This window comes from Chelonoidis abingdonii, chromosome 4 (assembly GCF_003597395.2).
Source record: "Chelonoidis abingdonii isolate Lonesome George chromosome 4, CheloAbing_2.0, whole genome shotgun sequence".
In the NCBI taxonomy this organism is placed as follows: domain Eukaryota; kingdom Metazoa; phylum Chordata; order Testudines; family Testudinidae; genus Chelonoidis; species Chelonoidis abingdonii.
This window is the reverse complement of record NC_133772.1, coordinates 12,888,978-12,961,066: the sequence shown is the minus strand read 5'-3', so window position 1 is coordinate 12,961,066 and position 72,089 is coordinate 12,888,978. Positions and strand designations below refer to the sequence as shown.

The following is a 72,089-nucleotide window of genomic DNA, read 5'->3' as shown; positions in this document are numbered from 1 at the left end:
ACACATAGCTGTCTAGTCTGTCACCATCCCTCCATTCTCAGATCTTCAAATCAGGCCCCTGGCAGTTTGCTGTTATCTCATATTGGGGTTGTTAAAAGGCGGTGACTATTAGTATTATGGTGTATCTAGAGTTGAAAGAGCAAAGTGACCCCATAGGATGAAGTGTCTATTAAAAGACATCACTCATCCCAACCATGGAAATTATAGTTTATAACCTACTGTATTTGTCCAAGGACCTAGAAAAATGATTGTGCTGAACCTGCAGGAAAACTGTAGCTAATGAGACTAGGATTTTCAAAAGCACTGGCCTAATTTTTGAAAATACCACCCTAAAATGACCTATATGATTCACCGTAGTCTGGATTTAGACATTGTTACATACACATTTGTCTTGTCTTATTTATGCTGTAAATTTAACAGAGCATGGAACATGCCTTAATCCACGTTTACAAAGCGCCATGTGACTTTATGATGCTGTATAAACACATTAGAGAGAGGGTTTGTGCCCTGCTAAGGCAGAGTTCATATTCATTTCATAGTCTGATACAGCCAACACTGGAAACTAGCTATCCATGCACACTAGTATGTTTTTAAAGAGCACAAAACTCACATTATGTAGTAGGTTTATCCTTAACGGGCAATGCACTTGGAAAGCATGCTGGTTTGTATGGAGGGGAAAGACTACTATAAGAATTGAACTAGATAAGAAAGGGCAGTGTTGCAAAAAGAAACAATGAATCATGCTTTAAAGACACATATCTTCAGAACACTAGCCTAATATACCTTACAACACAAGGAACAGAGCTCTCTTCTGGAAGTTGCTCTATGCAATAAGGCATTTAAACTGAAATCTGCAGAGTCAGTTAGTTCCGTTTACCAGGATGCATGAGATGGAAAAATCTGTCACCTTTAGGAAACCAATATATAAACTTTGAGCCAACAGCATTCACAGTGGCTTCCATTAAAATGATCATGATGCACATATTGGCCTTTAAATCATTCCCAAATGACTGCAGCACTGGAACAAATTGTGAAAGAAAGAATAATTCAATTAACTGAGGTACATGGTAAAGGGGTGTAATGCAACGTGGGTTTACCAAAGTTCAATCACGACAGACTAACCTGATTTCCTTGTTTTATCGGAAAAAAATCAGGTATTTTCCTCAAAGAAGGACAGTAGATCTAATATAATGGGACTTCAGTAAAGCATTTGATCGAGTACCATATGGAAAATTATTAGTTTAATTCTCGTATTTATCCCTATCTTCCCTAATTTAAGTGGATAAGTTACTGGCTAAAGGGGAAAAGGCAGCTGACTGTGCTGAAAGGTGAATTATCAGAATGGAAAGAAGTTACTAGTGGAGCTTCTCAGTGATCAGTCTTGGGATCAGTCTTATTCAACATCTTCATTAATGACCTCAGCACAAAAAAGTAGACATGCACTAATGAAATTTGCTGACGATACAGAGTTGGGAGATACTGTTAATACAGAGGAGGATTGGAATATTATATGGGAAGATCCAGGTGAATTTAAGGATCGAAGGGACAGAAATGGGACGAGATTCAATAGTACCAAGTGCAAGGTGATGCCCTTACGGTCTAATAACAAAAATTTCTCCTGGGAGCGCATAAGCTGGAAGCAATGGAGGAGGAGAGAGACCTGCTATGTGGGCTGATCACAGGGTGACTATGAGCCACCAATGTGATGTGTGTGAAAAAGGCAAATGTGATCCCAAGATGTATCAAATGAGGCATTTTCAAGTATTAATACTATTGTACAAGGCACTGGTAAGACCTCATTTGTACTATCATGCTAGAAACAGCTGTGTAGAAATTGCAGCTTGAGCTGGACCATGGGCTCTGAAGCTTCGGGAGGAGAACGGGCATCAGAACCCACACTCCAGCCTGACCCGCAATGTCTAAACAGCTATTTTTAGCATAGCAGTGCAAACCCAAGCCGGTCAAGCCTGCTACAACTGAGGGTCGAAATGACAGTCTGGACCTATACACTGAATGCTTCCGCTGACGTGCACAGGCAGAAATAGTGGAAAAACAACATCGCCTGCCTCATAACCTAAGTCGTGCAGAACACAATGCCATCCACAGCCTCAGAAACCACCCTGACATTATCATCAAGGAGGCTGATAAAGGAGGTGCTGTTGTCATCATGAACAGGTCTGACTACCAAAAGGAGGCTGCCAGACAACTCTCCAATACCAAATTCTACAGGCCACTTCCCTCAGATCCCACTGAGGAATACACTAAGAAACTGCACCATCTACTCAGGACACTCCCTACACTAACACCGGAACAAATCAGCATACCCTTAGAGCCCCGACCAGGGTTATTCTATCTACTACCCAAGATCCACAAACCCGGAAATCCTGGACGCCCCATCATCTCGGGCATTGGCACTCTCACTGAAGGACTGTCTGGATATGTGGACTCTCTACTCAGACCCTATGCCACCAGCACTCCCAGCTATCTCCGTGACACCACTGATTTCCTGAGGAAACTACAATGCATTGGTCACCTCCCAGAAAACACCATCCTAGCCACCATGGATGTAGAGGCTCTCTACACAAACATCCCACACACAGATGGAATACAAGCTGTTAGGAACAGTATCCCTGATGATGCCACAGCACAACTGGCTGCTGAGCTCTGTGCCTTTATACTCACACACAACTATTTCAAGTTTGATGACAATATATACCTCCAGATCAGTGGCACTGCTATGGGCACCCGCATGGCCCCACAATACGCCAATATTTTTATGGCTGACCTGGAACAACGCTTCCTCAGCTCTCGTCCACTCACGCCCCTTCTCTACCTACGCTACATTGATGACATCTTCATCATCTGGACCCATGGGAAGGAGACTCTAGAAAAATTCCACCACGATTTCAACAACTTCCACCCCACCATCAACCTCAGCCTGGACCAATCTACACGGGAGGTCCACTTTCTAGACACCACGGTGCAAATAAGCGATGGTCACATTAACACCACCCTATATCGAAAACCTACCGACCGCTATGCCTACCTTCATGCCTCCAGCTTCCATCCCGGGCACATCACACGATCCATTGTCTACAGCCAAGCACTGAGGTACAACCGCATCTGCTCTAACCCCTCAGACAGAGACCAACACCTACAAAATCTCCACCAAGCATTCTCAAAACTACAATACCCGCACGAGGAAATTAGGAAACAGATCAACAGAGCCAGACGTGTACCCAGAAGCCTCCTACTGCAAGACAAACCCAAGAAAGAAACCAACAGGACTCCACTGGCCATCACATACAGCCCCCAGCTAAAACCCCTCCAACGCATCATCAGGGATCTACAACCCATCCTGGACAATGATCCCACACTTTCACAGGTCTTGGGTGGCAGGCCAATCCTTGCCCACAGACAACCTGCCAACCTGAAACGTATTCTCACCAGCAACTGCACACCGTACCATAGTAACTCTAGCTCAGGAACCAATCCATGCAACAAACCTCGATGCCAACTCTGCCCACATATCTACACCAGCGACACCATCACAGGACCTAACCAGATCAGCCATACCATCACTGGTTCATTCACCTGCACGTCCACCAATGTAATATACGCCATCATATGCCAGCAATGCCCCTCTGCTATGTACATCGGCCAAACTGGACAGTCACTACGGAAAAGGATAAATGGACACAAATCAGATATCAGGAATGGCAATATACAAAAACCTGTAGGAGAGCACTTCAACCTCCCTGGCCACACTATAGCAGACCTTAAGGTGGCCATCCTGCAGCAAAAAAACTTCAGGACCAGACTTCAAAGAGAAACTGCTGAGCTTCAGTTCATCTGCAAATTTGACACCATCAGCTCTGGACTAAACAAAGACTGTGAATGGCTTGCCAATTACAGAACCAGTTTCTCCTCCCTTGGTTTTCACACCTCTACTGCTAGAACAGGGCCTCATCCTCCCTGATTGAACTAACCTCGTTATCTCTAGCTTGCTTGCTAGCATATATATACCTGCCCCTGGAAATTTCCACTACATGCATCCGACGAAGTGGGTAATCACCCACGAAAGCTCATGCTCCAAAACATCTGTTAGTCTGGATCTGTAAAAGCAGCAGATAATCCTGTGGCACCTTATAGACTAACACGGCTACCCCTCTGATACTTGACAACTCAGTGTGTAGATGAACTGAAAACCAGTACCTTTTAATAGCGCATGAAAAAAATACAGTACTTGACTTTCCATCTCCATGGTAACTTCCTCCCTCAAATTGCTTTGATTTGTTTTTGATTCCTCTGGCTTCTTGCTGGCCTTGGAACCAAGCAGCCAAGACTGAAGCACTGGTAGCCAAAGGACAGAAGATGGGCTGTGCAACTCTTCTTTGTCTTAGCAGCAAGTGATTGGGGGTAAGGGGGGCTTGTCTTCCCCTTCCCCTCAAGGAAATGTCTGTACCATCATTACCAAAGAAGAATACATGTTTCTGTGAAGCAATCCAAAGATAAATCACCTCAATAGGATGGCAACAGGTGACATGCAAGTTGAGTAAAAGGGCTGTAAACAATGGCTGAAGCTGTTACTGGTAGGAGCCAGGCCTTGATAACTTCTTCCAGCAGGAGACCTTCTGCTTCTGGAAGATTTATGTTGGCATCTGAAACTACAGACACACTTACCCACTCCAATCTCCTGCATTTTTAAAGAGTGAGCCTCCCAAGGGACTAACAAGAGCCTGGAGGAAGATGTGGAAGATAACAGATTCTTGGAAGATGGAGATTAGATACCATGGTGAGAAATGCTATGTACAAAATTAAGATGGGGTGGGAGCTCCACATACAGCTAACATGGAGTTTAAGGAGAAAAATCTCTCTAGTGAAATTTCAGACAATTTCTCCATAATCTGTTCCAGAGACACATATGTGTGTGTGTGAGTGAATCCATGCATGCATGAGGGTGGGAGGGAGACGCACACACACATCCTGATACACACAGGACTTTTTCCATGAAGGGCCCTCAACTCTAGAAGACTCAAGACTTCTTTGTGTTTTCATTATTATTTATATAGCACTGTAATGGGGTGCACTCACCTCTCACGAGTGCCCTCAGTTAAGTGTATGCGTGCCTGCAATTTTTCTCAATTTCCTTTGCTCATAGTGCCCCCTGTCGGCTGCTGTGCTCATCAGGCGGGTCTTCGGTGACTCAGCCCTCCGGCCAAGTCACACTCTGTCCATTTGTGAAACAAACAAACCCCTTCCAGGGCACACAGTCCAAAATGTCCTCAATGTCCTGAAGCCCTCCCTAGGCTCAGTCTTCCAAAACAGTCGAACAGAGCCCATCACGGTACCCTCGCTTGGTCCAGCTAGGTTGCAAGGCTCCTTCTCTGGAACTGAGCAGCACTCCGAGGGCTTCTTTCCTGGGGACTCCTTGCCTCTACTTGAGTCTTCAACAACCCCAGTCTTCCTGTTGAGCCACCCTCTTGGGCTCAGTTTGCTGACCACAGTTCCCCGCTGAGTCAGTCCCAGTAACTACCTCCTTAGTCCCTTGCAGGAGTCCTGCATCCAGTCCTGCTAGCAGCTGCTCTGTCCAGCCTTACAGCTCCTGTAAGCGGACTGAACTCACTCTGGCCCGGCAGCTCCTTTTATGTGAACCTGTTGGGCCCTGACTGGTTGCTCCTTGCAGCCCCTCTCATTGGCTATATCCCACACAGCTGCTCTAAGCAGCTTGGAGGATCTCTCTATTGCTCTTTTCTGGGGGAGGGGAGGCGGGGCTGTGAGGCCTCCAAGCAGGGGGCCTCCAGACATAGTCCACCCCATCACAAGCACCCAAAATTGTACCCCTAGAGCAGGGGTCAGCAATCTTTCGGAAGTGATGTGCTGAGTCTTCATTTATTCACTCTGATTTAAGGTTGATTGCGTGCCAGTAATACATGTTAATGTTTTTAGAAGGTCTCTTTCTATAAGTCTATAATATATAACTAAACGATTGTTGTATGTAAAGTAAATAAGGTTTTTAAAATGTTTAAGAAGATTCATTTAAAATTAAATTAAAATGCAGAGGCCCCGGACCAATGTGAATGCCACTGAAAAATCAGTTCGTGTGCTGCCTTTGGCACACGTGCCATAGGTTGTCTACCCCTGCCCTACAGCCATAAGAAAGGGCTCTGTCCCAGATGGTTACATATAAGCCCTTTTGTTGTTCCCATTTCAATTTGTGCTTTTTCACATGGGGCAGTTTATATATTGTATCTTCCAGGTGTGGTTGGGCATTACTGTCTCATGGTTTCAGATCTAAAGCATTTAGGCACATTGCCCTATTTATGATCTTACATTCAGACATTACTTTCCACCCAGCTGGATCCCAAAATCTTCAGAAACTTTACTAACTGTACAAACCAGGAACTAGTCAGCCGCACCCACTTCTGGGATAGAATGCAGCAACAGCACTACACAGCAGTTTAGGACATGATACTGCATCCAAAAGAAACTACACAGGAAAATGTTTGGGTGCTACATAAACAACAAAAAATAAGTAAGGAGGTCTTGGAGTGTTTCAGAGTTGAGGGCCCTCCACAGAGAAAAGTCCTGAGCGTGTTAAGATATGCATCTCCCTCACACATGACTACGGGTAGGTCGGGTGGCTCTGAGTCTGCATACAAATGGCCAATATACCACTGCTGCTTTTTGTTTGTGCAAACTTAGCATCCTTTCCATCTACATAACTGCTCTAGGGAACATGCAAGTCTCAGGATCATTGTGAGGACCGATGAAGAGGAGAGCTATAAATGTGAACAACGCACACCTGACACCTTTCAAAGAGCGAGGCTGGAGGTGAAAATAGCAAAGGGGGGCTAAAATGGTTGATATCACAGAACTGAGAGGCCATTAGAATACCTGTAGGGGATATAGCCAGGGCAACAGCAAGGAGCATTTACCTTACTGCAGTCAAAAGCAAGGCCTTTCAGCTTCAGGCTTCAGCATGAGCACAGAGGTATCTAGGAGAAGGTGGGTATAAATCATTGATCAGAAGGAAGCACATCCAGTGGCTAGAGAAGGAGACTGGCAACTAAAAATACTCTGCCCTCTTACTTGCTTTCTCCTTGGCCAAGTCACTGCACCTTCCGGACTCAGCTTCCCCACCTGTAAAATGGGATCAAAAGACTTACTTTCAAAAGTGACCTGAGACTCTTGGGTGAAAAAGTGCCATCTAAATATTGTTATTTATTACAAGAGAGTAAATTCCAGCGCTCAAGGCCCTCCACTGAGAATATCCTATGCCTGCCATCAGTGCTTTAAGATCTTTATCAGTTTTCAGCCAACTACAGATGGCAGGCCTCTTCCATTTCTATCAAGTCTCTCTTTTCATCCAGTGCGGCATTGGCGCCTTCAATATATTCTCAAGAGCCTTGATTTGTAACAATAGCGGGATATTTTAGGTAACTGTCATGCACAGGCCACACTGCTCATTGCGTCAATGCTGCTATTGTACTGCTACACTTCTCCTCTTGTAAAGCATGTGGGCAGATACTTAGTGGATGCAACATCCCTAACTCAGGAAGGCAAGAACAATGCTATTCTATAGACCAATGCATCAGGAGTCTCCAATTTGAGGGAACAGCAATAAGGAAGTGAAACAAATCTTGCCTCCATTACAAAGGCTTGGTAAACCGGAATATTAGACCACTAATGCAGCAGCGTGATACCTGGAACAGATATTTTGCAAAATGTACATGAGAACAAATCTGTTGATGCAAGAGAACCTTGAGTTTCTTAAAGATTAAAGTTCCTAAATTAAAAATCTACTGGAGCAATCTAATTGGGTCATGGCTACAATACATGGGTGCATGCAATACTGTACCAAAAGATACAATGAGAAATTTAGATTCCTTCTTTTAGGGAGGCCATCTAATCTCCTGCAATAGCAGCAATGGACAAGACAATCTGTTGCTGCAAGGTCTCTCTCACCACCTATTTCTCTTTCCCCCGCCCCTATTAACATGCAGACCTGCCATACCAGCTTGGCCTGCAGCCATATCACCATGTACAGTGACCCAGTCAGCTCTCAGCAGGGGCTGAGAGCTGCATCAGTATATGAATGGGGGAACTGTAACAAAACACTTCTATGCAGCGGAAGATAATTCTGGTGGTTTAACATTTTACCTTCTGTAAATGTATGGATCCAATTGCCCTAATGGTGATACTAGAAATCAAAAGTGCCTTCTTTTGGATGAGCCGTAAAACTGAGTTCTGACCCCTTCTGCTCATGAAAAGATCCCACGGGGGTTTTGTTTATTTGCTTGCTTTGCAAGAACAGGGGTTTTGAGTTGGTCTACATTTGTTAGGAGACCAGTGTTAAGTTCTCCTTGCAATTTAAGTGGAGTAAAGCCACCTTTACCTTCTGTCTTCCGTTGTTATGTAATGTTAAAGCGTGGAGATTTTTTCAAAGGCAAAGGCATCTCCAGGTGCCCAGCTCTCGCTGAAAGTCAATGGGCGTTGGATGCAATACTCCAGCTTGCATCTTTGAAAGTCTCCTCTTGAAAAGTAGCTTTCTACGTATGCTTGGGGTAGGACTAGAATCCTCTTCTGTCCTATCATGCAAGTTGCTGGTGTTTAATCAGGAATGATTTTTCAGCGTAACGTGATTCTATCTATCTATCTAACTCAAATCCTTTTTCATGAAAAACAAAACTAATAATGAAGACAGAAAGTCCTCAATCACGCTAGATAAAACTGGAGTCATGTGTAAGATTAAACAGGTTATGATACACATGCACAAAAACAGAAAGTTAGCAAACTGGAAGCAGCAGTTGTATTTGACTACTAACATAATAAAAAGATGCAAAGAAATATAGGAAATAATTTCACTAGGTTTTTCCATCTGCTTCCTCTTGATGCAGAACCTGGTTTATTATATTAATTCCTTCCAAAAAGCCTGTTATAACTAAAGAAGTTAATCCAAATTAAATATTTAACTAAAAAGAAATTAGCTAAAAACTATTAATAATAAACCATATTGGCCCCAGCCTAATAAGGCTGTTTGTTTGGGCTAAGGCAACTACAAGGGAAAAAGCCAGTTTATTAACTTTTATCCCAACAACATTTTTACAGAAATGGTTTAAAAACAAACTACATCATGCACACAGGGACAGAAACAATGCATACCAGGTAGAAAACAATCCATTGCTGTACAGTTATTATTAAATTCAATGAAGTGATTGTTCCTGAATATGCAAAGCTCTCACACACGTTGCTGTAAAGTGCTTGTTCTCAATCATCTCCATATCATAAGCTGACGTTAAAATAGAAACAAGTTTTGAGACATCCCCCGCACCTTATTATCATCTTGCCGTAAGGAAAGAACACTCCCTATAAAATAACAACCGCAAAAAAAGGCAAGAGAAATTAAGGGAAAAGACAGGTTTTGCAAAATCATGCCAACATTTTTCATCAGGACAAATTCATCATAAGCTAATTCTGATTATTTTTTATACCTTGCTTTTTCCCCACTGAGGCACAGCTAGCTTACAGGGAAACATGCTCAAACTGGGACAAAGCCACACAGCACTTACACATGTGCTTAAGTGCATTGCTGGATGTGGACAGATTTAGGCATGTGCTTAAGTGCTTTATTGGATGGGGACAGCTGTTTGTTAAAATTACTCGCAGCATTTTGTGATTATCCAAGACTGCAAGAATTTGGGGGCAGATTTTTTTTTTTATTATTATTATTATCCCATGTTTGTATAACACCCAGCACCAAGCGATCCTGCTGCTGAGGCCTTTAGAGGCTTTCACAATACAGATAATAGACACTGAAATAATTATTATTTCATCCATCTTTAGTGCCTTTGATCCGATTTCATGCAGTACTTCAAGTGCTCCCTGCTTCAAGGAGCTTACACTCTAAGCTTAGAGATGGCATAAGAAGTGAGAGCAAACACGGTATAAGGGGAGAAGGCAGGAAATAGACTTGGAGGGCAAAAGATAAAGGTAATAAAGATCCCAGGGTTATTAAGTTTACCTCATGCATGTCATTTATTTGTATCTTTTGCTCTAATTGCTATTTACCTCTGCCCTTGTTATCTGCTGTCCTGACGAAAGCAGTAGATCTTTCAGATGGATGCAGGTGTGGAGTGGGAAGGATGTTGGATGTTCTGGGATTATGAGATTGTTCTGCCCACAGGAAGTGGACTGGTAGTAGGGATCAGAATGGAAATGCTTGGGCTGGCATCACAAGAGCAGGCCCATGTTTCCAAGACAAGGCAGGCAGGATCAGAGAAGGAAACATGAACAGCATTTCACCAGGCCCCCACAAGCTGTTCTTAGCATCTTGGTAAACATCCAGTATCCTGTGACCCTGAGTGGATTTGGAGGAGGGAGCTGAAGCAGAATCTTTTTTTTAACCTCTCACTGAAGTTATTAAGAGACCCTTAGGCAGCCAGAATTACCAGTCAGCCCAGACGGAAGCAAACAGCAGCCTCTGCTAATGCAGAGAAGCTGAGCTAGAGAGCCAGACCTCCTGACACAGCTCCACTCTGCAGCTAAGCTTCACAGGGAGGTGGCGCTTCCTCCTCTGAACCGGGGGCATGATTTGCATCATCATTTCATGGCTGCTGTTGCCTCAGTAACTGTGACAGTGCGCGCACACAGACAACAGTGTAGAGCACAGAACAGAACGTTTCCCTCTCGCTATCTGATGCGGGTTGTTTTTTTTAAAAAACAGGATGGCTCAGGCTGTTCCTGTTCTGTTAAGCAGCTCCACTCATTCATCCATTTTAACTGGGCACACGATTTGCGTAAGTTTAATGACCTCCAATTAGAAACAAAACACATTCCCTCCTGTCACTGCACCCCAGCCTGCCATTAATTTTTATTTCCTTCCAATTGCTTGGGTTATATTAATCATCCCAGCGCTTACGTATTTGCATATGGACACAACTGTCTCGGACACAACCAGGCATTTGAACTGTTATTCCTACATTCCCCCCTCCTCCACCACCACCAACCTGCCACACACAGAATGCAAGTAACAGGGGCACCGTTTCTGCAGAATTGTTTGCTGTCTGAAAAATGCTCTCGGCTCCCAGATTTATATCACAATAACCCTTTACACTCCCTTTGCACCTCTCATCCAAGGATCTCAGAGTACTTTACAAACATTAAGCCTCCAGGCACCCCAGTGAACCAAGGATAAGAAATTGGCACTAACAACATGTGGCATATAGATGCTGAGGGTGCAAGAGTTTCTCTTACTAAATGCGGCACTGGAATTTTTTTTTTTTTTTTTACTTGCCTTATTTTCGACCCCATTTTAGCCGTGCTGGTGATGGGATGTCTCCGTCAGTACTGCAGTGTCAAGTTCTGCTACATCAGCTAATCTCACATCTTTAGCATAAACCCCTTTCTTTATCTGGTCTTCAGCCTGGAAGATTTTCTAGGGTAACAGCTAGTCTGTCTACTGGTGTCACAAGGGGTTTGCTCCTGCCTTTTTAACATGTCGACATGTGAAGGTGAGGGGCAGATCATGATGAAATCTGCAGCACGCATCTTCCCACCTAAGCACAGAGCTTCCTTCCTCCCACCACTCCCTTAGCATGTTTGTTTCAGGAATGAAAAAGTCCTGCAGATGCTCCCAGCCCTGCTATTGGCTCTGCCAGATACACCTCCGCATTCTTATTTGCTGAGCAAAAAAAAGGAAAAAAAGGAGGGGGGAGAGAGAAAGATATTATCTCTAAATGGTCTTAGATTCAAAACAAACCCAGGTTCCAAGGAGCAGACAGTCTCACAGGCATCAACAGAGAATCTGGAACTAAAAATAAAGATATCCAAAAGATCTCTTGCATGGTGTCAAGTATCGGGGGTAGCCATGTTAGTCTGTATCCACAAAAAACAAGGAGTCCGGCGGCACCTTAAAGACTAACAGATTTATCTGGGCATAAGCTTTCGTGGATGCATCTGAAGAAGTGAAGTTTTTTACCCATGACAGCTTATGCCCAAATAAATCTGTTAGTCTTTAAGGTGCCACTGGACTCCTTGTTGTTTTCAAAAGATCTCTCTCTCTCTCACACACACACACAAATAATCTGATCATAGGTCTGTGCTCCCCAAAGGATGTTGTGTTTGTGGATTATGAAACTACTACTCTTCATTGCACCAAATTGTTGGGAGGGCATGCCACAAACTCTCTGCATGGGCAGGCATTTTTTAAAAAGTATTTTGAGCTTAAACTCAAAGGACAGTAGTGGAAAGACATGACCTGCCTCTCAGTGAATGTAGTCTAAATCAGTGTTTCTCAGCCTTTCCAGACTGCCATACCCCTTCCAAGAGTCTGATTTTTCTTGCGTACCCCAAGTTTCACCTCACTTAAAAACTACTTGCTTACAAAAATCAGACATAAAAATACAAAAGCATCACAGCACACCACTACTGAAAATCGCTTACTTTCTCATTTTTACCTTATGATTATAAAATAAATCAACTGGAATATAAAGTATTATATTTACATTTCAGTGTATAGTATGATATATAAAGCAGTATAAACACATCATTGTATGAAATTTTAGTTTGTATTGACTTCGCTCATTGTAAAACTAGGCAAATATCTAGATGAGTTGATGTACCCCAGCATTGAAAACTACTGGAATATGACAACAACACTTAGCTCTTTTCATTCGTAGAGCTCAAAGTGCTTTAAAAGGAAACTAATTGTCATTATCCCCATTTACAGAAGGGGAAGACAAAGCCCAGGGAAATGAACTGACTTGCCCAAGGTTATCCAATAGGTCAGGGAATAGAACCCAGGGCTCCTGGATTCCCAGCCACGGGACTACACTCTCTCCAATACAAAACACACACAATACAGTGGAACCTCAGAGTTACGAACTGACCAATCAACCACACACTTCATTTGGAACCGGAAGTATGCAACCAGGCAGCAGCCGTGACAAAACAAAAGTAAATACAGTACAGTACTGTGTTAAACGTAAACAACTTAAAAAAAAAAGTTTTAAAAAAAGATTTGACAAGGTAAGGACACAGTTTCTCTGCTCGTTTCATTTAAATTAAAATGGTTAAAAGAAGCATTTTACTTCTGCATAGTGAAGTTTCAAAACTGTATTAAGCCAATGTTCCACTGTAAACTTTTAAAAGAACAACCACAATGTTTTATGTGGATTTCCGTCTGACCAAGCCACATGGTGTATGATGGGAGTCACATGATTGTGCACATTACAGGGACATGTAGTCTGGCCAGGCAGAGAACCTGGCCTAACGGGGAGCATGAGGGTATCAGCTAGGATGACCAGACAGCAAATGTGAAAAACTGGAATGGGGGTAGGGGGGTAATAGGAGCGCTATATAAGAAAAAGACCCAAAAATCGAGACCGTCCCCATCTGGTCACCCTAGTATCAGCTTCCAAACTACAACTTCTACCAGGAGTGAGCCATTAGGGGAAAATGAAGTTTAATATTGATCTAGCTCAAAAGATCAGTTCAATAAACCAAAATGAAAAATTTCAATTTCTGAAATGTTGAAACTGTCCAATATTTCTGAATTTTTCTTTTAATTTCTGTTCTGCAAAATATCTTGATTGGGAATGAAAACAAATGTTTAAGTGTCATAATTCTGTCGCATGGGAAATTCTGAATTTTGCTCTGCTCTAGTACCAGTCATACCAGAAGTAGGGTTATGCACACAAGAGCATATGGCTGCTACATACAGAGGAGCAAGCCCTTTGGGGTAAATCACAGAATTTGATATGGATGTAACCCATAAGGTTCTGAGGAAATTACTCAAGGCCCTCTAGAATTGAAGAAATAATTAAATCCATTCTGAAACCATTATAAAGAAAACAATAGCACGGATAGCAGGCTATTCACGATTCTTAAAGTTGTTTTAAAATTCTGTTTCTAAGATTACCACTGTCTTTAGTTCTATAAGTTTCATCTATTGATGCAGATGGATATCAGTGGATCTCAAAGCACTTCTCAATCACTAATGGGATTTCTCCTCACAGTCCCTTATGGTAGGGAAGCATTATCACCCTGTTTACAGATGGGGAACGGATGCACAGGCTAGATATAGTGATTTATCCAACATCACACGGGCAGTTTGTGGCTGAGCTGGGAAGTGAACTCAGAGTGCTAGGTCCACTAGACCAAAAGGAAGGATCGCCCGCCGGTTAGGGCGCTATCCTAGGACTTGGGAAACCTGGATACAATACCCTGCTCTGCCACAGCTTTCTGTGTGACCTGGGGTGAGTCACTTGGCATTCCTCTGTCTCAGTTACTCATCTGCAAAAACCAGAGATGATAATACTTCCCAACCTCACAGAGTGTTGGGAGGATAAATACAGTGGGAAGAGCTTTGAGATCTACTGATGAAAAGCGTTATTCAAGAGCCAGGTATTACTGTTATTCCTACTGCATCATTTTCATATGCGTGTATCACTTAACACAAAACATGAACCCACACTATTTATTGATCTCCACACAGCCAGCATCACAGGCTGGCGTAGCCAAGCATGCATTAGCATGGCCACCTACATTCATGACAAGCATAGGTGCCAGCATAGCTGAGTGCAGGAAGACATGCTGACGTGGCTGAATGCAGCTCTGCTCACAGATACAGCATAAGCATTACATATGGAAGCAGAGAGATCAGTGGAAATTTCCCACAGGAGTCAGCACTGGCCTAAGAGGAATGAAGCAGCAGCTTCTACCTTTGTGAAGCAACCAATGGGCACTCATGGCATTTCAGCTGTGCACCTTTGCAGAGGATAAACGGGAGGAAGGAGAAGGTTAACAGCCAGTACTGAGCTAAAAAGGGAGACCATTGCACCTGCCCCCACCCTCCACTCTAGACACTGAGCTCTTTGCATGCAACATCAATAGCAAGGCAATCCTGCACATGAGGCATTTTTTTCAGCCTGGCACATACTAATCTGAATTAGTATTAGTAACCTGCTGCTGGGCTGGACTGTGCCCTGGATTTCTGCACTGTTACAAACACCACAACAAACTCCAGAATCTGAAATAATTAAAACAAAAAATACAACCCAATCTAATTTACTGTTCGCCATTTTTGCTTTCTGTATTTGCATTTTTATGCTGTTTGAACTGTGAAATCAGATTACTAAGGGCTTGGCAGCACTCGAAACTCCAAAGCGCTGCCGCGGGAGCGCTCCCGTGACAGCACTTTGAAGTGCGAGTGTGGTCGCGGCACCAGCACTGGGAGACAGCTCTCCCAGCGCTGCAGGTACTCCACCTCCCCGTGGGGATTAGCTTGAAGCACTGAGAGCCGCGCTCCCAGCGCTGGGGCACTGTTTACACTGGCGCTTTGCAGCGCTGTAACTTGCTGCACTCAGGGGTGTGTTTTTTCACATCCCTGAGCGAGGAAGTTGCAGCGCTGTAAAGCGCCAGTGTAGTCAAGGCCTTAGTTTCACTTGGTTGGTGCTTAAATGCAAAGATGATATATCAAGTTTGTTTATACTCAAGACGAGAGCAGGGATGTTAAAAAGAGCCCAGTGAAGTTAGGCATCCAGCTCCTACTGAATTCAGTAAAATCTGAGCCCTTAATTCCTACCGGAGAATTCTCTGAAAATCCCAGCCCTAGTTCCTCCATGCCATGGCTCAGTGGTATTGCCTCCAACACAGGCAACTTTTCTAAACCTGTTAATTTATTTTTCTTTAAAAACAAATATTTCTATTCATGATGCAACAAAACCATAAACCCTTAATGTCTGTTCCCTTTAGCACAAGTAGAAAGAACATAAATTATGTTGCACAACAAAAAACAAAAAAGTATCTGAATCATTTTCCTGTAATTGGCTATTAAGGACTTGTACCACTAATTAATCTATTAATTAGACATCTTATCTTTGACATGTTAGCAAGTTGCCAAAGCAGGAACTAGCCTCTGGGGCAGGCAGCTGATAAGAAAAGCAGGAAGATACAAACAAACGACTAAAAAAAGAAATATTGAAAAGCAGGAAAAAAGTGCTTCAAGTTAAAGACCCAGAAATGGGTAATAAATATAATAAGTGAGGTTCATGAAACATCTCAAATTAATTTACAAGAAAAAAAATAGAACCTAAAAATGAATGTATTAGGTGCCTATGCATCAGCAAGTTCTTGTAGTGCAGATGTAGGCAACCTATGGCACGTGTGCCAAAAGCAGCACGCAAGCTGATTTTCAGTGGCACTCACACTGCCCGGGTCCTGGCCACCGGTCCAGGGGGCTCTGCATTTTAATTTAATTTTAAAATTAAGCTTCTTAAACATTTTAAAAACCTTATTTACTTTACATACAATAGTTTAGTTATATATTATAGGCTTATAGAAAGAGACATAAAAATGTTCAAATATATTACTGGCACGCAAAACCTTAAACTAGAGTGAATAAATGAAGACTCGGCACACCACTTCTGAAAGGTTGCCAACCCCTGCTGTAGAGTATCTTGCACTAGAAAATAGAAGGCGCACAGAGTCTAGAGACATTCTATAACCATTTCCATGATACGAGCACAAGGCTACGTGTCTGTAACAACAACTAAGCACCTTATCCAATCCACTCTAAGTGAATGGGAGATTTTTCCTCAGTGGGAGTAGGACTGTGCCTCGAGTGAATTTCATAAATGCCAACGTTTGACACGTTTTAGGCTATGCAGGAATGCTTAAGAGCATGGATGGATGGAGTTAAAATAGGAACTTTCCCTGGGTGACTTTTATAGCAGTTCCTGCTAATGAAAGGAGCTGGATTGATGACCCTGTCGACTGAATTTCACTTTATCCATAACAACACACTGGCTAGGAGTGAGTTTGCTCTTTGCTATCTAATCCACAGCGAAAATAGCCTACTACTGCTGCCAGCTAATGAACCTCAGAGTTAAAAACTGACCAGTGAACCACACACCTCATTTGGAACCAGAAGTACACAATCAGGGAGTCTTAGAGGATGCCTCCCCCCCCCAAATAATACAGTTCAGTACTGTGTTAAACGTAAACTACTAACACAATAAAGAGAAAGCAGCATTTTAATTCTGCATAGTAAAGTTTCAAAGCTGTATTAAATCACTGTTCAGTTGTAAACTTTTGAAAGAACCCATAATGTTTTTTTCAGTTATGAACATTTCTGAGTTACGAACAACCTCCATTTCCGAGGTGTTCGTAACTGAGACTCTAGTGTACTCATAAATGGAAAGACTCTCACTGCCTTCAGTGACAATTGGCTCAGGGTCTATAAGAACAAAAATTACAATATATTTAAGAATAGCTACAGAAGTTTGAGGAGTTTTAAAGCGGTTGTGATGGAAATATGGAAGGGTCCATTGCCTTGAAATTTACCAATCTCAACAGTATAGTCTCAGATAGTAGAGACTGCCTAGGAAAAGTCATGTCCTCTGGGAAAAATCTAAGGAGTTATAGATAAATTAAATTCTGGGAAGTCACTGGGCTTAAACGACTTTGCCATGGAGAATCTAAAAACTTGATATTTGTTGACTCCAGTTTATTTATGACTCTGTACTTTGCCTGAAGCAAACACCTGTCTCAGGTAACTTTTGCCATCCAAGGATATAAGGTTGAGATTAGTTTACTGACCCATAATTCAGTATTTAATTCCAATCTGTAGGACTTTATCCCTGATGTTTTAAGTTATTCCTGGTTGAGCTCCTTGATGGCAGCTATTTGGTTACCTAGCAAAAACCTATCACTATAGGCTACACATCCTTTGGAAATCCTGCTCTAGTTCTATTTAATTCCAAATTCTGTTACTATTTGTTTTATGTAACTGCCATTTTATTTGTAAATCTCTCATCAAGTTGCCTACTTATCCTTTAGAGCCCCATCTACACTAAGGACATTTTTTTTCAAATATGCTAGTGCCAGTTCATTACCATTGATGTTAGTAACACTGGGAGCCCTAATCTATTTAGTCTCTAGTCCTCCAAAGAGTCATTCAGGAAAAAAACAGGGGAGGCAAGACATGTCTGATATTTCTATGTGCTGTTTAGAAAAGACAGGAAGAAAGGCAAAGGTGGTGGGTAGCATTGTACATCAATGATGAGGTTAACTGTAATGAAATAAGAAGTGATGGAATGGATAAGACAGAGTCTGTCTGGGCAAAAATCACGCTGGGTAAAAAGGCTACTAGAGCTTCCCCTGAGATAGTGCTTGGGGTGTGCTACAGGCCGCCAGGATCCGATTTGGATATGGATAGAGACCTCTTTAATGTCTTTAATGAAGTAAACACTAAGGGGAAATGTGTGATCATGGGAGACTTCAACTTCCCAGATATAGACTGGAGGACAAGTGCTTGCAAGAATAATAGGGGTCAGATTTTTCTGGATGTGATAGCGGATGGATTTCTTCAAAAAAACCATGGGCAGGAGTTGTAGGCCAAGCTGGATGAGCAAGCAACTCAGAGAGGGATTAGGAAAAAGCAGAAAGCTTACAGGGAGTGGAAGAAAGGCGGGATTAGCAAGGGAAGCTACCTTAGTGAGGTCAGAACATGTAGGGATAAAGTGAGGAAGGCTAAAAAGCCACGTAGAACTGGACCTTGCAAAGGGAATCAAAACCAATAGTAAAAGGTTCTACAGCCACATAAATAAGAAGAAAACAAAGAAAGAGAGAAGTGGGGCCGCTATACACTGAGGATGGAACGGAGGTTAAGGATAACCTAGGCATGGCCCAATATCTAAATAAGTACTTTGCCTCAGTCTTTAATAAGACTAGTGAGGAGTTTAGGGATGATGGAGGGATGATAAACGGGAATGTGGATATGGAGGTGGATATTACCGCATCTGAGGTAGAGGCCAAACTTGAACAGCTTAATGGGACAAAATCGGAGGGCCCGGACAATCTCCATCCGAGGATATTAAAGGAACTGGCGCGTGAAATTGCGAGCCCGTTAGCGAGAATTTTTAAGCAATCGGTAAACTCGGGGGTTGTACCGTACGACTGGAGAATTGCTAACGTAGTTCCTATTTTTAAGAAAGGGAATAAAAGTGATCCGGGTAATTATAGGCCTGTTAGCTTGACGTCTGTAGTGTGTAAGGTCTTGGAAAAAATTTTAAGGGAGAAAGTAGTTAAGGACATTGAGGTCAATGGTAATTGGGACGAATTGCAACATGGATTTACTAAAGGTAGATCGTGCCAAACCAACCTGATCTCCTTCTTTGAGAAGGTGACGGATTACTTAGACAAAGGAAATGCGGTAGATCTAATTTACCTCGATTTCAGTAAGGCGTTTGACACGGTTCCGCATGGGGAACTGTTAGTTAAATTGGAAAAGATGGGGATGAATATGAAAGTTGTAAGGTGGATAAGGAACTGGTTAAAGGGGAGACTCCAGCGGGTCGTACTGAAGGGTGAACTGTCAGGCTGGAAGGAGGTTACTAGTGGAGTCCCTCAAGGATCGGTTTTGGGACCGATCTTATTTAACCTTTTTATTACTGACCTTGGCACAAAGAGCGGGAATGTGCTAATAAAGTTTGCGGATGACACGAAAGCTGGGGGGTATTGCTAACACGGAGAAGGACCGGGATACTATTCAGGAAGATCTGGACCACCTTGTACACTGGAGTAATAGTAATAGGATGAAATATAATAGTGAAAAGTGCAAGGTCATGCACTTAGGGATTAATAATAAGAATTTTAGATATACGTTGGGGACGCATCAGTTGGAAGCGACGGAGGAGGAGAAGGACCTTGGGGTATTGGTTGATAGCAGGATGACTATGAGCCGCCAATGTGATATGGCTGTTAAAAAAGCAAATGCGGTTTTAGGATGCATCAGGCGAGGTATTTCCAGCAAGGATAAGGAGGTGTTAGTGCCGTTATATAAGGCGCTGGTGAGACCCCACCTGGAATATTGTGTGCAGTTCTGGTGTCCCATGTTTAAGAAGGATGAATTCAAACTGGAACAGGTTCAGAGACGGGCTACTAGGATGATCCGAGGAATGGAAAACTGCCTTATGAAAGGAGACTCAAAGAGCTTGGCTTGTTTAGCCTGGCCAAAAGAAGGCTCCGGGGGATATGCTTGCTCTATATAAATATATCAGGGGGATTAACGTTAGGGAGGGAGAGGAATTATTTAAGCTTAGTACTAATGTAGGCACAAGGACAAATGGGTACAAACTGGATATTAGGAAGTTTAGACTTGAAATTAGACGAAGGTTTCTAACCATTAGGGGAGTGAAGTTCTGCCATATTTGGGGTCGGGAAGGAATTTTCCTCCAGGGCGGATTGGCAGAGGCCCTGGAGGTTTTTCGCCTTCCTCTGCAGCATGGGGCATGGGTCGCTTGCTGGTGGATTCTCTGCAGCTTGAGGTCTTCAAACCACAAGTTTGAGGACTTCAATAACTCAGTCATGGGTTAGGGGTCGTTATAAAATTGGATGGGTAGGGTTCTGTGGCCTGCCTTGTGCAGGAGGTCAGACTAGATGATCATATTGGTCCCTTCTGACCTACAAGTCTATGAGTCTATGAGTCTAAGGTAAAAAAACCAAAGCAAAAAAATCTGCCTGGGGGGGAAAAAAAAGGGGGGGGGGCACCTTTGCAGGCCATCTTTCTCTACAGTAAAGAAACAAAAAGGGACATTTCTTTCTGTCTTTGTGGGTCAGCTTTAAATAATTTCTCCAGAGGATCCAAAATGGGGAGGGAAGGAGATTGCAGAGACTAAGTGACTGAGTTTAAGGGAAAAGGTCAAACCCACTATAAGCAGAAGGAAAGAAATTGCACTGCTAGAGTATCAGCCCCAAGGGACTTTTGGAAAGCTGAGAGAACAATTTAAGTTTCAGATGAGATAACGAGTGATGGAGATGGAGATGGAACCACCTCGTCCGGTGAAGATAACGAGATTGCTCCCGGAACAATCAACTCCAGCACACCTTCCCCTTCCAAACATTCCAAAGGGGCCGAGTGCGGCTATCTGAGCAATGGCAAATAGGACTCCTGTACCGATTCTGGGTGTCCGGAGTAGGGCTCCAATGGTCCCAAATATTGCCAGTAAGACGGATCAACTGGCAAACGAGGACCCCAAGGTACAGGGTACCACCTTCTCTTGGCTAATCGTATCTGGTCAGAGGCCAGAATCCTGATTTTCTGGGGCTCCTGTCTCATGTCCCTTCTGTCTGATGCTGCAGAGACTACTGCGGGGCCCATGTTCCCAAGCTTGTGTTCAGAGGGACGCTGCCTGCATGGTAAGACTGTTGTAGGGGGGTGGGGTCTATGGCCAGGATCTGATTGGGGCTTCATTGCCTTCTCTTGAGATATTTTCTGAGTCTCAGTTCCCAATCATCACAAGTTCTCAGGGGGCGGGTTAAGAGCAGCAGATTTGCACTCAGCAGAAATATGTGCCTCACCAAGGGAGCAGAGGGCAGCACTGATGTTCGTCACTCACCAAAAACGAGCAGGGGCAGGAAACACAATTTTTGAACCTGGGCACAATCTTAATCTTCTCAGGGGGAAAAGATCTCTGGGTGGGGAAGAAAATGGGGACACCCCTTTCTAACTATTCTGCATAGACTATACTATCAAGACTACTAAAACTACATATATACAATATCTTAGAGCAATGATTCAACAGAAAAGGAGCTGAGGATACTGAAGATTCCGATTCAGACCCATGCAGCAGTAAGAAGGAAATGAAGAGGTATTGGCCTGCAGCACTTAATTCCCTTGGTTTGCAGCACAAGTAGAGCTATGACATGTGTAGGCCAAAGGACACTGCTTGCAAAAAAATTCCAGACACAGGTACATGGTGCATATGCATATCCCAAATGCAGAATACACAGCTGCAATACATATACATACCATCACTTGAAGAAGAATGAGCCTTTACGTATGTTTTCATCCCCAGGTTTAAATTGGGCCATATTAACATATTTGTAGAACCCAGTTTCTCAGCTCTCATTTTTGAAAGCTTCTCTCAAGGGACAGATAATCTCATTTACCTCTGCTACCACAAATCAAAGCACCAGCAAATGAAACAGATTTACAGTCCAAGATTAAAGAGCTAGAATTAAAACTCTTGCAACAAGCAGATAATAAAAACAATTTAAAATATATTTCGGGGGGGGGGGGCGGGAGAGGAACCCACACAAATGTTTTTGTCTTTACCTGGAAAATTAAGGGGAATGTATAATTATAGGTAGATTGATTACACACATACACACGACGCACTATACCCCGTGCTTGTCCAAACAGTTAAGAAAGGAGGAGAATGGGGGTAAAAAAACTATTTTTGAATGCTGCCAATCATCAGTTATGGTAAACATCATTCTATCCATTTAGATATTAAACAGTTTGTTGGATGACTCTGTATAAACATAAAATTACAGACCTAAGAATACAGCTGAGTGGGATAAAGGGAGATTCAATGAGGAAATTGTTCAAGCTTAAATTTATTTGCAGGCTTCCAAGCAGGGAAAAGTCCCCCAAGCCAGAGAACAACCCACCCGCCAATCAATGCTTTGCTAGTTTAACTTTTCTTTTCGGCACCATTATAGTTTCCATTCCCCTTAGATTTGTCTAATATAGGATGTCGCCCTTCCTTTATGTGAGTGTGTATTTCACCTTGAGCAAAAGGCGCAAGGATCCCTGAGCGCGTAGGTCATATACAAACATTCTATAATTGAAGGTTATATATACTGAGGGTATTCCTGGCCCTAATGAAATCAGTAGGAAAAGTCCCACTGACTTCACTAGGGCCAGGCTTTCACCCTAAAGAGTCAGGAAGACTGGTTTTGTCCAAGAAGAAAAAAACTCAATAGCAGAATGACACAATCAAAGGAAAACTTAGACTGACTATCTGGAAACCATGAGAGGCAGGTACTGCTACTTCAGCGGTTAGATGACTTGCCCAGTGTCATATAGGGTCAGTCTCTGAGAATAGAGGGGTGAAATCCAGGCCTTGTTCAAGTCAATGGCCATTGACTTCAGTTAGACCAGGATTTGACTCCCAGAATACAATTGATCTCTTCAGTTCTGGTCTCCAGATTGTACTCCCTCCCAAGTCATACACCAATTTTGGAAAAAGAGAAGCTTTACAAACAAACAAGAAGAGAACAGTTGCATTAGTGGACCCCTCATTTGAATGTTCCCCAATTCCTGTAGTGTGTGTCACTAAGGCCCCTTTGCTTATTGCATATTTTAATGTTTCTAACATCAGAGAGACATCTGTTGGCTTGGTTGCCAGGGTCACTGAAATTTAACATCATATCCCCAATCAATGACCACTAAAACGAAACTCAAACGGCTTCTGTATAAATATTGTATCCTGAAGAAAAGTATTAAATCTGTATTAGCCAAGTAAAACCAGCAGGTGGCAGCTCTGTTACACATATTCTATCCTGAGCTACTCATGCTTCAAGGGTACATGGATATCTGAATCTCCATCCATTTTATTTTAGGTACAGTAGCTGATTATCTAAGGAAATTAATTCAACTAAACTTTTAAGCACAAAAGAAACAATGCACATGATACAGTGAATAGGTCTAATAACTTAGGTTGAGATTTCCAATGCATTCTAGGGAATTTAGACATATATCTGCCATTACAATTAACAAAATGATGTGTATCTAAAACTTCCATTGTATTTCCATTAAAAAAAATTCAAAGGAACAAGAAAATTTTTCATCTGCACTGAAATTTTTCAAATAATTTTTTGTGGGGGGAGGACAGTCATAAAAAACAAAAATCAAAAAACTTCTGATTTTGATAAATGACAAACAAATCAGTTTTCGGTTGTTGAAAACCAATTTTTTTGGCAGTTTTCTAAAATGATAAACAGATACTTTCTAATGAAAATTCCCATTTAGTCAAAACACATTTTTTTTTGGCCAAGAAAATGTTTTGACAGAAATTTCAAGCCAGCTGTACTCTAGATGGCTTTGAAAATCTAAACTTTAGTATTTATACACCCTCCTTCTTTCTCGGGCTTTACAAATTATAAGTCCATCCTCTCTGATGGCTCAGTGTGAAATTACTAGATAGCCCAATGCCTAAAGGAGATGTGTCCACATCATACTTGTCATCAGCAGGACTGGCACTAAATGGCAACTTCGTGGGCATCATCTGAGATGTTAGGGATTGAATGGACCATTGAGATTTTAGCATCACTCGGCAGAGAGCAAATTGGAGCTGCTGCTGATATTCTATTACAATGGTTCTCAAACTGTGGGTCAGGACCCCAAAGTGGGTCATGGCCCCATTTTAATGGGGTCACCGGAGCTGGCTGAGACTTGCTGGGGCAGATGTCGAAGCCTGAGCCCCACCACCTGGGGCCAAAGCCAAAGGCTTCAGCCCTGGACAGCGGGGCTCAGGTTATAGGCTCCCCCCGACTCCCCGGATCATGTAGTAATTTTTGTTGTCAGAAGTTTGAGAACCCCTGTTCTATTGCATCTGTTGGAAGGCCATTGAAAAGCAGTTTGCTATTAAACTAGAACGTATAAATCCTATGTTTATTGAGCGCCCTTCAGGAAGAAATGTCCAAAAATACTTTGCATTTAATCAAAGGTGATTCAAGAGCAAATCCACAGATACCCTCCACCCTGAAACTTAGGGTAGTTGGACAACTGACCTGATCTTTTCTTTCTAATAGGTAAGCCAATCTGGTTCCTCAAAAACTTTGAATCTGCTGAACTCTAATCCACATTTGCACATTGTAACTCTCTCTCTCCAAGTTGTACACATTGATCACTTCACCCATCACTGAAATGCAGCCACTTCAAGCTGGAACGTGGCAGCTGATTAATAGCTTATAGCTTCAGTGCATTTCATAAAGGTATTAAACCTCTCTGGAGCACGTGATGGTGAGAGGTACACCTAGCTGTTTGCAACTGGACTGAAGACCTCTGACCTCATACCTCAGTCACAACACACCCCTCATGTCGGGGTATTTCGCCCTACATGGAATTACTGCACCCCACTTTAACACCTTAATTCCCTAGCAGACTAACTGGCATGTAGCTGAGGCAATAAACGAACTTCAGTTCTCTCCAGTCTCTACATTACCGCATCTGGAACCATCCTCCCTCAAATTCACATCAAGTGTCCCAGTGGCACCAAATGCCTAAGTGCTTTTAACTGGGCACTCACAGAAGGGACTGGGGTTGAAACATCTTATGAGGGATCAGCTGAGACAGGCCACCAGAACATCTGCTGCAGGATGAGATCTCACCCCACATCAATATCTGAGGGGAAAACAACGGGTACCAGTCATGTGGACTCTGCCATGTAGCCTTCAGCTGCCAAGCAAAGGGTCGGTGCTTTCCAGCACCAAGACATTAGCTCCATTGTGAGAGACAGATCAGTGAAGTACCTGGGGATTTCCAGGTGCAAAATGAGAGACCTGATCCCACTCTCACAGCTGAGACCGACTCAAAACCTAGTAGTTACTATCACATATCCCTAAGAAGGTGCCCTTCATCTTAGAATCTGACAGAGCATAAACAAAGGTCCCATCCTCACATCTCATCCCACTTGGATTGCTGAAGGGTGAAGTTAAGACCTATGGCAAAGAGTTCACAAGAACAGTAGAAAGCGGAGGAGCAGAGATGCCAGAGAGAGCTGAGGAACTCTGTTTTTAAGTTAGGTGTGTCAGCTCTTCTTGCCAAAAGGCAGTAAAAACATCAGCTCATTTCAGCCATTCACTCTGTGGGTGGGCAGAACTGAATGGAGCCTTAAGGTAAGGCCAAAACAAGGACTTGCAGGCAGCATGGAAACATTTACCATCAGCTTATTATTTTCTTAAGGGAAACCTCATATCCCCGCACACACAGCCGGGGAGGGTTGTTTGTGGCTGCATTAATTAGTTCCAGGCTGGAGAGAATGCAAGACACCGTTTCTTCAGTCTCTCACACATACACCCTATCAGGAAACCCTTTCGCATATAACCTCCACTACCCTTAACTGACAACAGAATGGTATTATTTTGGCCACACAGAGCCCAATCTAAAGCACATTGAAGCCAATGGAAAGACACCATGGGCTCCAACAGAGTTGAGATCAGGTCTATGTAACAGGAAGGATAGTTTAAGTTTAACCCACTAAGGAGTATGTGTTACAAGTCCCCCTTTATGCCCGATCCACAGAGGAGAGGACATGAATCTGTTAGTGCCAGTTACAGCATGTTGGCTCTTTAGCTCAAGCTGTAGCAGCTCATGCTGTTCACACTGGAGAACCCTGGTTCACTCCCTGGTGTGTCAGCAAAGACTGTGGCCAGCTCATAAAGATAAAACTCAGTGCCAGGAACCTAGACTTCTAAACCAGGTCTGCCAACAATGCTCTCTGCAACTACAAGCAAATAATTTGAACACTGCCTCAGTTAAAGTGGAAGTAGTAAGGCTTACTTAACTAAATTCACCTTTCTCCATCCCAGTTAATATTTATGTGATATTTATGTCCCACTGTAATGGTTGGTCCACAGAAGAGGATAATGTTGAGATGACAAAGACCCAGGACACTGTGACAGGCTGAATGCAAGACTGCAGTACAGTAATCTTCAAGATCAAAACCATGACTCAGATCCCCAAAATCATGAGATTGGCCCCACAACCCAAGAGATTTTAAAATCACCATCAAGCCTTACTGTTTGGTCTGCTTTTTAACTCCACTCTATTCTGGCAGTGTATGGGTAGGATAATTTCACCATTTAATGCACACAAAAAATGCACGCCTCTCCCCGACCTCTCAGAAGGAGATGGCACTTGCCTTCTCCTCACCCACCAGACAAGGGATTCAGTAGGAGTTATTTAATTTCCCATTATGCTCATGACTCCCTCCCTCACCTTCCCTGGAGAGGGCAGGACCATCTCCCCAACTCCCCTTATCCACTCTAGGCTGGGGGAGCTCCCATCTATCACCTCCCTCTTTCCCCCACATCCTGCTGCACCCCCCCAGCCTGCCCCCACACCCTCTGCACCTCCCCTAAGCTCTCAAATCGCCCTACACTCTCCCATCTGCCCCCATATCCCCCTGCCCCTTCAGACTCCCTCCTACCTCCCACACTCCAATGCCTACTCCTCCTCATTCTCCCCAGCCACCTTTCACAGGGTCTCTGCTGCTCCTCACAGTCCCTGAGTCCTGTGCAGCCCCAAGAACCATACAGTGGCTAGCAGCCATGTTCCCTGGGAACGTGGCTTTCAAGCACATTGAGACTAGGGAAGGTGTCAGACATCTTTCTTAAGGGCACCCTGCCTGCCTCTGCAAGAGACAGAGGTAGAAATGGCAGCCATCTTGCTGGCTTCAGCCCTGCTGCGAGTAATGGCCTATGGCGGCCATTTTGAATAAGGGAAAATTCCTGAGCTGGTGCCTTATATCATGTTTACATGAGACAAATAAAAAAAACACCCCAAAATTGCAATACTGCAATTAACACCACAGATAAAAGCACATTACCACTACCAGCTAAGGGATATTATTCCTTTGGATCAAGTAATTGAGACTTATGCTTTGGAGTGGACGGTCCCATCCACGTCCACTACCAGCTAACAACCATGGGTGAAGTGCATTTAAGTTTCCCCATCTGTAAATTGAGACTAATTTTACTGATCCCCTTTCAACAGTGCTCTGAGACCTGCTGATGAAAAGCACTATACAACGGCTAGGTACCGCTATTATTAAATCGTTAAGCAATGTATAACAGCCAAGTATTACTGGACGTGCTGCTACTACCTAAGTTTTGCAAATATTGGATAACACCATTGTTCCAGCTAACCCCGTGTCCTGCCTCCAAATGCAGCCAACGCCCTCCTGCCTAAGGGGAAGGCAAGAAGTCCCATAAATTGTTTGACACTGTAGGCCTATATGTGTGTGTAAAAACAAACAACACCGCAGCATGCCATTCAGCTCAGGTTGCCTTGGCATGCGCATTAACAAATGTCATTCCATGTTCCTGTCCCTTTGATTAAGGGAAAGAACCTAGCTCTGGTATTTTGAACAGCAGAAGGTGATGATTTTAGTATTAAAGGAACTATGGGGCTGTGTCCATGACACACACCGCCAATAGCACAAAACCAAACAAACTTGCCCCTCCCCACTTACTCCATGCCCCCTCCCTCAGTTAATCGCTCGCTCTCCCCCACCCTCACTCACTTTCACTGGGCTGGGGCAGGGGGTTGGGGTGTGGTAGGGTGTGATGGCTCCGGCTGGGTGGGGCTGGGGATGAGGGGTTTGGGGTACAGGAGGGGGTGAGGTCTCCAGCTGGGAGTGCAGGCTACAGGGTGGGGCCAGAAATTAGGATTCAGGGTGTGGGAAGGGGTTCCAACCTGGGGCAGGGGGCTGGGGCACAGGAAGGGATGAGGGCTCCAGTCAGGCGGCACTTACCTCAGGCGGCTCCCAGGAGCGGCTGGCATGTCCATGGGGGCCCCCAGCTGCAGGCACTGCCCCCACAGCTCCCACTGGCCCTGGTTCTTGGCCAATGGGAGCTGCAGAGCCAGCACTCGGGGGCAGCACATGGAGCCTCCCTGGCTGCTCCTGTGCCTAGGAGCTGGAGGGGGACATGCCGGCTGCTTCCAGAGCTGCGCGGAGACAGGACAGGCAGGGAGCCTGCCTTAGCCCCCCTGCGCTGCCATCTGGACTTCTAGCGGCCCAGTCAGCAGTTCTGACCCTAGCTGCCAGGGTCCCTTTTCGACTGGCCATTCCAGTCGAAAACTGGATGCCTGGCAAGCCTAACTTTCAGTCAGCAAGGGATTGCTGGAGGCTGCGGGTGGTTAAACTGTTATTGGCAACAATGTTCTCAAAAATAAGAGCTTGTCTTGGGATCTGCAAGGAAGGAACCTACGTCATTTGATAAGGAAGGAATAACAGAGCCTTTGTTCGGCTTGAATGGGACGTGCCTACGTTTACACACACACAAAACATTTCCAAAAGCTCCAAGCACAGTCCTTTCCAGCCTGGACCTCTCTGCAGGTTTGCACCCCCACCTCCCGTGATCTGCATTTCCTTTGGTCTTGGCTGCTCTGAGGAAAGCTTTTATTTTGCCAGTGCAATTTACTTTATGGTTTTGTTGTCTCGGCTTTGCTGCAGAAGATGTCCTGATATCTGAGAAACGCACCCTGTATAGATTAGATCTCAGACACATTGGGGCATGTGGCACAGGCTCATTCAAAAAAATCAGCTGCTCTGTAACATCACATTTATAGTGTCTATAAGTGAGAGTTCCCTGTGTCCTGTGGAAGACGGAGCCCAAAACTGGGAAAGCCATTCACTTTTCCAGCATATATTTTATCTGCAGGATTTGTTAATGCAGGAGATCAGAGGACCAAGAACTGCAGAGGAGCTAAAAGGGAGCATTCATTGTTAGAATGAGGGGAGCAGCTAGAGGCCCCAACCAAGATCAGAGGCTCATTCTGCTAAGCAGTGTACTTACATGTAGCAAGAGACAGGTCCTGTCCTGGAGACATAGGGAAGTGGAACTGAGACCCAGAGAAAACAAGTGACTTGCCCAAGTCATACAGGAAGCCAGTGATAGAGCTTGGAATAGAACCCAGAGCTCCTGAGTCCTGTGTTTCAACCACAGCATCCTTCCTTCTTCCTAGGCCTTGCTTTACAGTGTGAATGTAACTCACCCATGGTGGGATGTGGGGAGGGGGTTAAAATGAAGAAACAAGATCACTATAAATAGCTTAAATAACTCCTATTGAGTCCCTTGTGTGTGCAAAACTCCCACTCTAACACAAAGGGTCTGAAGATTAGGGTTTAACTGATCTTCTAACACCTATGTTAGCTGCAGAAAAGATGAGCCCGAGAGAGATTACGTGAGTTACTTGCCCAAGGTCACTGTGCAAGTCAATGGCAGAACTAGAGATAGCTACTCGGAAGTCTGGGTTGCCCTTTCTGTGCTCTGACCACAGGACACCACTGCCCTCACGCAAATGCAAAGTTTTGGCAATGAAGATTTTGGAGTCACTGTAATACTAAATATAATAACCTACCCCTTATAGCATGCTTTTTGTCAGTAGATCTCAAGGAAGTCAGTATCATTATCCCCACTGTACCAAAGGGGAAACTGAGGAACAGATAAGGGAAGTGACTTGCATCAGGTCACCCGGCAGACTTGCACAGAGCGGGAAACAGAACCCAGATATTTTAGATTCTGTCCAGCATTGTGTGAGCTCTATCCACTAAGCTGCATTGCCTCTCCAGACCATTCATGTTCTCCGCTGAGGGGCTGCAGTAGCATCTTTAGAGTTGAGGATCCGCTGGCATTCCCACAACAAAGCCCCATAATATTTACCTAGAGACTTTCCTTGTCTCATCAACATGTAAAAAGGAACAAGATTTTTATTTTCACCTTCCATATTTAAAACACAGTCTGTGCTCTGAGCCCCCCTGACTGAACAATGCAGCAGGCTGAGAGGGTACAGAGGATCATTTTTCCCAGGCTCCTGCAGACAGCTAGGCACCAGTAAGCAACTTAAGGACTGAGAGATGTCTTAACTCTGAAATGCTTTGCTTTTGTTGGTTTGAGTCGAAGCCATAATCTATTTAGATAACGTTGCTAATGCCTCAGTTCAACATTCAACCATTTATTCTGGCCCCAAAGACCAAGGCACAGAGCGGGGGAAACATTTTCCAAGGGAAACCTCAGTTTTTACTAGTTGATCAAAAAAGAAACTGGTCTATGGTGGATGGGGAAAGGAGGGGAAAAGAAAGTTACTTAACATCTCTATTAACAGAAATTTGGTTCCCTCAGGCAGCATTAGCACCGTCCAGCAATCAGCACCTAAATCAGATTTGTTAGATAAGTCCAATTCACCCCTGGTTGTTGCCACTACAGAATATTAAAGGTTGCCCATTTTAAAACTAGACAAGGCACTAGGAAATGTCCAGTAGAGAGCAACACCTCAATGGCAGGAAGGTGGATGGGTGGCCCTATAGGTTTTTTGAATCTTAAGCTTTCATGAGTCCATGTAGATGGCTTAGATAGAAATATGCTGTGCATTTCTGTAGCACCTTCCAGTCAAAGCATATTCCAGACTCTCTGGACACCCCTTTGCTCTGGCATCCACATCAGAGATGAGCAAACAGGAAGGGAAAGGGTCTGCGGCTTAACCAAAGCCTACCATATAGAGCAAATTATAGGCACAACCACAAATGAAACCCCAGAGTCCAGACTGCCAGTCCTTTGCTCTAACCGCCCATCCTCCATGAACCCCAAGAGCTAGGCGTTATGAAGGAAAAGCTCTGCGGGCCTGGCAGAGAAAGTTGCCATAATGTCTTATCCATGCACAGATACACAGTACTATTTGCTGCATGCCCTTTGGGGAGATTCCAGAAGTGAAGTTCACACTCTAGGACTGTTTATGCTGTGTGGTGATATTGGGCAAGAGCACCTGTGATTAGTTCCTGCCCTGTTGGTTCAGCAACAGTCATGGATGGTAGCCCCACTGACATAACACTCTGGGCTGGAGTACAGCCTGTTCTTACCTTTCTTTTGAAATTCAGCCTTTTATGAGCAGACACTGTCACTTCTGTCCTTCCGCTGTACTGTGCCCCACTTACAGCAGAGAGAGAGAGAGAATTTCAGCTGTGGGGCAAGTCACTGGGTTGGGACTCACCAGCAGTTCTTCTTTTCTCAGGATTACTGTTTTGCTCCAGCCATACATGGACACAGGAACCATCTTCACTGCTGATCAAAACTGGGTAAAGTGGAACCAGTCCTAGCAATGCTTCTGGTGCAGACACAACATATGAAGTTTTAGAAGCTGTTGGGCTGGGCTTATTGCTATGCAAAGAGCAGAGGAGAGAAAGGAACACTTTGCAGCATACACCCTGGGTGAGCTGCTAGAGCAGTGTGGCAGCTCTACCAGGAGAGCCTACCCACGGTACATTTTGTTATCAGGATCCTTTGGGTGAAGCGATTCAGAAATAAACAGAGTTGAAGAATGTTTTAAACCAAAAGGCTCATTCAGGCTAGACGCCCTGAACTGAGTCTCTCAGGCAGCAACTTCACCTCATTACCACAACCCATTCCACCTGTTTCTGGTCAGCCACGCAGCCTAGCAGTGATTAACTCCTTGTCTGCCAGTGCTGGGGCTGGCCTCTGTACCCTAAGATATCTTGGAAAGCACTACTGCAGATCATCAAATAGGCTTTCCATCAGCCCACAAGCTGGTGTCTCTCCATAGGAAAACTTTAAAAGGACTAATGTCTCCTTATCGATTTAGGTCCCCAGTCCTTCAGAACTGAAGCATGGGAATTACTTACTGCAGCTGAAGACAATGGGACATGCATAATTTTATACAGGTCAGCAGATATTTAAGGGTTACAGGATTGTCTGGAAGCTATGTTCTATATCCCCCCAAGCAGGATAAGCAGCAAAGATTGCTGACTCACCCATGCGTTGCCTTAGGACTGGTGTTACACGAGATTTTCACTAGCTTTATCTTTCTCTCTCAGACATCATGATTTCTCAGCACAAATAAATCCATATTCATTGTAACTGAAAAATGCACACAGAAGACCTCTGCTCTCTGGAATAAAATGTACATTTGGATAATGAAACATGATGATCTACATATTTCTCATGCAGATCAGGACAGCTTGGTCTTGGGGACAGGACTGGGAATCAGGAGCCCTGGATTCTATTTCTGGCTCTATAACTGACCTGCTGGGTGACACTGGGGCAAGTCATTGCATTTCTCTGTGCCTCAGTTTCCCCTCCAACCCTTTATCTGTCTTGCTTGTTTAGAACGTAAACTCTTTGAGACCAGGACTGTTTCCAATTATTATATAGGGCCCAGCGTGATGGGGTCCTGATCTCAGCTGGAGCCTTTGGGCAGTGCCATATTACAAATAATAATAATGGAAAAGACTACCTTTATGCAGCTTGAAATTAATCCTTAGCAAAACACACACAAGTGCAATTACATCTGATTCCAATCTAAAGCCCCAGTCCTGCAAGTCAAAGGGGTGCCCCTGTGGATCAGCTTGCAGCATCCAGACCTAAGACATTTAGCAAGGAATAATATGTGCATTGTAGACAGCAGATAATCAACCATTAAGCAGGTGTGAGAGTTTAACTGGAGGGGAGGAGAGGATTTTTTGAACATATGATAGATGTTTTTCACTGGCTCCAAATCCATTTGCTGAAAGAAAGAGAGAGAGTGCACAAGCGACCAAAGAATAAGAAACATCTTTTACTTATGCTATTTCTACTGGAAAGCAACTTCTTAGAGGAAGCACATTCTTTTCTTTGTCCAGGCAGTTAACTGAGCCAGACACAGTTGCCAATGGAACAAACAGTCCATTGTTTCAAGAATACAACAGAAAAGCTGGGTTCAATTCTCGTCTCTTTTTACTGACTATTTACAGATCTGTTTGTAAAAAAGAAAACAAACAAAACTTAAAATCAATAGTTTTTGTATTTTTACATGACTTTAGTGCTAGTGAAAAGGGCCTGATAAACAGAACTTGAAATTGAAATCCTTTTTGTTAAGCATAGTATTAGTCAGGCACAAAGCAGCCTGTCCCCACATCCCAGGCACCTGTGAGTCTGTCTTGACAAGGAATGGTAATAACCTGTAGTAGCGAGAGATTATATCAGTTTTCCAGGCCTATTAATCCTCAGCCCCAATGCTGAACCTGCCAAGAATGGAGTCTGTTAATGACAGTGGTGATAGTGTGTCCCATACTCATTGTACATGGGCCACCAATACATGGATCATACAGCAATGTCTTTGGTCAACCACCAGCCTGGTCTTCATTGGAATCCATGACATAGAGATGAAAGCCACTGAGCCAGCCAGTCCCCTTTCTTCAATTTAATTTCTTTTCCCTTTACACATATCTGCTCCCCAATCCCGAAAGGCTGTCCCCAGGGCAGGGCTGTAGCTGCTATAATAATACTGGTCCCACTGATAGAGGCCTCCACCAAGCCAAAGTGTGGCCTGTCTAGTCAGGAGATCAGGAACCACAAAGGCTACAGGCAGCAAATATTCAAGGGGACTGCTCCATCCTACAAAGTGAATTTGGACACAAGCAGATCTGTTGGACTTCACCCTTTAATGAATGATATGTGACTCCTGATCCACACAGAATGGGCTTGGCTTAAACAACTTTTTCCAAGAGAACAATCTCAAACTCAAAAAACTTCAGTGTTGCTGATTGGCCTTTTCTTTGTTCTTAAGAGTCAATATCTTTCCCCTGTATTTTACACACACACACTCTCTCTCTCTCTCTCTATTACTAGGGAAGGCCGGGAAGGCCAAACATCTGTTAGTAGGACTGAGGTTTCTTTCTGGTATGACAATGTTTTGGATTCTTTTAGGAATGCTTTGGTATCTACATATTTCCAAGGCCTCATGGTGGGTAACAATGCCAGCTCCTTCCACATGGCTTGATAGTACTGTTGCAGGCACTCAAAGTGGGGTGAGTTGTCTAAAACAGTGTCATATGCTCTTGTGTACACACACACACACACACAGAGATTGATAACTCCCTTCACCTTTAACTAGTGCCTCCAGTCTTTGGGATCCAGACACCAGAGGATTCACTACAAAACAACTACACATATGATGGGGGTGGGGGGGGAGAGAGAGAGAGTAATTCAACTCCAAGTCTATTCGCATCTCAATACCAGACTCCACCTGGAAAGCTTTACATACAAGTTCCACAAGAGCATTAAACATTGAGAGGATATAAAGCACAAAAAGGGGCATTAACTTACTAATGTTGCTGAGAGAGGAAAAGGCTACACTTAAATACAAAGATGAGGCTAAACCAAACTATCACAGCGAAAGACATTACAACTTTGGAGGTGATGATAGTCAGAACCCAGATCCCTATATTGTAATGGGCCCAAGCCCCTGCTGACATTTGAGTTGTATGTAATCTGGATCCAGGTTTTTCTGGCTTAAGCCCATATCTCATTAGAAGCAATTCAGTTGCTATAAGACACTTCTTATTTTTTACGTATAACAATGAGACCACAGAACCAGAGTAGTGGTAAATGGGTGGGACTTGCAGTTTTGGGGTATTCACTTTCGTAGTTCAGAGGATGGTAAGGGGAGGCCATTTCCCCACTTTTTAGAAGTATCTCTCACGCAGAAAACCCCTGATTCTCCACTGGGAGGCCTGGAAGCTAGGTTAATGGCATGTGTCTTAAACAAGTGGCAGTAAAATGCTCCATCGACGCATGAAGGATTAAACCACCTCCCTGCTCCCTTCCCTTCCAAGTAAAATCAGTATCAAGCCAATTTCTTACAAAGTGGACATAGCTCTGAATTTCCAAATATCTTCCCCATCCCTTGGTTGGATGATTTGACTGCTGATCACATCCCATTCTCTTCTGCCAAACCAAGAGCAAGGAACCCCAGCCCATAACCCTAGCCCTGTATTAACCCCTAGAGGCTCCTTGCTAGGATAGGTCAACACTCTACAGAACCGTGCTACCTTAGCTCTGGGGTTTAGTATGCTTTAGAGTGGAACTTTGGAGTTCTTCAGCTAAAAAAGGGTTAAATTTTCCCAACCATCCAAGGGATAATCTCTCCCTTACCCCCTGCTCCTGTCTCTTCTCCCCCACCCCCCCTCAAATCATGATCATAAGGCAGTCACCCTGGCACATTTCACAGTTCAGTGTCAGCAACAATGTGCTGCCTGGCTGAATGTCCATTTTTTGAGGATGCCTGTCCAGTCCCATTCTTCTGAGCCCCTCTGTTGAGATTTGGCTTCTCCTGCCGCTCGGACTGCTCTTGGGAGGCCACGGTGATCCCTGTATTTCCCTGGCTACCGTTTTCAGTGTAATAGAGGTCTTCATCCTAAATGGGTACATAGATAGCAAAGGCAGAGTTAGCAAAAGGAAAGGATGGACAGCAACCAGCTTAGATGCCAAGCAGGAGCTGCAAGGCTGTGAACAAGTGCATGGCACATAATAGCAGCAGGCAGAGATACCAGCTTCTGTCAACAGGAAGTAGGATACAGGCCTGAACTGTGGCATTGCAGTACTATACTAAGGGTTAGGTCCAGTCAGGGAGTTATTTCTTCTCAATGACCTAAAAAGCAGAACACCCTGGTTTTTGTGCTGTTCAGAAAAAACAGGACTAGGCTCTGTCTTCCTTGGGAGTTTGCACACCCAGCCCTGGTTTCTCCAGCTCTATTTTCCACATGGGTCAGGTAGGAAACGTTTGGCATATATCCTTTCCTATCTTCATCATGCAACTCAGATAAGCAGCTTTCAGTAATGACACAGTAGGGACTTAAGCCACACATTCAACAACTTAAATTTGGATACCTGTGGTGGTCTACACACACACACGTTATTATTACCCAACTAGTCAAGTGCATTAAGAAGCAGAAGGTACGAGCTAGTGTTGTAGACCAGACTAGATGGACCACTACTCTTGTTCTGCTGTGACAGGTCTGAAAGCCTTAAGTGCAGCAGATCTGACAATAAGGCCAACAAAAGCCAGGGGCATGGGGCTGTAGGTGAAGTACACTTGCCAATAGAGTGTATCAGGAAAGAGATACAGGCTGACAGAGTCTGAGGCCCTCTAGTTGCCCACAAAGCCATGTACAGCATAGGCAGCAGGAGGACAAACTTCCCACCCACACAGTCCCCTCCCAATATGCCTCAGTCCTGCCCTGGAATGGACATCTCTTACACATAAGTGAAGTTCGAGATCTATGGCCCAAGGGCAGTTCAGGCCCCAGCACGCCAAGCGCGTGCTTGGGGCAGCATGCCGCGTGGGGCGTTCTGCCAATCGCCGGGAGGGCAGCAGGCGGCTCAGGTGGACCTGCTGCAGGCATGCCTGCGGAGGGTCTGCTGGTCCTACGGCTCCAGTGGACCTCCCACAGGTGTGCCTGCGGAGGGTCTGCTGGTCCCACGGCTCCGGTGGACCTCCCGCAGGTGTGCCTGCGGAGGGTCTGCTGGTCCCACGGCTCCGGTGGACCTCCCGCAGGCGTGCCTGTGGAGGGTCTGCTGGTCCCGCAGCTCCCAGTGACCAGCAGAGCGCCCCCCGCGGCATGCCGCCCTGCTTGGGGTGGCGAAATGTCTAGAGCCGCCCTTGCTATGGCCCAATTTACTTTTTGGCTTCTTTGCTGAAACTGTCAACTGTGGTGATGGTGGTGTTTGTGAGGGAGACACCTGTCCACTGGAAACTGGATTAAGATCATCAGGCTTATTTAACATAGGGAACACCAAATCACCATTAGATACCAGTGACTTTCAGTCACTGCCAAGCTGGGCCAGGAGGTTGGATCCAGTGCCCTAGAGGTGACAAGCTCTGTATCGCGTTACGAAGCCCCTGGCTATATCATCCATTACACAGGCACTGTCATTTGCATTAATACATTTGGCAGGATCCATCCCAGAATACTGAATTCTATTAGTCTCCCATTGTATAAATCCACATGTGCAACTAGATGAACATGATCTGACTGCACTTCATAGAAAGATTAAAGTCTCCATAAATCAGTGATAAAGAAGGAACCCCCAGAACTCAGCAAAATCTGTAAGAGGAAAAATATAGATAGGAAAATATTTTCTTTCTTTCTTGATATTCTTTATTATCCCCATTTGTTAAATGGGGGAAACAACCTTTATTACAGCATAGATACAAGTCAGATGTAGAGTTTGATTTTTAAATGTAATGATTGACAAAAGGTATTTCATTTTCAATGGCAAATTCACAAGCTTTCAGTCTCTGGAGGAGTCTTCCCAGATGAGTTCTTACTGCCAGGCAAAAAGAACTGTTAGACCTGGAAGTGATAGGGAGCAAAGGGTAGTTATCCCCAAATGAACAGTCACAGAATATTTAATATTAGAGAGGAAAAGAGATTTCCTTTCACTCTTCATGATCTGAGCTCTAGCACAACTGTTTATGCCTCTCTTATCTCCATCTCCCCATTCACCACTCTCAGGCTGGATCAGTCACAGGCCCACCAAGTTTTCAGTTTCCCTGTTGGCCTGCCTGTAGTGGCACTCAAAGCAACAAGCCATCTTGTCGCACCTATTGATACATTCATAAGCTATAGGCAACTTGTACAGAGCATAAGCTGAGCCTCTGTCTCCCCCCAAACAGAGATTGTTAGTGGCACTTAGAGGTCTTTGGCAGTGGGTCACTCCCTTAGAGAGCTTGTGACTCTGTTGCATTCCCTCCTCCGCATTCCTCCTGTATTTTGGTTTCTCTCTACTTGTTGTTTTGCCAGCTATAAGCACTAACCAGCCTCTCTCCCCTGGGGCTCCAACTCCGTCGTTTCATAAGGAAGTATCCAGCCAAACTCAGAAACGCCAGCAAGAGACCAGATGTGACCAAGGCAATCAGCGTGTTCCGGGATATGTTCTGGTGGCGTCCAATACTCTCCAGTTTATGGGATTTTATTCCAATCTGGAAATATACCAAACAGATCCAAGAGTCTCATAAACAGGAAACCCCTGCATGCACAACATCTGCTGAGAGCACTCCATATTTTAAAGACAACTTTGTCTTCCACCCAAGATCTTTTTATATCTATCTATCTATCTACCTACACACACACTCACAGGGAAGGACCCATCTTCCAAGGAAACCAGTGGAAAGACACTCATTAACTTCAGTGGGAGTTGAATCAGAGCTTTAGAGCCAGGCTGACAGCCCCAAAGCCCAAGATTCTCCCTCCCCAGATCAGCTACAGCAGAGGCCAAAGCGGTGCAAGCTTTTCCCACACTGTCCCACCACTGTGCCTTACCCCTGACCTGCAGGCACCAACTGCAGGGGTAAGAAATCCATTGGGCATTCAGTCCTTGGCCCCTCTGGTGAGAAGCAATGCAGAAGCACACAGTTTTGTATAATTATTATTCTTTCCATCTCCTGGGCCCTGGGCTGTGCACTCTGCTCAGCCTACACACCCAGGATTGAAGGAGATTTGATCATTAGCCTGCTAAACCCAGGGTTGTGAGCTCAATCGTTAAGGGGGCCATTTAGGGATCTGGTGCAAAAATGTGCCTGGGGATTGGTCCTGTTTTGAGCAGGGAGCTGGACTAGATGACCCCTGATGTCCTTTCCAACCCTGACTTTCTATGACCTTACAGCTCACTTGCATTCTAAGCATCCTCCTCAGTACCCCATGTTTAGCTCCCCTAAAAGGAGTTTTCGCCCACCATGAGAACGTTATGTCCTTGAGACATAGAGCACAGATGCAATAACTTAGTTCATGTTTAGCTGCTGGGTGCCAGTTTTTCCAGGCACCTGGAGTTCAGCTTTACAAGGTATTGCAACTTCAATGGTGTATAGGGAAGATTAATGTCAGTATGGAACTTTGAAGAGTTATTATTGGGACCCAGGTCCTTTAAAAAAAATACTACAGTATATTACAGTAATCATCCAAAGGACTGCAGCATACAGTAGTGATACTGGAGGACTCTGTGGTAATGGTTGTAGAATGCTATAGTGAGCATGTGCATAGACACACACACACACACACACACACCCTGAATTTTCAGAACTGACAAGTGATTTTGGGTGCCCAACTTGAGACACAGTACAAGGCCTTGCTCTTCAGAGGGTGGGTGCACAACTGTTTCTTAAAATTAGGCTCCTGTAAAGAGTCTCAGGTTAGACACCCAAAAATCACTAATTACTTTTGAATATTTAGCTCCCTTCCCCCCCTCCTTTTTTTTTAAAGGGATACACTGGCAATGGGTACTTCATACGTATTTTGAAGTAAATAAAGTAAGAAGAGATTCTGCTACTGGGCTCAGAAAACACTTGATAGTGACTTGAGAAAGTTCATGGTCTTCCCAGAGGGAAAAGTGCTGAAGTGATTGTGGTTCCAGGATCCCCAAACAGATGAGGCTTCTGGGTAGGTCTGCAAAGCCTCAGGAATTCCCTGTCCGAAGATTTCTACAGGATGAGTGTAGGGCTGCCATTTGTTCTGGTTTTCAGAGGATCATCCCTTTTTTGAGGTAGCTGTCCCAGGAAATCTGTAAGGGTGCTCAGTATGTACTGTCAGCTGTCCAATTTTATGGGGTCAGGATCATCCCAGAAATGTCGTGTTTTATGTACCTCGGAGGTGGCAACCCTAGATGACTGGCTCATTCAACATTTTTAGCCCCTTTTGTACCAAACTGTGTGTTGCAATAGAATATGGCAGCATTCTTTGAAGTGCCGCCTTGTTAGTATCGGAGAACCTACAAGGCACCATCGGAGGTATATTATTCCTCACGTACCAGGGACATGAATCAGTGCTTAGATCAAAATATGTTTAGAGCACATAAACAATTTGATTAGTACAGACAGAGAAAGATCCCCTCTTTCTCCCCAAAACAGATACAGCTTAGTAAGCCTTCTCTACACATTGGCTGACCTCTGACCACCTCTAGGGAACAAAGGGGTTTGATCGCTATAGCCCATTGGTGTCTGTGTCCTGTGACTGCCAGCCAGGATGTCCATTAAAGTGGTGTGGTGCTGTGAATACCTATGCACTGGTATCTGGACTGAAACCATTTTATTTACAGATGGTCACCAAATGCCCCTGAGATAGTGACAGTTTTCAGTTACCACCAACCTGGGCTGGATTTGAACTATCAGTAAAAGACTACTTTATCCCAGCCCACAAAGCCATCCAGTCTCCCATGCTTAACTAGTTTAAAGCATTTACCTTAATTAGATCAGACTTCCGATCTCGGAGGACCTTTTCTATTGCATCTGCATCTGCAGTTTTCAAAACAGAAAGGTCGTGACACAAATGCCAACAAGTTCAATACCGGCAGTTTACATCAGTATTGAAGAGACAAAGGAGAAGCTGTGAACTCCCCGTTCATTCTGCAGGAAATGCCGTATCCCAATATAAACCAAATAAATCTCTAGTTACTTAAACTCACTTAATAGAGAAAGGAAAACAACAGTTACAGAGCTGATATGTTCTCTGAGAATTCTGCTTTCTAGTCTGTGCTTTAGTGTTAGTTTTTCTCGCACGTGTTCAGATACCCCAGCTTTGCCTCCACAAACAAGTCATATATCCCCACTGTCCACCAACAGTTAACCTTCCTCTTTCCCACATAAGTCCCCACTTTCCTTCCTATCCCCCATACACAGACACAGTGGTCACAACAAAATCCAGAGACATTGGTTCCACTAACCTTTAACGCCAGCCTGAATGAGCAGAATGCAGGAGGGATCCACCTCAGATATAGCGAGTTCAATGTGGCATGGGGGAGAAGAGAAGCCATTGTTGGATGGGGTTGTGTCACAAATCACCACACTTAAATTTGCTCCCTTTGTCTTTAGAAAATTATTCTGCAAAATTCCCAGAAAGAAAGAGTTATTAAAAGAAACCAGACAAACCCACAAATGATCTCCCTCAATGATATCTAAAATATATCACTAGCTTGTGTTATTGTTATCAATCTATCATTTATATTGCAATAGTGCATAAGGCCTTTTTACCATAGCTGGACCCCATTGTGATAGGCATTGTACAAACATATAGCCAACACCAGTCTAACATCAGCTCAAACTGGGAAATAGTCTGATCCAACAGACTGAGCAATGGACTGGGAGCCAGGGACCACAAACACCAGTTCTTCCTTTTCCACTAACTTATGTGACCTTGGGTGAGAAATTTCACTTCTCTGTGCCTGTTTTCCCATCTGCCAAATGGGAATTTTGATACTTACCCACCTCACAGAACAATTTTATGCTTGTAAAATAAATGTTAAATATTAAGAAAATTTTAAAATTTTATTTTTACCAAGCCTAAATTTGGGGTCTAAGGTGCTCAGGTGTGTCCCTTTAAATCTCAGAATGGGAAAGAAGCCAAGGGAGCCTTTATTGTTTTGAAATTGCAGTCACTGTTTGTCCCATTGTCAACAACTAGGAGAAGAGGGAAATAACAAAGAAACATTGGCCTTCCTGTTTAGGAAATGCATTTAGTATTTCTGATGGGTTGTTGATCAAAGACTCAGCGAAGAATAAAATCTTCTCACTTGGAGCATTAAAATGACCCCTCTACTTAAAAACAATCGTGACTCTTGGGTGGAGGAAGGGAAGAGTGGATTGCAGCTTTTTCCTCCTCTTGGCCAACTTGTACACCAGGATGGACCTTCTCCTAAAACCTGTGTACACACATACTCTAGATGGGGATCAGGGCTGGACTTTGCTAAAACAGGGTCACCATTTCTTAAAGTACTCTGTCATGGAGAGGGCTGGACAGCTCAGAGTGGCTGCTTAGCGCTTTCTAAAATCAGGCTCCTCTAATGTGTGTCACATTGGGGACCCAAAAAATGGAGGCACCAAAATCACTAGCCCAGTGATTCCGAAACATTTTCCGTGCATGGCCCCATTCTTAGCTGTATTGCTTCCCACGACCCCAAACAGCATGGAGGATGCCATTTAAAAATGGTGTCTTCCATGCAGCGTGATCTTGCATGCACCAGAGACGGATTATGATTTTGTGAGGCCCTCGGCCAGAGCAAGTGGCCCCTCCTTCCACCTGCAGTCCCTCCAACCCCTCTATCCCTGTGACTCCTGCCAGGGAAATGGGGTTAGGGCATGGGGGGCTTGCTCTTCCCCCTTCCCGCAGCAGTCCTTCCAGGAAGCAGAGTTGGGCGTGGGGGTTTGCCCCGCTCTGCCTGCCCGACAACCCCGCTCCCTGGCAGAAGCACAGGCAGGCAGAGTGGGGCAAGCCCCTGAACCCCAACCCTGCTCCCCAGCAGGAGTGCTGGCCAGCCGGAGTGGATCCAGACGTGAGGGTGCCCATTTTTCTGGGGCCCTCCCAATTGGCCAGGGCTCCTAGGTACAGGTCCCATTGGCTAATCCGCCACTGGCATGCACATACGTGTGCAAGGTGATGCTGCATGGAAAGCACAATTTGGTAGAGCAAAATAGCCTCCTCCATGCAGTGTGACCCTGCACGTAGGTACATGTGATGTCATACTATGTGGAGGACACCATTTTGTAAAATGTACACTTTGAATTGCCGCAATCACATTTACTGATGGAGCAACCCCACTTGGGGTTGCAACCCATGGTTTGGAAACTATTGCACTAGTCACTTTTAAAAAACATTGGCCTAGCTAAGCACCAAACAATACAAAACCTCCCAGTCACACCAATAAAACCATTTATACTGGCTTGTTGTGAAAACTGAAGGTTTAAAACAACCAGTTAGTACTATTTCCATACAGTTTGTTTTGGGGTTGGGGGACTGAGTTGGGAGGAAAGACCTGTGTATTTTCTTTTGTCTACTGTGGAAAGAATGCTTGAGTGTGTTAGAGTTTCCTTTGCGTTTAACAGAGACAGACACCAGATTATTGCATGCATGCCTTGGGAAAGGCCAGCAGGAAAAAGGAGAAACGACTCAGAGCCCTCTATCTACTCTCCTCTCAGACAGTTATCCGGTTCCCAGATTCAGAAGCTAACCTAGCTTGGAGGCCAAATAGTATTTTCCATGCAATGATTAGTTAAGGTGGAGGCATGAGGAGAGCCCTGCCATGGGATAAGGGTTTCTGAAAAAGCCATTGTTAAAACTTGTGTGGTTTAAAGCATTTCATATTTGGGGATTCCAAGTGTACGAGCAGTCAAATGTGACTTGCTAGAGTAGCTGGAATCCAAGGGCAGAGGACATGTGTCAAACATATTAAGTGATTTGCCCAAGGTCACATGAGAAGTCAGTAGCAGATGCAGGAATTAGACACTGAGTCCCAGTCCAGTGCCTTAACTAAAATACCATGCTTTAAAAATTATTATTTTATTTTTAGTTTTTTAGACTTTCCAGCATTTCATTCATTCCCAAGGGTGAGCACAATTAACAGGACTCATTTACTAACTTACCTTTAACTAAATACACCCAATTTCTTGGACAGTGAATCTCAATCAGAATATAGAAATATATAAAACCTCACATCTGACAATGCTGTCTGTTTACTGCCCACTAGATGGCATCTGTGTTTATGGTAACTCAATCCCATAAGGGTTTCAACATGAATTGTTGCTAAAATACTTTCAGCGTGAATGTAAACAGGCAGAAATGCCAGTTATTAGGTAATTTACAAGGAAAAGTCAATAGAGTAAGAATCTCTCTCTCTCCCCCCACCCCCCAAGTGTGGCTGGCTAGTGGAGGTAAAGTTAATCACTGTAATTTCACACCAGTCAACAGTCCCACAAGATTCTTCACCATCTAGCATTTGTCTCAGGTCTTCACTTGCTGCACAGCGAGTTTATTCCCCTCCAACTGCACTTTAGCTGATCCTTCCCCATTAATCTCATCTTAGTTTTACAAACACATCATTGCGCTAAGAGTTTCCAGCTGGACCAGTTCAAACAGACCTGGGATACCCTTCAAAACCATTGAACTGAGGCAGTGAGGCCCAGATTCCACTGTACCCTCCTCGTCTGACCCAATTTCCTCTTCATGCCAGCCGGCAGTAAGGGGAGAGGAGGATGGTGAGCTAGAGGAGATAACGTGTGCAGGACTGGTATAGGTGTGTGTGTTTGTGAATGGTGGTTTCCTGTTAAATAGGAGGAGACAAATGAAGTTGAGGTGGCCCCAGGTTGCACTATGATGGAGGGGGACATGACTGAATTCCTCCTGGTGACTCTGCTTGCTGCTGACTGAGCACAGCAGAGACAACAAGTTTGCATTCTCCACCCCATGGGACTGGAGCACAAGCCATAAATACCACACTAACACTCTAGGCACCATCAGCTTTGCTGGCCCTTTGTGGCTGTAAGTTTGACATGATGGTAAGAACTTGCCCCCAAGACCTCACACTGTTCCCACACGGCTTTAAAACAAGTGGCCATTCAGCCTACCTGCATAGATGGTACTTACACATGTGTCAGGCTCACTGAGATGCAAGCAGATCACCCTGGGATTCTTCACATGTTTAATATTCTTGCAAGCAAAGGTGTAGTAGGGCTAGAAAGTAAAACTGCTGCATTTGTAAATTGCATAGGTACAGAGAGACAAGTCAGGACACATGGCTACATCCCTCAGGCAAGTCTTTGAAGCTCCTAGATAACAGGCATCTTTCTATTTCTATATTCGGAATAGTTGGGATTATGACCCCCAAACCCTATTTTATCATGGAGTTTTCCAGGCCACCTCCTGCAATTACACTGCAGAAGATGGAGTGGGCAGGCAGTCTCTACAGAGCTGTTCTCGATATGACCTGCATGTATCCAGGTTCTCTGCATCCTGTTCCCTAGGTGCAGCATAACTGTACCAGCTCTGCTGTCTGCAGCCTTTACTTGGAGTCAGCCCATTATGGTTCACATCCTTAGGCTGAGGTTGCTTGCTCTGCTCCCCAGCTGGTTGCTAGTCCTTAAAAACTCTGCAGAGAAAGGTTCCAACCCCACCTCTCTGGCAATTCTAGCCCTGTAACATCTATTGCCAAAATAGCCCTATTAAACCTATCCCCTGTAGCCTGCTTGTCTCAAGTTGAAAAGCATCATTGTGGTAATAAACATGCCCTCTGAAAAGCTGTTTTAATGGCAAATCGCACTGTATCAGGAAGGCAGGACAGAGCAAGCGGGAACAGACTGAACTGCAGCAGGGAAGATGTAGCCAAAGGACATGAGATCACCATGGCTGGAGATACTCCAGACTAGGCTAAAAATCCATCTGTTGGGGATGGTTTGAGGAGAGTGAGAACAATTCTGCAGCAATGTCAGAGGCAGCCCACTAGAGGTTCCTTGCAGCCCAAAGAAATCTATGCTATGCACTGCCCTACAAGTCCTTCCACTAGAAATGTGTTTGTATCAGTTGCTGAATCCCTTATAACACAGTCGTCAATCCGAGAAGTGTGCTTTGTTCAGATGATGTGCTATATCCAGGGATTCTGGCAAGGGGTCCCATGAAAGACAGTGCCAACCAGTAACCCCTGGCAATTCTGTAATGCCTTCAGGGGATCTCAGAACCATTAATGAATATAGCCTCAGAGCACCCGAGGAATAGGGCAGTCTCATTATCCCCATTTCACAGAGATGGAGAAAATGACCTGTCCAGTGTCACAAAGGGAGTTTTTGGGAGGGCTGGGAACAGAATCAAAGTCTTCTAACTCCCAGTCTTGTGCTCCAGCTACAAGGCTCTCCCATATGTGTTCAGCACTGGATCTGGTTTAACACAGCATGGTACAAACAGACCACAGCTTGTGAAGAAAGTCTTCAGGAACAACATGCTCACCATAGCTCATCAAATGCATAGTCAAGCACTTCCTCCTACCTCCATGGAGCTACTAGGCAGGGGTCCTGTGACAGCTGAGTGGGAAGTTTGCTCTGTGAGGACAGTAGCAGTGGCTGTTGAAACCATTTCCAAAGTTGTGGCTTGTACTGTTGTGCTGAAAAGAGCATGTGATGTGTTCAGCTGCAAATCGGGAGATGTTTTCACTAACACTGACTGGTCTGACACATCCGTGTGTGTTTGGGTGGGTCCTGCGTAAGTTGCAGGGCTGGTGTCTTCAGTCACTTTGGTCATTTCAGTAGTACTTGCTTTTCCTACATAGAAAAAAATAAGAGTATGCTTATAGCCTCTTGAATCAAAGCTTGTCATTGTAGTGACTGAACTGCAATACTGATTTGTCATAGCCATTGGCACTAGAATCAGCTGTAGAAAACATGCACATTAGATTTGCTTCATAGTTACCTAATTGTTACACGCACTTATAAGCTGCTTACAGTAAGCTAATATTCTGGGTGTATTCTACAACAATGTAATGCTGCTATTGCCTGGCTTACCCCACAACACTGACCTCCCGAGTGCCACCCCTGCCTTCTCACTGCACTCAGAGCCCTCAAACAAATAGATCTATTGATTTAAAAAAAAAAGAAAAAAGAAAAAAAGAAAGATCCTTCAGCTTGAATCTCCTCAAGCCCCTGGCCTATAGCAGAAAGGCAGACATCTTACCTTTACAGATGCTGTATGCAAAACTCAGAAATGAACATCTGATCATTATATTTAGCCTGCCTTCAGTCCAAGATCTAGTGATCAGACTGCTTCTCCTAAGCAATCACTTTAAAGCAAAGATGGGTTCAAGCTGCAAGTCTTGGATCTAAATCTCTAAAGAGTAGAGGTGAGTGGATTTGAGTCCACTATAAAGATAGGAGCTGGAAGCAGAATCTGGAATACTGAAGTATTTCAGGAGCCTGGGGACAAGTTGGGGTTCACATCTGTGGTTCCATACTGAACTCATTTCTAAAATATCATTTTGGTTTAACCATGAATTAAAAGCCCATTTCGATGAGACAGCCGGTTCTAAATCATCCTTTGGGTGCTTGCTTAAAGCAAGTTTCACATTCACATCTTGTAAATTCAAATCACTAAAGCACATCAGCAAATAGAAATTGCAGAGAGCATGGAGAATAATTAGCAAGTTCAAATCAATTTCCCATACCTTCTGGTGTTGTTGAAATATCTTTAGGCTCCAAGGAGACCATCGTTTCTATGAGAGTGACAGTTGTCATTGCTGGTGTTACACTGGTGATAGTAGCACTCATCACTGAAGGTGAGGTAGTGGCTGATGAGCTGTGGTTCTCTTCACCAGAAACATTATTGTCTGGGGGGAAAGGAGTATTAATTTATAGCTAAAAAGCACTATATGGCATCTATGCTAAGAGATGCAGACAGACAGGACTCTGATATTTCAGTCACATGCAACACGAGAGTCCCTTTCTGAAAGAAATAAGTATGATTTTTGCAATGTTTCTTTTGTGTGTTTGTTTTTACAAGGGGGTTGGATTCAGTTGCTTCTTCCCCTTTTCTGTCTGAAGGCTTCTGATCCTTGGGCTGCCCTCCTGGCACTGACTGTCCTTTTGACACTTGGATCTTGGGCAGCAGAGGAGGGAGGTTTAAGGCCCTCCCCATCCCACACAGATACACAATCCCCTAGCCTTCATGAAATGATGACAGACTCATAGACTTTAAAGCCAGAAGGGACCAACACGATCATCTAGTCTGATTGCCTGCACATCGCAGGCCACAGAACCTCGCCTACCTACTCCTGTTATAGATTCATAACCGCTGACTGAGTTACTGAAGTCTTCAAATCATGGTTTAAAGATTTCATGTTACAGCGAATCCACTATATACACTCTTATAAACCTGCAAGTGACCCACACCCCATGCTGCAGAGGAAGGCGAAAACCCCAAGGGTCTCTGCCAGTCTGACTCAGAGGAAAATTCCTTCCCAACTCCAAATATGGAAATCAGTTAGACGCTGATCATGTTGGCAAGACCCAGCAGACCGATATACCCGAGAAAGAATTCTCTGTAGTAACTCAGAGCCCTCCCAATCTAGTGTCCCATCACTGCCCATTGGAGACATTTGTTACTAGCAGTCGCAGATTGGCTACTTGCCGTTGTAGGCAGTCTCATCATACCATACGTACTCTCCATTAATTTATCAAGATCAGTCTTGAAGCTAGTTAGGTTTTTTGCCGCACTTCTCCTCTTGGAAGGCTGTTCCAGAACTTCACTCCTCTGATGGTTACAAACCTTCATCTAATTTCAAGTCTAAATTTATTGATGGCCAGTTTATATCCCTAAACCATTCCCTTCTGCAACAGGATCACTGTACCAGGACTGTCCTGGAGATTGACCACCACTGAGTAGCCCCATGCCACTTTGAGGAAAAGGCAGAGCTCTCTCTGGTATCCTCTGTTAATTATTTGGCTTTGGAAAAGTTTATTATTTATTCTTTAAAGTGGAGAAAAGGGATTTTTAATAGGTCTTTTCACAAGCAGACAGTTCTTTTCCTTGCCAAAAAAGCTTAACGGCCTTATAATTCATATTAAAGAAATTCAGAGACCAGACAATCAAACTGGGGCATATCAAAGGCTCAAATGTTAATCTAGTCTCTGTTTGCACCTTTAAACAAGAATGGAGCAGCAACTGGACATGATGGTCCTGGTCCTACATTAAGACCATGGGAATACAGGAGTCCAGCTGTGCAGAGCTCAGTGCAGGATTGGATTGTACACTGGCCTAAATTAATAGGCTTGGGAGGAAAGATTCAGCATTTGAAAAAGACCACGTGTGTGCTATAGGAAAAAGAAATGGAAATTTCAAATATATTCACATTATTGCAGGCACAAACTCCTTCAGGGCTTGATCCAAAGCCCAGTGAAGTCAACAGAAACATTCCCATAGGCTTTGAATCAAGTCCCTGTTGACTAGAGATGTTGCATCTCTTTGAGGTAAAATGGAACATTTAGAGAATCATCAAATATTCTAATTTAAAAGTTTGTGTGTTTCCTAGTAATCAGATGATGTGAGATAATATGCCACCTTTGACTTTGCTTATGTGATATCTGAAGCAAGACTTAAACATCATTGAAGACTTTTTTTCCTCCTGTTTTTCATGCTTTTTTATTCCTCTATGGAAACCTCTTTCTGTTTTCCACAAACTGGTTCAATACCTACTTCACATTCTATGTGTTTTTAGATTCTTGTAAAAAATACATTGATTGTCACATTAGTTTCTATCCAGTAGTGACTGAACTCTAAAACTTGCAAGATACATTATTTCACCATTATTCATTTTTTCAGAACCTAACAGAGATATTAAGTTCTTTATCAGTTGCTGAGCATTCTAGCCCTGATCCAGCAAAACACTTAAACTTATGTTTAACTTTAAGCATGTATGTAAGTCCCATTGAAGTCATGCTTATGTACATGGTTAAAGTTGTTTTAAATGCTTACTGTTGTTTTAAATGGGAATATTTTCCTGAACTGGAGCCTTAGTGCTTTGCTGAAGTGGGCCCATAATACTCAGTCCCTGGGAGGATTGAGCCCTGAATCACTTTATGGGATTGATTACAGAAATGGGCTTAATCCATGCTGTTGTCAAGCTAAATATAAAGGAAATATTTTACAATCCAGATTAGGTGATAGACCCTTTAAGAAAGAAAACTGACTCTTGTCTTGTAACTTCATTGGATGAAAATTGCCAGCTGTTGATACTGGAAATTCTAAAATCTGAGTATAGGGCTATGTTAAGAAATATAATTTTGTTTGTGTGCGCGCAAATGGGAGAAATATTGGAATGCCGAGGAGTTGCCAGCTACACAAGCAAAACACACGAGGAGGTAGATTCAAAAGACTGTGTTGAGATGTCTCTGGCAAATGTTTGGGAGCATTTCAGTCCTCTACGATTCATACCTCATGTAAATCCTTCATAATCTTGCACAACATACTGTCAGTATTAAGAAAAACTGGGAGGATTTTGTCATGAGACAATGAAATGATTGGAAAAGCATATAAAGAAGGGAGAGAAATTCATTGCAAATAAGAATGATACAAATGTTACAAAGAACCCACTACAAGATAGGGTTCAGGGGCAGGTTGCTCCAGCCAGGGATAGTTTCACAGACCCTACAGCTATTTAGCCAAACAGAAAATGAGCCAGAAATCTGGGTGAGGAGAGAAGGAATCTCAGATCTTCATGGGTACTAGTGCCTGGCTCATGTCTCTGTGAGAGTCCATCTACTTCTTGGCCCTGCCACAGGAAATGAAGACAGTTAACCTCATGGCATCATTTTTCACAGTGTTCCCAGGAGGGAGGGTGTGCCAAGCTGCTACAACTCAGACTGAGTTCCACCCTCAGTACTATATTTAGGCTTAGATTTAAAATTGCAACATGAGAAACATACCCTAACAGACAAGAAAAAATCCAAGCGGATAGTAGAACTCAGGGGCCCCAGTCAGGAATCAGGGCCCCATGGTCGTATGCACTGTACAAATAGTAAAATGACAGTCACTGACCCAAAGACCTTATAGTGTAAGTAAAGGACTCACTCTGGAATAGGACTCCTGTCCTACTGAGGGACAGGAACCGTATTTCAAGTAGGTCTTGCTAAAATAATAAATAAAATAATGAAAAGATTGAGGTATGTGATGCCTTTCATTGTAGGATGGAATAGGATTGACTGGTTAGAACATAAGAGTGGGTGAACTGAGATTCAGTTTCTGCCTTGACAGCGTATCTGATGGCGAACTGACACTACTCTCAATCATAGGTAAAAGGCAGAGAAGAATTTTGAGGCCAATGTAAAACTTTCCATGGAAACCCAGAGAGAATTCTGCATAATGGGAGATAGTATAGGAAAGCCTTACTACTGACTCCTGAGAATAGGCTTAGTATACACATTCATAGATTCTAAGGCCAGAAGGGACAACTCTGATCATCTAATCTGACCTCCTGTATAACAAAAGCCAGATAACTCCCCCAAAATAATTCCTAGAGCAGAGCTTTTAGAATAAACATCCAATCGAGACAATTAAAAAATGGTCAGTGATGGAGAATGCACCACAACCCCTGGTAAATTGTTCCCATGGTTAACTACTCTCACTGTTAAAAATTTACACTTTACAATTTACTCTCCATTTGTCTAGCTTCAACTTCCAGCCATTGGATTATGTTATACCTTTCTCTGCCAGACAGAAGACACCATTATTATATATTTGTTCCCCATGTAGGTACTCATCCACTGGAATCAAGTCACCTCTTAAACCTTCTCTTTGTTAAACTAAATAGACTGAGCTCTTTGAATTTGTCTCTATAAGGCAGGTTTTCTAATCCTTTAATCATTCTTGTGGCTCTTCTCTGAATCTTCTCCAATTTAGCAACATCCTTCTTGTATTGAGGGTACCAGAAATGGACACAGTATTCCAGCAGTGGTCACATAAGTGTCAAATAAAGAGGTAAAATAACCTATCTACTCCTAGTAGAGAGTCCCTGGTTTATGCATCCCAGGATTGCATTAGCTCTCTTGGCCACAGTGTCACACTGGGAGTTCATGTCCAGCTGATTAACTATATAAAATGGGACAGAATTCACCCAGCAGCACATTTCAGGGAGAAATCAAATATTCCATTTTAATAATCGTTGGTGTATCCTAAACATAAAAAAAACACGCAACTGCCATGCCAGGATGGATAAAGGGTCCATCTAGTCTGCTATTCTGTCTCCAGTCAAGGCTTGATGGTTCAGAGGAAGAGATAAACCCCTAATATAGCTAGTTATGCAATACACATGGTAGTGTTAGGCATTAAACACCAACAATCAATTCTATGAGAGTAGTTTCAGAGTGCGCCCTCCCCCCAACTTTGAGCTTCACAGACCTTTGGTTCATTACTGAAGTTCAATTCAGGGAAAGTCCTGCAGTCTACATGGGCTGAAAGGACACTGACATTAAAGGCAGTGCGGTTTGTATAGAGACTGCATGATTGGCCCTCACACTTTTAGCCAAACTGATCTGTTAGCATTAAAATAAAATCAAGGCCCTCATCCAGCAAAGAGAACTGCACAGTTAGACCCTTGAACCCATATTCAATAAAGTTGCAGGACTGGAGCAACTTTGTGTCTATGGATTTACTGCAACTCTGCATCCTCATTGAACAAAACATTCAGGCTACATTCCATGGCATCAACAACACAGAGGAAACTCGCAGCGACCCCACACCCTGTCAGATATTTCACACACAGTTCATAGTCTTTCCAACGCATAGGGGCGACATTAACATCTGAACACTTTGTGTACCTTTTCCTCGTAAGGCCTATTTCAGAGTTTCCTTCATGCTGGCAGCCTTAGTATATGGAAATGGTTATAATGAGGTAACTGTGAAATCTATCCTCTATCTGTACCCCCAAAAGAGAGCGAGTACACACAGTGTTAACGGGGAGACCACAGAACAGCTGCACGCTCTCTCATAACCCCTTGCTGGCGATGAAGAGGACCCCTGCTTTATTCATCTGGAGCAGCAAAAAGCACCTGATACACACAGATTGTACCAAGTCAGCTGGTTGCATCTCCATGGTGCTTTCTTAAGTGCTTTGCATGTGCTAACATCACACCTTTAAATATTAGTCTATACAAGACCTGAAAAGGTTTGTGTCATTTTAAAGATCTTCTCAGGAAGGAGACGGTTTTCATAAAGAAGAAGAGATATTTATCTGTAGATCTTATCCCAACCAGTTATGTTCTCAAGAAAACTTATATCCTGCATTCTTACTTCTCTTCCAGTTAAGAAGAAAGCATAGATGACAATAAGAAATGTGAGAGGTATTTATTAGATAACATAATATTGTGAATGTTAGCATTAATGAAATAAGCCAAGCTGCCATCCCTGGATGAAAGTTTTTAGAACAGATACAGCCTGGAAACTGGCAGAGTTGTATATGAAGAAAGAACATGCCTCAGACTTGCTCTGGAATGACTCCATCTAACGGTGAGAAGGAAGTTCAGTCTCCATGGCCCATTCTATTATTATCCTGTCTACTAGCCTGGGGCCAGATTTTCCAAAGAGCTCATCTCCTGTTTACTCACCAGAACAAGTAACTAGATTTCCAGGAAAGGTTATCATGCTGCATGTGCACTGGGTGGTGATCACTTTTGAAAGTCTAGCCCCATGGAAGCCTACAGTGATATTCATTTTTCTGTATCCCACTACCAGCCTCTACACTAACCATTCCCTCATGAAATGCACTTCCATGACACCTTAAAAGTAGAGATAGGACTGAATTGCACTGTTCAGGGGTGTTTGGATCTAGGGTTTTGGTTTTGGACAGATTTCTTTTTAAACAAAAGAGATATTCTTTCCAGGAAGGAGCCCAATTCAAAAGAGTTAAATCACTGAGTTTTCTTGATAACAAATCACAACCAGGAGGTATGATGTCATGCCCAGAATAATAATTAACGTAGCGTTAAATCTCTCTTTTTCACACGGCTTTGTGTTTACATGGACATCAGCAGGAAACTTTACCTCATTAAAATGACATAATTCCTTTTACTTGACTTCCCAAAGTGTCATAATCACCCAAACACCTTTGAACTTATCCAGATGTTTATAAAAATACAAGAGCTGTTTGGCCAAAATCTTTGCACCAACGTGTATCATAAAACAAGGACTGGATCTTTCTCCACCTTAATTTGTCTTTGGATTTGCTCAGTTTTTTTAAAATGATTCCTTTTCTCCCCTTGCCTCTCCAGCACATGCAACCATTTTAATACAAGAAGCATCAAAGTGTTTTGCAGCTGTAGGACTAAAAAAGTCTCTGCAGATGGGAACTGGGATACCACTCCTAAGTGGCATTTGGCTAAAAACCTCAATCATTTATTGCACAGCACATTCTTATTAGTTTTGCAAAACTTATGTAAATTTTATTAAGGACTTGAGAATTAAAGCCAAATGGAACTTTAAGCATGAAGCAATCAAAGTCTAGTAACGCCAGCAGGGAAGGGAGTGATAACTTAGTTTGTTTGAGAATTCACCTCCAAATTAGTTGTAGGGAACCAATTTCATAAATATTTATTTTATTCACTTTTTTACTACCCTACAACAAAAGAGTATCCATCCAGTACTTTGGTCATCCTTGACAACCTGATAAAACTAATTAATAAACAGACCTGGCATTTATCCCAGATCAAATCAAATAACCCAGCAGTAACACAAACACAACAAAACTTTGACTTATCCTCATCATCCACACCTGAGTTCTTCACCCCTGCTACCCAACCCTACCCAACACCCATCTATTTACAGTAAAGGAACAGACTCAGACCAACAAGGGGCAGTCTCAGCAGTTTGTATCCCATTTTGTAGTATAAGGCCGTTAAATACAGGATTTTCTTCCTCTCATCTGCATCTTCACAATGACTAATGTACAACCTGTGGAAGTAGCTGTCTCTTCTATGATGACAATACTAATTAGCCTTTATATAGTACACCTCGTCTTCAAATCACTTGACAATCATTTTGTCAAGTTCATCTCTGCTTTAATACTTTTGACTTCAACTAATTAATCCTTACAAAAACCTTGCAGGGTAGGTATTAGCCCAATTCTACAGAGAGACAAACCGAGGCAGAGCTTAAATGACAAAGCCACAAGGGTAGAACCAAAATGAGCACTTAGGAGTTCCTGGTCCTTTAAGGGTACATCTACACCTCCATTCAACAGCCCCTTAGCTTGAGCCCTGTGAGCCTGAGTCAGCTGGCATGGCCCAGCTATGAGCTTTTAATTGCAGTGTAGACATACTGTACCTGTATACTTTTACTGCAGAAGTGTAGTCTTAGAGTAAGTGCATTGGGTGTCATTAGGTTGTGATTCAGGACCTGGTGTGTTGGTCAGAATGGAGAAGCAGTGGAGAAAGAGGGAAGAATGGAACTACAATAGTGTGAGCCAGGTTTCAATGTTTGCCTTTCATTAAGCCAACTGCTACAATAAGCAGCACCTTTTGGGACTCTGAGCTACATTACTCATAAAGCTCTAGTTTTACTCCTCTCCAGCCATGTGGCAGGAATTCAAGTGGGTGGAGCTTCCTTTCCTCTGGAAATAGCTGATAAAATCCCGCCCCCCGTTTTTTCCCCTTTTCCACACACAGCCCCAGACAGGATATGGGTGTGGATCTGCAGTCACGAATGACACAAAGAAAAGAGCAAAGAGAATGTGGGAAGGAGGAAGGTTGACAACTCAAACCATTACATCACTGCAGTCAGCCGTGAGTGGGGTCACCCAATCAACACTTAACCCTGCTCGGTCAGAGCCAGTAAAGAGGGATTTTGCTTTGTTTTGTAGCCTGACTTAAGTTGGCTCTTAGATAAGCCACTGACCCTAGGAGCCCGATTTCTCAGGCAGCTTCTGTGATGCTCGTGGCTTGTATACTTACGACAATCAGCCTTCTAGAAGAAGTTGAACCCTGAATTACCATTCCTCCTTGGCCTCACCAATTTTCAGCACTTAAACTTCTTTATTTTGCAAGATCTTGGTAAAAGAATATGTACTTGAGGATGATCGCATGCAGAAACAGGTTGACATATGAAGCATAGTGATGCAGCACCCCACTCATGGGTACAAACACATAAAGTTTGCATGAGGTACAAAAACATACAGAGTCTTGCACTAGTGTACCATCTACAAGTTTTAATACATGCACCAATAGAACAATTTACTGCACTGTTCACCAGTAGTGCATACTTTCCAGCGTATATACATCACCATTCTTGCAGTTAATATTGTAGCCATGTAAAAATCACGTAGAGCTGTATCTTGGCATACAGAAATGTTCCCTAAACATTAACAAAGGTTTGGTTTGGGTTTGATTCAAGTCCCAGGCAAAAGTCTTTATTTTAAACTAACAGGTTTGCCCATCTCTACTGATTCAGCACCATATTATGATCTCCTGATCTACCCCTTTGATGGTGTAGCTGGAATGTACAAACCAAAGTAACCCCCCCCCTCATTTTTAAACCGCCCGTATCTCAATTGTTTTTAGCACTTAAAAATAAACCAGAAAGGCCAAGTAGATATTGTGGACAAATATTTCCCACTTAGCAGCTTTCACTCAGAAGGACCCCAAGATATAATGCAAGTTATATTTACATACAGCAGTGCCTGAAATGCAGCAGTTCCTGGGATGCACAGCACCCTTGTACACCCTTGTGGGTAAGGGACATTTGGCTTCTGACTCTAAGGCTATGTCTACACTATAGCCAGGACTGATACTCTGAGATCGATCCACCAGTGGTCAATTTAGCAGGTCTGGTGAAGACCCACAAAATCGACCACAGATCCCTCTCCAGTCGACCCCTGTGCTCTACCCCCGATGAGAAGAGTAAGGTAAGTCGATGGGAAAATTTCTCCCATTGACCCCCATGGTGTAGACCCTGCAGTAACTTGATCTCCGGTACGTTGACTCCAACTACGTTATTCACATAGCTGGAGCTGTATAGTGTAGGTCAACTTATCGCGGTAGTGTAGACATAGCCTTAGGCAAATGCTCAAATGAGAGGATAGATGGTTTTGAGGGGACTCAGGAGAAAAGGGTTCTACTCCTGCCTCTGCCATGGGCCCACTCTGTGACTGTGGGTGAATCACTTTGGGATTAATTTTCAAAAGTGCTCAGACTGTGTGGTTCAAAGGTTTTAAAACTCCATAGGTTGACATGGTGCTGGGAATGCATCCAACTAGCTTAGCTATGAAATGTAGCCCAGCTGCCAATTATCAGCTCACAATAGTGTTACTTAGTTCTTATATAGTGCTTTTCATACATAAACGTCACACACTTTGCAAAAAGGTATCATTATCCCCATTTTACAAATAGGGAATTTGAAGCATCAAGGTGAAATAACTGGCTCACGATAACAAAACAGGTTAGTGGCAAAGCCAGGAATAGAACCCTAAGTATAATATCTAAAATGTATGAAAAGCAGTTCTTGGAAAGACTATAAATTGTTATAGCAATAAATCTGAATTATAGTTTAACATTTAGATTAGACAAGTACTGAATCACTCCTTATTAGCCTTCAAGTAATGTGTTTCATCATTCTGGATTTGCTTTTACCCTGAACCTATTCTAATCTTACTTCAGAGTCTGAAAAGATATGTCAACAAATTTTCCTTTGCAATAGCATAGAGCTGCTCCGTTTTCATTTATTATATGTCAGTGGGAAAGGGGAATTCTCAGCTTGCTATATAAGCCAATTTGTACATAGCTCTTGAAAGGCATCCTTCTATTGTCTAGCACGGAAGTGGAGAAATGTTGCTGGGAAACAAGATTAAAAAGCCAAGGGAGAGATCAGCAAGGAAATTGATTAGGAGATGTTTGCTTTGTTAAAATTGTGCATCTGAGCTGGGTCGTGACCCCAAGAGGTTCTGAACACCTACAGCTCAGAAGTCAGTAACAACTTGCAGGTCTTCAGAATTATGCAGGGACCGACACTTAACTATGATGTGACAGACAAATTGTTCCTTCCTTAATGAACATGATTTTAAACAAGCTGGGGACAGTCCTATTCCAGCACCATCACAGACTAGGAAGCAAGGTGATGGAACATCTTCTAGTGGAATAAGCGCTTTTACATCACTACAGCACCTACTGCAGAAGGTGTGTCTTTCTCTCTCCCATTAATCAACCTAGGTACTTATCTGGCCCATTGGAACAACATGAGTTCTGCATTATGTGCACATAGGTGCAAGAACATGCTGAGTTATAAATGCACAATTGAAGTTACTGTTTTCTTATTCTAAAGTATATGTGAATTGTTTCACTCTCAATTGATGTTTTCATAGATATTATGGTACCAAATCTCAATTCTCTCTCTTTGGTAAAGATCCTGCTGCAATGCACGAAGAGATAAGAAACTGGTTATAATTAGTTCGGTGATGTTGGGCAAGACAGACAGGGTCTCCAGAGTTACTATCCATTTCCAGGCAAGAGAGATTAGCTTAGTTCTGGACTACAGGTGACTTGGTTGGAGGCTGCATGCCACTGACTCTTAGAGACCCTTTGCTGACAGACCCATGGTACACAATAGAGTGATTTTGGAGAAGTCTGTCAGTGCATATGAGCATAAACTTTTCACATGGTTTGTGATTTTATTGCAGTGCTAGAACTTGGGCAAATTTCAGTGAGAGGTTGGGTAAATTGGAATGGGCTGGGGCCTGAATTTCAGGGAGAAACAAAGTGAAATTGAATGAGTTTGACCCCAAGCCAGGTGTTTTGGGATTTGTTCGGTGGTTTCTGTGACACTCTGCACCCCACATTCATCATAGTAATATGATTATGATATAATTATGTGGCATCTGGTACAAGGTATGCCTTGTAAGGTATCATTCTAAAAGTCTTGATCTGTTGAACATTATCTTGTTGGATTGTATGCGTTATCATTGTATGCGAAGTTACAGAGTTTTGCTATGTACTGTATGTGTTACTGAAAGATGTTGTGAAGTTGAAAATACCCACAGCTAGCCTTTCAGGTACAACAATGAAGAAGCTAGATAGTGCTAATCGTCCATCAGCAAAGACAATTGACCTTGGAAAAGGTTTATCCTCACCAGGGAATGTTTCAGCCAGCCTATGAGTAATGGATGCTATGACTCAGCAAGGCATGCAAGGGCATGTGACCAGACCACATGACATTGAACTCCATTTTGGTACCTGTCTTTTTCTACAAGCTGGGCTGAGAACTTAGCTTGGAACAAAGGGTTCCCACCATATGGAAAAACTATATAAGGTGGGAAGTATCATCACCTCTTGGCCTCACGTCCCACACAAGAGAACTCCTGGAAACATCTACGGATCAAAGACTGAACAGGGGAAAGTGCTGGTCCCAGGCTAATGGAATTTCTAGCCTGTGTATGGAAATTTGGTGAACTGCTTGTATCACCAGTAAGGGTGAGAGATTGCTAATTCAAATCCTATCTATCTAATATATTAGGCTTAGTTTGCATTGTTTGTTTATTTGATAATCTGCTTTGAGCTGTTTGATATCACTTAAAACAAGTTTATTAACTACAGAAAAATAGATTAAAAGTGATTTTATGTTTTATCTTAACCAATGCATCTTTAAGTGAAGTGTCTGGGAAAATCTCAGCTTAGTTAACACAGGCTGTTTTTTCATATCTTTCCCATATCAAGGGGGAAGTGAACTATATTAGTGAACTTGCATTGCACAGATCCCTGTGCAATGCAAGCTCATTCTTGGTTTATACTCCAGCAGGGGTGCAAGCCTAGGAAGCTGGGAAATTATTGTGCTCCATTATGAATCTATGAGAGGCTTAAGGAAGACACTCAGTTGGGTGTGTGGTGCCACCTACTGTCGTGTTGGGTGATAACAGGGCCTGGAGAGGCTGCCTGAATCACCAGCAGAGCAGTGTGAGAGAGAGAGACCAGCCCTGCTAATTGTTAGGGGGCACAGCGGCTCCAATGGCTCCCAAACTGCATCCTGGGGGTAACAACCTGTCACAGGTTCCCAGACCTTTATCTCCTCTTGACCAAAAAGGTTTGTTTGTATGAATCCCTGCAAATTACCAAATTTTGCACAGCACCTGCTATAAAAGTCTTCGTGAATGAAAATTAGGAGCAGCTTATTGTGATAACAAGTGACTAGAAGGACTAAGAAAGGAGGAAGGGAAAACAACTTGTAGAATTAGGAGATGTGCAACAGAGCCGGTGCTTGAAAATTGATGGCCAGAACCACTTCCTTTACAGTGACTGGTTTATAAACTCATGCCATTGAGTTTATACATTCTTCTAGTTTGTGGACACCTGAAAAAGCTCATGTACTAAAAGCCACCAAAAAGGCAGCATTGTCTATGGAGAAAGGTAAGGAACTAGAATATAGAGCTCCTGGGTTCTGTTTTCACCTGTATAACTGATTCACTGTGGAACTTTGAGACATGGCACCTAGGGACTTATTTCACAGGTGCTAGGCATCTCAGCTCCAACAGAAGTCAATGAGAAACGCACGTGTTCAGAATCTCTGAAAATCATGTCCTTAATCTCTCTGTGCTTTATTTTACTCTAATATAGAATGGAAATAATACTTTTCTATCTCACTGGGGTGTTCACAAACTTACAGACTTGAAGGCCAGAAGGCACCATTATAATCATGTAGTCTGATCTCTGGCCAATTCCAGGTCATAGAACCTCACACCCCTATTTTTGTAGTAGTGGGCCCACAGTCATTGGCTGAGTCACTGCAGTCCTCAAATCTTATTTAAAGACTTCAAATTACAGAGAATCCACCATTTACTCTAGTTTGAATCAGCAAGTGACCCATGGCCCATGTTACAGAGAAAGGCAAACCACCCTCAAGGTCTCTGTCAATCTGATTTGGGGAATTCCTTCTTGACCCTAAATATGACAATCAGTATGTAGGCAAGACCAACCAGTCAGACATGTGGAAAACTAATTAACTATTTGCAAAACACTGCAATATCCTGTACAAGTGCACAGTATTGGCATGGTTAATAAAAGGTATCATTTTACAGTATGTGCATTTTCTCTCAAAGTCCATTACAGGTGCAAAATTAAAAAATGACCCCCCCACCAACCCACCCACTCCCCTCCACTCCCAAATCCTATCACTTGATAATTTTGCCTTTACCTTTTTTCAACTCACAAGTGACTCAGATTTCTAATTCCAGATGTATGCTGTTGCACAAAAGCCTTGCTTACCACACACCTCAGACAGTCATACAATGCTAAAACACACTTTAAAGGTTTCTTCATACTGCGCTTTCTGTAAGTGCTTACTAAAGGGTGAGATGAAATGGCTCAAATGAGCAATATGTCATGCCAGCTTGATAGAGGAGTGAACCTGATCCTTTTTGAAATATTAGCAATGCAACAAGAGACAGAAGAGCACAATGTAAATGATTATTTAAGAGGATCTGCTATCTCACATTTCATTGATAAAGGGAAATATAAAGTAGGTTGGATACCTACAGGATCTTGGATGTTATTTTAATATAGCATATAGAATATTCAGACAAATGTTCCCTTATAATTTATTACACCAGTCTTCATTAGTATTAAGATTTTTGGTTTTAGATTAAATACATGAAAATCTATCAAAAAATTAAATATTGCTTAAAAAAACCTAAAACCCAACAAACAGAACACCCTACACAAAACAAAAACTTACACACCAAAAATCCTCTCTTTTTTTTTTTTTTTCTCCTGGTGCTGAGTGTTACTTGTGGAATTAAGAAGGGTGGAGGATTCCCCATAGTCACAGGTAGTTCATCTGAGGAAGCAAAGGTTTTTTTGGGAGCGGGCAGATTTTTTATAATACCGGGTGTTATAGTTACACTTGTTTTTTAAATAAGTGTTTAATTCCTATAAAATAATCATCATGAATTAGAAACCTCTGTCCTTTTAGGCTAATGCAGAGCAACAAATGACACACATTCATTAGAGGTACTCTGTACATTTACATCTTCCTTATAACATGGTTTCTAATGGGATGCTTTCATATCTTGGTTCCCAACTCTGCTTAAAGCTGTAATAATTTCTGTTCAGAACACTCATTTTTGGCCGTTTTGGGGAAGACGGACTCAGGAAGTGTACTTCCTCTATAATATAATGTCCTCAATATAATGCTCTCCACATAAGTCTGCTTCAATTTTATTGAACATACATTATATCACACTTATAGTACACTCACTCTTTTCCCTACCTTGCTATCCAAGGAGCAGTAGTACAGAAGGGTATTTCCCTATGCATTATTTCACCTCCACCCTACCTCAACCCCCGCTACTCTATTTTGTGCTTAACGCATTTAGTAGCCATAAATGTAGCCTTTTAATGTTTAATACTCACCCATTAAGCTCAGAACATAGAACATTGTCCAGAAAAGCTGCTTCCTCTTCATTGCTTTTAAACTCCCCAATAACAACATCCCTGCTGATTACTTACAAGCAAAACTGGATATTACTTTAGTACTCTTGGGTTTTTAAGTTCTGCTGCAGCTCTGTTGAGACCGTGTGCAGCTCCCCTTCAGTTCAAATCTTTGAGGCCAGTAACATATGGGGTGGAATTCCCTTGCACGGGTTATGCTTGTGGTTCCAAATTATGAGGTGGAGTTTGTCCAAAGCGTGATCTAGCTTTAAATAGTTCATAGCAATCTCACTATCACATTGTTAACTTTTTCCCCTCCCCTATATCCTTTTTTTTTTTTTTTTTTTAACATGACACACGCTTAACTCTTTCATGGAAGCTGATTCCTTTCACTTTAAAAATGGAGAGATGTACAATTTGCATTATACTGAAAGTGAGCATAATATGGTTTGTGTAATTAAAGTAAAAATTCCCCTTTTACCCTGAATTAGTATAACTTAAAAGCAGTATAAAAATATGAAATTACATATCCACCCACACCCATTCCTGTATGGTAATATTGCAGGAACCTTGAAGGCTTTTAGAATCTGGGATTTTTTGAGTAATTAAATTAAGAATGAACCTGGTGCCAAACCCATCACTGACTGAAATAGGAACAATGTTGTTTATTTCAATACTGAATTCACTTAGGCCAGCAGTGAACATGGTTCACAGATGAAAGGGCTTTGAAACTTATGGTCAGTGTTGGGACTGAGTAACTTATAGATAAAAACAAGTTCTAAAGCCTTTGAGGGAGGCCTAGAAGCAACCTCCTGCAGCTTACTTCTGTTAATAACAAATGCAGCTAAGGATGCAAATTGGTGAATTCTAAAGGCCAAATATTTGGATTTCGCTGGTACCCTGATGAGACTCAGGGACAAGTCATTTCTAGCAAGAATTATTTAACACACTTAGGGGAAAGGATGTCCTACATCAGTCAAGTAAATTCCCTCCTTATTCCTTTCAATTCAGATGGAGGGCAAGTTGCTTTTTCCGTCCCATTTTCTCTGTTTCCTGTTCTTCTCTATTTAGTTTGTTTCCTTTTCCTTTCCTTCACAGTAAAAAATAACCTTAGAACAGGAGACTTCCCATTTTTCTAATAAGGGTTTCATCTTAACAGAAGTTCTCACAGACACCTTCCTTCCCAGTCACGATTGTGCCGCAACCCCCACAGCACCACTCTCCCACCTGTTTGTTGTATCTAGTTCTACTTAGGTAGAAATTTGGCATTAGGAAAGTATTTACTGTAATTTTAATGGCTTTGATGAATTTTAGTAGGTGGAAAGATGAGAGTCAGTACCTTTTGACCAACAAACTCTCAGTGGATCAACAACAAACACACACCAGACAAGTTTGGGAACTTTGTTCCAAGAATATACAATCCATAAACTTGACAGGCTGCTCTCATAGTCATTCTGTGCATAGAGAACTCGACTGAAGCCATAAACCTGAGTTCTGGTCCTGGCTATGTCACTAACATTGTGGTCTTCACTAAGTCACTTAACCCTGACTCAGTTTCCTCACCTGTAAACTGACAATAACCATTCGCTCCGTTTGTAAGGAACTTTGAGATCCTCAGGTAAAAAGACCCTCTGTAAGTGCTATATATTATTCTGACGTCACATTGGTGAGATTCAAAAGTAAATCCATCCGAATCAATGGAGCAGCCTGAGGCACTAGACCCTAGAATGCAATTTGGAGATTTGTCAAAGGTACAAATTGTTCCTTTAATACACGTCTACCCCGATATAACGCAGCCTGATATAACATGAATTCGCATATAACGTGGTAAAGCAGCGCTCCAGGGAGGTGGGCTGCACATTCCAGCAGATCAAAGCAAGTTTGATATAACGCGGTTTCACCTATAACGCAGTAAGATTTTTTGGCTCCTGAGGACAGCGTTATATTGGGGTAGAGGTGTATGATAAATTTTAATATAAAAGGAAAAAAAAACTACTGTTGTCTGGCTTTGCTATAAAAACTTCACTTCTCAAAAAGATCTATTTAATCTCCCAAAATTAACAGTATGGAAGATTAAGAAATATTTGTTCTGTTCAGTGTGACAAACTGCTGAAAAAGTAAACACTGAACTGATATTAATTTTGGCTTTTGATGCTATAAAAAGAACATTTATTTTACCTAAGAAGTCAGTCTTAGCAAGATGCCTACCTAACAGGTTGTACAGCAGAATAAAGAGGGCAGAGAAAGAGAGAGAAATAAAGGCACCCTCCCCAATCTAATATTTTCTATATGGGTGCCTTTCATTCCTGTTTTGCCCTAGACACCTTACTGCCATATCTGGGACTCCCCCACCCCAAATGAAAACATAGTAGCATTGCAGACTGTTATAAGCATTAAGAAAATATCTGTTATGGAACTATCATGTGAAATGAAATCCCTCAGTAGACTGTGATTTAATTAGGACTGTTAATTAATCGCAGTTAACTCACGCAATTAACTCAAAAAGTAATGATGTTTAAAAAAATTAATCGCACTGTTAAACAATAGAATACCAATTGAAATTTATTAAATATTTTTGGATGTTTTTCTACATTTTCAAATACAGTATATCGATTTCAGTTACATCACAGAATACAAAGTATACCGTGCTCACTTTATATTATTTTTATTATAAATATTTGCACTGTAAAAATGATAAACAAAAGAAATAGTATTTTTCAATTCACCTCATCCAAGTATGTCCTGCAATCTCTTTATCATGAAAGGGCAACTTACAGATGTAGATTTTTTTGTTACATAACTGCACTCAAAAACAAAACAATGTAAAACTTTAGATCCTACAGGTCCACTCAGTCCTACATCAGCCTATCACTAAGAGAAACAAGTTTGTTTACATTTATGGGAGGTAATGCCGCCCGCTTCTTATTTACAATGTCACCTGAAAGTGAGAGCAGGCGTTTGCATGACACTGTTGTAGCTAGCGTCACAAGATATTTATGTGCTAGTTGTGCTAAAAATTCGTATGCCTCTTCATGCTTTGGCTATGGTTCCAGAGGACATGCATCCATGGTGATGACACTCGTTAAGTCACAAACTCAGTTAACACATTATTTTTTAACTTCTTGGGGGAGAATTGCATGTCTCCTGCTCTGCTTTATCGTCATTCTGCCATATATTTCATATTATAGCAGTCTCAGATGATGACCCAGCACATGTTGTTAGTTTTAAGAACACTTTCACTGCAAATTTGAAAAAGTGCAAAGAAAATACCAGTGTGAAATGTGTAAAGATAGATAAAGCACTTGACCCAAGATTAAAGAATCTGAAGTGCCTTCCAAAATCTGAGAGGGATGAGGCGTGGAGCATGTTTTCAGAAGTCTTAAAAGAGCAACACTCTAATGGGAAAATTACAGAACTCTAACCACCAAAAAAGAAAATCAACCTTCTGCGGGTGACATCTGATTCACATTATGAAAATGAACATGCTTAGGTCCACACTGCTTTGGATTGTTATCGAGCAGAACCCGTCATCAGCATGGATGCATGTCCTTTGGAACGCTGGTTGAAGCATCAAGGGACATAATCTTTAGCTAATCTGGCATGTGAATATCTTGCAGTGCTGGCGACAACAGTGTCATGCAAATGCCTGTTCTCACTTTTAAGTGACAGTGTACACAAGAAGCAGGCAGCATTATCTTCTGCAAATGTAAACAGACCGGTTTGTCTGAGCAACTGGCTGAAGAAGTAGGACTGATTGGACTTGTAGGTTCTAAAGTTTGATATTGTGGAAAATGTAGAAAACATCCAAAATTATTTAAATAAATGGTATTATATTATTGTTTAACAGCACAATTAACCATGATTAATTTTTTTAGTCTCATGATTAATCGCAATAATTTTTTTTAAAACCGCTTGACAGCCCTAGTTTAATTATATCCATTTACTGGTATGATAAAGTTGTAGTGGTTTTTTTTTTTTTAATTTAGGACAGGAAAATGTCTCTGGGATGGAAACATCTGTTGTGAAAATATTTGATCCAAGTTTTATATATAGGCTCCTTTTATGTTGTTTGAACATTTTTAAAAAAAGTTAGCTGACATAACTCTACAGCTGTGATAAAAGGTAATAAAATAACCCAGTAAACTATAGCATACAAATATATACAGATGCACACACTTAACTCCTTGAGCCGGACCTTACATCCCTAACCCTTTGCAAAGTACACTGAGAGTGAAGGAGTAAAAAGGTCTATAGATGTGCTAAATCTTATTTTAAAACGGAAGGTGGTGAACTGGTTTTATTAAAATAAGAAATTAGCCTGAACTGCAGTGTTCAAATCCAAGCATAACATATCAGTGTGCTCAAATCGAGGGCACGGTTTGGCCCATTATATAGCTAGGACTATCCTTAATGTTTTTAGATCTGGATAAGAATTCAAACTGTCTGCAAATCAGGGAATTGCACAGATAAAGGAGTTTGTTTTAGGACCATCTCCTGTTAAAATATGAATCCACTGAGCAATCTTCCATAATTATAACCTGGGGTGAACATTTCCTCAATACATAAAACAATAATAAAAGAATCAATCTGGAATTTCAGATGAATGAAAAGTATTTTTACTGTTTTTTCATATTCTCTTTTAGTTAGTAAACAGAAAATACTTATTTATCTGAAGGAGTTTAATTTCACGCACACTAGATGCATAAAACTGTCTGCTGCTGGAGCTCAGGAAATTCATTGGGATTTGTAGATTCCACCTTCTACATAAAATAAATTTACACTGCATAACATGTTATGTTTTCATTTCTATTTTCTGGTAATGTCCACATGGAACATAAAGGATAACGGAACAAGCTGGATAAATAATATATGGTAACTTCCCTGAACAGTTTAAAATCTAGTGTGACAGGCAACAAGTGACTTAGATGCATTGCAATTATGCACTCAAACAGGATAAAGGAATACACAATTTGTATGTTGAAACCACATTACAAAGATTTCCTGAGAAGTTTTATGTTCTCCTTTATTGATTCACTCTTCATTGTACACTAGACATACAACTGTGGAGTCTTTCGAGTTATACACTGATCTTCTTTGATTAGCCACAACAATACAAGAGGCAATTGAATTTTCCGTGATCCTCAGAAAGATTATTCAGAAAACTATCACTGTGGCCGACAGGACAAATTAAAAAAACCCACAAAGCATCCGCTTCAAATATGTTAGCTACCCAATAAAGTAGTACCTAAATTAGTTACAGAGAATTCACAGCTACACGGCCAGGCAAGATAACAGAAACAGAACTCCAGTACAAGAGGTGGCAGGGATACATTTCTGGATCTGAAAAAACTTGTGATTTGAACGGACTGGAAGTATGCAACAGACTACAGAAAGGAGAAGGATGATGGAAACTAAAGGTACCGAGAGAGGAAATTTCATTTCTACAAGATCTGCCTTGAAATTAGCCCAACTTCCAGTCTTCGGCACCAACCTGTGGCATGGAGCAGGAGACTTTGCAGCAGCAGCAGCAGCAGCAGCTGAAGCCGGGGCAAACTGGATGCAGAGTTTGCTAGCTTGCCACTTGGTTGTGCGTGTGAGTAGGGCACGGTGACAGGACAGCTAGAAGGAGAAACGCCTAACTCTGCAAAGAGGCTGGTTTCTATAAGTAGCTTTCAAATGTTGCACACCCTAGCTAGAGGGAGCTCACTTTGGACTTTGGCATTAAGAGGGCCAATGCCAAGAGGGGGAAAAGGAAGGTGACCCGAACCCCGATTACAGGGCGGTCACCCTTCCTTCACAAAAATCCTACTTCCTTGAAACAAGGGGAAGGAAGTCACAAACGTGAAAATGTCTGGAAATGAACAGGTCAGGGAGTCTCCCATTACCAAGGAATTCTCCATCCCTCAGCAACCCCCTTCCCGACTTACCTGTCTACCCCACCAAGAACATTACAACTTTGGACCCCCTACCCTTTTGCAAAACAGACATCCCTTACTTCTTACTCAGTCCTCTTAATAGGGTTAGTTGCACCCACGTGCAAGATCCAGCACCACAACACGTGTACCTACGCCAGCAGATCACCAAGAGCTGTCATGAAGGACAGCTCTTTCAATCGCTTCCAACACAGTCTAAAACTATAACCTCAGTCTACCAGCCAAGAGACCAAAGGCCTGGAACTGGGACACCACGTACGAAACTCTCCCAATCAAGAGAATAACCACTACAACAACCAGCAGCATGTTTTATCCTGCGCAGGAAAGAAAGGGTCAAAGCTGAGGTTGGTGGGGCAGTGATAATTGGGCAGGGCAAGAGGAAATGAGGAAGGATTACATGGAAATGAGGAGCTGAAAGGAGCCCCCGCTCCCCCACCTCACCTGTTCATTTCCAGACCTGGGAACATTTGGATGGTTTGGGGGATTTCTTGGCTTTTTTGAAAAAAGGGTCGAATTTCTCACAGCCTCCACCATCCCCTTACAGCCGCCCCTTCGCCACACCATGTTACATCGGACCCCGGCTTGAATTCAAGAGGTCACAAATACGATTGGACTGCAAATTTCAAAAAAGCCAAGGAGAAATCATTTCTCGGGCAGTGTACTAGGACTAAGAGAGAGAGAGGCGCAACCCTTCTTAAAGGGTGCTCCCTCAGCCACAGGCACCTAAAAGCCCCACTGATTTAAGAGGGAGAGGAGGAGAAGACCTTACAACCTGCTTACAGGGCGGTCCTTTTGCCTGGCTTGTCAAAGTGACCTGTGGCTAAAGCAGCATGGTAAAGCAGACCCACACCCTCCTTACAGGGTGGTCCTTAAGCCAGGGGCATTACAATAGACCAGAGGCTAAAGCGCTGAAAAGGAGAGACCTCCATTCCGCTCAGTAGAGGGTGGTCTCTTTGCGCAGCAAGTGCCAGCGGCCCAAAAGAGTGGCTAGAAAGGGGAGACCTGACGCCTGCTTACAGGGAGAGGTCAACGGCACAGGGCATTTTAAAGGCTAGCTCTTAAAGAGCGGAAACCCACAGAGAGAGCGCTACCCTTCCAAAAGGGAGGTTCCTCGGGCACAGGCACGGAAAGGCCCCACTGGTTTAAGAGGGAGAGGGGGAGAAGACCTTACACCCTGCTTACAGGGCGGTCCTTTTGCCTGGCATGTCAAAGTGACCTGTGGCTAAAGCAGCATGGCAAAGCAGAGCCAAACCCTGATTGCAGGGCGGTCCTTAAGCATGGGCCAGAGCCTAGAGTGCAGAAAAGGAGAGACCTCCGTTCCCTCAGGAGAGGGTGGTCTCTCTTTGCCCAGCAAGTGCCAGCGGCCCAAGACAGGCTAGAAAGGGGAGACCTGAACCCTTCTTACAGGGAGAGGTCAAAGACACAAGGCATTTTAAGGGCTAGCTCCTAAAGAGCGGAAACCCACAGAGAGAGCGCTACCCTTTTTAAAGGGGGTCCCTCAGCCTTAGCTACCTTATGGACCCCTCAAGCCTTTTTCCTTGGAAGGGATGGACCTTGATCTCTGTTTACAGGGAGGTCCTTTTACCTGGCACCTCAACGGGGAGGACGCTTAAGCGGAAGTCACCAGGCCCCATTACGGGGAGGCCCGTGTGTGCAAGGTGTGTGTCCTTTTTCCGTGGCTTCTGCTTCCATTCTCTTTTCCTGCCGTTTCTTTGGTGCTTCTCTGTCTTCTTGTCCATTTTCTCTTTTGAGTTGCTAGAACGAGAGCGAAAAGAGGAGAAGCAAGGTGAGGCGTGGGCTCCGTACACACGACTACCACATCAGTTTAGATCAAATGGACAAGACCCTCCTTGAATTTAGCCTTACTCCCCGTCTTCGGCACCAACCTGTGGCATGGAGCAGGAGACCTTGTAGTAGCAGCAGCAGCAGCTGAAGCCGTGGCCAGCTGGATGCAGAGTTCGCTTGCTTTCGACTTGGTTGTGCATGTGAGTGGGGCACGGTGACAGGACAGGTAGAAGGACAAACCCCTAACTCTGCAGAGAGGCTGATTTCTATAAGTGGTTTTCCAATGGGTGAGTAAAGTTGGGAAATTTGCACACTCTAGTTACAGGGAGTTCACTTTGGATTTTGGCATTAAGAGGACCAATGCGAAGAGGGTGAAGAGGAACACGACCCAAACCCCGATTACAGGGTGGTCACCCTTCCTTCACAAAAATACTTTCTTCATTAAACAAGGGGAAAGATGTCACTAACATGAAAATTTCTGGAAATGTTTAAGTAACATAGGAATCCTGCTGATTCTCCCATGAGCAATATAATCTCCAGCCTTCACCAATATGCTTCCGCTATAATTCTTGATGTGAATAGCATAACATTTACCTTAACCTTCTTTACAGGGATGATCATTCTTCTTCTAAAGGTTTGTTTTCCTTTCCCTTTTACTGTACTTGATTTGGTTTTTTTATCATCTTCTGCATATTTGTTGTTCTACAGATTGAGAGAGAGAGAAGCGAGAAGTAATAACTTGGTTTGGGCTCAGTAGACAACATAATCCCAATGTAAATTCAGTCATCCTAAACTCCATTGTGTTTTCCGTCCAGCACCTCCTGCCCAGTGAGTTCAAGCTGCCTCAGGCTTTTCCTGCCCAATGCCTCCTGCCCAGTCATCATGAGCTACCTCAGGGTTTTTTCTGCCCAGCGCCTCCAGCCCAGCCAGGGCAAGCCACCTCAGGGCTTTTCCGCCCAGCACCTCCTGCCCAGTGAGCATGAGCCACCTGAGGGCTGTTCCTCCCAGTGCCTCCTGCCCAGCTAGTGCAAGTCACTTCACAGCTTTTCCCACCCAGCACCTCCCGCCAAGTCAGTGTGAGCCACCTGAGGGCTTTTCCCACCCAGTGCCTCCTGCCCAATCAGTATGAGCTGTCTCAGGGCTTTTCCTGCCCAGTGCCTCCTGCCCAGTCTGCACAATCCACCTCAGGGCTTTTCCTGCCCTGCACGTCCTGCCCAGTCAGCGCGAGCCACCTTAGCACTTTTCCCGCCTAGTGCCTCCTGCCCAGTCAGTACGAGATGCCTAAGAGCTTTTCCCACCCAGAGCCTCCTGCCCAGCCAGTGCAAGTCCTCTCAGAGCTTTTCGTACGCAGGCTCTCCTGCCCAGCCACTGCGAGTCGCCTCAGGGCTTTTCCGGCCCAGCACCTCCTGCCAAGTCAGCGCGAGCCACCTGAGGGCTTTTCCCAACGAGTGCCTCCTGCCCAATCAGTACGAGCCACCTGAGGGCTTTTCCCACTTGGTGCCTCCTCCCAGTCAGTGCAATCCAACTGAGGACTTTGCCTGATCTGCACGTCCTGCCCAGTCAGCGCGAGCCACCTGAGCGCTTTTCCCACCTAGAGCCTCCTGCCCAGTCAGTACGAGCCACCTCAGGGCTTTTCCTGCCCAGTGCCTCCTACCCAGCCAGTATGAATCACCTCAGGGCTTTTCACACCCAGCAATTCCTGCCCCGTCAGCCTGAGGCTTTTCCCGCCCTGCACCTCCTGCCCAGTCAGCACGAGCCACCTGAGCACTTTTCCCTCCCAGTGTCTCCTGCCCAGTCACTGCAAGCCGTCTCAGGGCTTTCCCCACCCAGTACCCCTGCCCAGTCAGCACAAAGTGGCTGAGGCTTCTCGCACCTGATGCCTCCTCCCCAGTCAGCATAAGCTGCCTCAGGGCTTTTCCTGCCCAGTGCCTCCTACCCAGCCAGTATGAATCACCTCAGGGCTTTTCACACCCAGCAATTCCTGCCCCGTCAGCCTGAGGCTTTTCCCGCCCTGCACCTCCTGCCCAGTCAGCACGAGCCACCTGAGCACTTTTCCCTCCCAGTGTCTCCTGCCCAGTCACTGCAAGCCGTCTCAGGGCTTTCCCCACCCAGTACCCCTGCCCAGTCAGCACAAAGTGGCTGAGGCTTCTCGCACCTGATGCCTCCTCCCCAGTCAGCATAAGCTGCCTCAGGGCTTTTCCTGCCCAGCCAGCGTGAGCCACCTGTTTGCTTTCCCACCCAGTGCCTCATGCCTAGCGAGTGCGAGTTGCCTCAGAGCTTTTCCCACCCAAGGCCTCCTGTCCAGTGAGAGTGAGGTGCCTGAGGCT

The 72,089-nt window shown here is 43.4% G+C and overlaps 1 protein-coding gene across 3 annotated transcripts; it reads right to left on the bottom strand.

Moving 5' to 3' along the window:
• Positions 1-34,211: 34,211 nt before the first annotated feature.
• On the bottom strand, positions 34,212-62,314 carry CD34 (CD34 molecule). 3 transcript variants are annotated; one of them, XM_032794134.2, is made up of 8 exons: positions 62,027-62,314; positions 47,317-47,478; positions 46,149-46,420; positions 44,757-44,843; positions 41,065-41,221; positions 40,584-40,636; positions 38,168-38,332; positions 34,212-35,764 (listed from the first exon to the last, which is right to left on the bottom strand). In XM_032794134.2, the coding sequence occupies exons 1-8, from the start codon at positions 62,103-62,105 to the stop codon at positions 35,573-35,575; spliced, it is 1,167 nt and encodes a 388-aa protein (XP_032650025.1). In that variant the 5' UTR covers positions 62,106-62,314; the 3' UTR covers positions 34,212-35,572. The 3 variants fall into 3 exon arrangements, with proteins under 3 accessions (XP_032650025.1, XP_032650026.1, XP_032650027.1); XM_032794135.2 differs by lacking the exon at positions 34,212-35,764 and adding an exon at positions 37,478-37,703; XM_032794136.2 differs by lacking the exon at positions 34,212-35,764 and adding an exon at positions 37,478-37,677.
• Positions 62,315-72,089: the final 9,775 nt, after the last annotated feature.

What these genes read in the sequence shown, in the direction of transcription:
- CD34 (XM_032794134.2), bottom strand. Translation starts at nt 62,105, where the DNA reads ATGTTGTTATTGGGGAGTTTAAAAGCAATGAAGAGGAAGCAGCTTTTC. An exon ending in CATTCAGGCTGGCGTTAAAG is followed by an intron (nt 40,637 to 41,064) that starts GTTAGTGGAACC and finishes TGAAAACTGCAG; the next exon opens with ATGCAGATGCAATAGAAAAG. An exon ending in GGAAGTCTGATCTAATTAAG is followed by an intron (nt 38,333 to 40,583) that starts GTAAATGCTTTA and finishes GTATATTTCCAG; the next exon opens with ATTGGAATAAAATCCCATAA.